At 33.6% G+C, this 72,089-nt stretch overlaps 1 protein-coding gene across 2 annotated transcripts; it reads right to left on the bottom strand.

Annotated features, from left to right (window-relative positions):
- Positions 1-33,187: 33,187 nt before the first annotated feature.
- On the bottom strand, positions 33,188-39,868 carry LOC107403310 (MLO-like protein 6). Of its 2 annotated transcripts, XM_048468429.2 has the most exons (15): positions 39,616-39,862; positions 39,459-39,516; positions 39,107-39,363; positions 38,456-38,572; positions 38,291-38,351; positions 37,936-38,024; positions 35,504-35,578; positions 34,960-35,054; positions 34,790-34,839; positions 34,606-34,646; positions 34,344-34,517; positions 34,197-34,232; positions 34,042-34,109; positions 33,874-33,934; positions 33,188-33,774 (listed from the first exon to the last, which is right to left on the bottom strand). In XM_048468429.2, the coding sequence occupies exons 1-15, from the start codon at positions 39,736-39,738 to the stop codon at positions 33,325-33,327; spliced, it is 1,755 nt and encodes a 584-aa protein (XP_048324386.2). In that variant the 5' UTR covers positions 39,739-39,862; the 3' UTR covers positions 33,188-33,324. The 2 variants fall into 2 exon arrangements, with proteins under 2 accessions (XP_048324386.2, XP_060668008.1); XM_060812025.1 differs by lacking the exon at positions 34,042-34,109 and having other exon boundaries at positions 33,510-33,774; positions 39,616-39,868.
- Between the last annotated feature and the right edge of the window lie 32,221 nt (positions 39,869-72,089).

Genomic DNA, 72,089 nt, shown 5'->3' on the forward strand with positions numbered 1-72,089 from the left:
TCCTCATTGATCCTCAAGGGTGGCTCTCCTCTCCTCATTCTTGATTCTGTCATGTTAGTATAATAATGCAATAGAAATAAAATAGGACCTTACAATTTCACTCCCTTACGTGTTTCACTCAAATGAGGACTCGACACTCGTGTTTGCACACTTGTTTCGGCTTTTTACCCTCTTTTAAGCTCAACACTCTTGCCTTTTTCCACTCAATGAATTATCTCAAAGTTCTAATTAAAACACCCACAAAACAGCAATTATATCACTAGTATGTTTTAATTAAACTTATCAACAAAACAGTAAGCAAAAATAAATAAATGCCGAACGGAATGAAAATACCTATTTTCGGTTTTTCTAGACAAAATAAAGCAAATTAATGAGAAAACTTTGGAATTTTGAAGAACTGGACCAGATGGTAATAGATTATGAGTTCAAGAATAAAATTCTAGAAAAAGAAATTCAAATACGAACAAGAATCAAACAGAACAAAAATATAGAAAAGTTGTTGGTTGTTGTTCTTTGTAATTCAAGTTTTGTATCAATTCCTTTAACTAATTTTAATCCAAATAATTTAAGCACCCAAAGTCCAAATATCCAGCAGCAAAAATAATTTCCCAGCAACTTAAATATTGAATAAATAATCAAAAAACCAGCAGCTCCAACAAATTTCCAGCAAACAAATTTCCAATAAATAATCGAAATTTTTTATTTTTTTTTATTTTTTTTTATTCGGCTTTACCTCTTCTTTATTTTTTTTTTCACTTACGGAACCTAAACAACTGCAGTAGCAAGAATAATTAGCAAAATTGCAATTCCAACTCCAAAAATTCACCAAACCCGTGACCTCTAAATAAACACAATTGTGCAGTTTTTTTTTTTTTTAAATGTTGCCGTAAACTCTTTTTTTTTTTTTTTTGAATAGATGAATGCAAAGATTTAAGACTAAAACAGCAAAGAAAAATCAACAAAAACCAAAATTAACAAGAACAATGATGAAAAACAACCAACAAATTAGGAAACAAAAAACGATAAAACTAGGAAATCCTAATTCAACTAGGAATGAATTTTTTTTTTTTTTTTTAAGATGCAGAACGTGTATGGGATGGATGCAACCTTAACCTAATGCTAAAATTGCTGAATAACATAAAAAAAAATAAAGCAAATAAAGATAGATCAAACCTGAACAAAATTTAGCTCTGATACCAAATGATACGAACCTAAGACGACCTGCTCCTAAACCCGTATTATATTAGCCCGGATCTTAATTAAGTTCAAGTTCTAATGGAATGGACCTCAACCCCTAACCAACCTGTAGTTAGAAACCTTGGTATAATGTAGATGCCACAACAGGGGATGGAAAACCTATTGATAAGTCAAGCTAAAACAACCAATTCTCTAATGGTGTTTTAGGTGTTCTCTAAGAACAAAAAGATAATTAATCTCACAAGTATTTTCTTAATCAAATCAAAGTTGTATTCTTATTGAAAAATAAGCCTTTAAATAGGCTTTGAAAGAAACAAAATAGACCCTAAAAACCTTAGGAAAAACCGACTACATACATAAAGAAACCTAGTTGGCCACAACTATACTTCATTTCCTAATCTAAGTTTGATTAATTAATTCCTTTATATTAAACTAGGAATTAATTGATTTACAATAAAATAAAAACATTCCTAAAGTTATTTATCCAGAAAATAAATAAATAAAAACCTAAAAAGAAATAAAGTCAATCGCAAATTAGGTAACGAGTTGACTTTGACATCTAGGCTAAATTATGTCTTCAACCGAGCTAACTTATGTCTGCCTGATGTCCGAGCTAACTTATGGCCTATCCGAGCTAACTGATGTCTAGCCGAGCTAACTTGTGTCTGGCCGAGCTCACTGATGTCTGTCCGAGCTAAGTTATGTCTAGCCGAGCTCACTGATGTCTGTCCAAGCTAAGTTACATCCGATGTCCGAAGTCCAAGATCAGATGTCCGAGGCAAGGGTGTCCGATATAAAATGTCTGATGTATGGGTATCCGATGTATCAGCTTCCACCACTTGGATACTTAAAACATGTCTTTTATCTTCAGGTATGGACAAGCCCTTTTGAGAATGAATTACTTTCTAGATAAAGGCAGCAAGATTGTCCTTAAACCTCTTAGCTTGAGCCCTAGTGATCGGTCCAGTCTTCATCCGTACCAGTTCAGTACCCTAATGAGTTGTCGGTGGTGTGAGCTCAGTGGGTTCGCATCAAGATGGGCTATGGATCTTCGGGTATTGTCATGCTATCTTAAGTTGGAATCAGACCTTGTATAAAATCTAATCAAGTTTTCCTTGAATCTCTTAGCTTGTGCCTTCGTGATTGGCCCCATCTTCATTTGTACGAGATCAGCACCTCAGCTGGTCGTCAGTCGTACGGGTATGGGCGGATTCTCATCATTCCCCTCCTCTTGAAAAGGATTTGCCCTCAAATCAAAGTATTCACCATGCCTTCGATTGAGCTTCCCTTGACCTTTAATGTGCTTTAATGATTCATGATCCATGTGAATCATAAATTATTTCGGCATTAAGTAATGTTGCCGTGTCTTCAAAGCTCTCACCAAAGCATACATCTCTTTGTCTTAGGTTAGATAGTTTAGTGCAGCTCCATTTAACTTCTTACTAAAGTAAGCTATGGGTCTTCCTTTTTGAATTGAAGCAGCTCCATTACCTACACCCGAAGCACCACATTCAATTTTAAAAGTTTTAAAAAAATTTGGCAAAACTAATAAAGGAGCATACTTAATTTTTCTTTCAACAAATTGAAAGACTTCTTTTGCGCTTCGCCCCATTTGAATCCAACATTCTTCTTGACAAAATTCAGTCAATGGGGCTACAATGGTGCTAAAATCCTTGACAAATCTTCAATAGATGCTAGCCAAACCATGAAAACTCCTCACATGGGAAATAGATGTAGGTTTCGGCCACTCTTGTATGGTTTTCACCTTGAATTGGTCAACTTTAGTTCCTACAGCACTTACAACAAATCCAAGAAAAACAAGCTCATCTTCACAAAAATCACACTTTTTAATATTAGCAAATAACCTTTCCTTCCTAAGAATATTTAAAACTTGCCTAAGATGTCCTACATGTTCATTAAGATTTTGGCTACACACTAGAATATTATCAAAATATACAACCATAAATTTTCCTACAAATAGACGCATGACATAATTCATTAACCTCATAAAAGTGCTAGGGGCATTAGTTGAACTAAAATGCATTACTAACCATTCATACAATCCATATTTAATCTTAAATGCAATTTTCCATTCATCATCCTCTTTCATCCTAATTTGATAATACCCACTCCTAAGATCAATTTTTGAAAACATACAAGTGCCACATAATTTGATGAGAATCCGTCTGTACCCATACAACCAACTACCAACTGGGGTGCTAATCCTTTACAAATGAAGTCAGAAGCAATCACTAGGGCACAAGCTAGGAAATTAAAAAACAATCTAGTTAGCTTCATCCAAGGAATGATTCAATCTAAAGAGGGCATGATATTATTTGATACGAACCTAGGTAAACTCATGCCTAAACCCGTATTATATTAGCCCGGATCTTAATTAAGTTCAAGTTCTTATGGATAAACCTTAACCCCTAACCAACCTATAATTAGAAACCTTGGTAAAATGAAGATGCCACAATAGGTGATGAATTTTGTATTGATAAGTCAAAACTAAAACACACACTCTCTAATGGTGTTTTAGGTGCTCAAAGAGAAAAAAAAAAAAAATTCAATCTCACAAATTATTTTTTGAATATTATTAAAGGTGTGTTCTTTCTAAAAAATAAGCCCTTAAATATGCTAGAGTTACATAATAATAAACCCTAAAAATTTAGGTTAAAATCGGCCACCAAAAAGAAAAGGAAACATGTTGACCAAAATTCACCAACTTTCCCAAACTAATTTGAATTAATTAATTCCTTTATTTTGAATTAGGAATTAATTAATTTACAATAAAAATAATAAAATAATAACTTTCCTAAGTTGAAATAATAAAATAATAACTTTCCTAAGTTGATTGTTCTAGAAAATAAATAAATAGAAACCAAATATAAGACTAATTTTCTAAAACAAAAAATCAAAATCAAATTACAAAACTAGTTGACTAGTTTGACTACTAAGCTATCTTTGACCAATGTCTAGCTTGTTTGAGCTCCAAATCAGCTTCAATATGCCATGTAGGATGCCAAATATGATTAATAATTATTCCCACACATTGTCCTTTGATTGGAATAAGTCAAACTTGCTTAAACAAGAAGCAAAGTCAAAGTTAACGGCTAAACAACACATTTTCGACCAAATTGAGATGTTGTCCGTACAAGCTTGTTTCAGATGCTTTTGATTCTACTCTAACAAGATTCCATGGCCTCTTGGTGATGTTTATTGAATCCAAGAAGTGTTGGATCCATTCGTTGCTGCTTGGAGTCCATATTTACAATAAAACAGCTATCTGGATCCATAACGGCTTCCTCCACTTGGATGCTTAAAACAGGCTTTATATCTTCAGGTATTGACAAGTCCTTTTGAGAATTAATTACTCCTTGTATAAAAGCAGCCAGGTTTTCCTTAAATTTCTTGGCTTGAGCTCTAGTGATCAGCCCGGTCTTCATCCATATCGGATTGGCCCGGTCTCATCATTATCCAAACATTCAAAGCCCGTCATGTGTATCCAAGTTACAAAGGCGGAAATGCACATGACAAGCTATTTTGGTAGATTTTTTTACCTTGGGAAGCAATGAATGGATTCAACACTTTATGAACACAATTGATATCACCAAGAAGCCATGAAATCATGTCAAGGCAAAAGCAAAAGCATTCATATTCCACTTGTGCACGTGACTCATCTTGTTGGCCGAAATTGCTCATTTTGGTGTTGGCTTTGACTTCTTTTTGTTGTTCAAGAAGTATGACTTATTTCAATCAAGGGGCAATGTATGGAATTTGTTAGGTCTAAAATATTGATGATTTTATGCCATATTTATAGCTTAATATTTGTTAGTTTGTGTTAATTTGTTATGGAAAGATACTCAATTGTTTATTTTTCTTAATCCAGGTGAAAGAGGAAGAATTTTAAGAAAACAACCATAAAAATGGATTCCTTGGGTCGAATTATGATGGGAAGACGGATCAAGCATTGAAAATATTCCAAGAAGATTTCTTAAAGATTCCATAAAGATTCTATCGAGAATTTCATGATGGAAGTGGATGCCATATGAATCATCACGATCTGATGATCTCAAATGTCTCATTATTTTTGAATTTCAAGGTGCGAGCAAAGAGTTATCGTCATTTAAAGTTTGGAATTTATAAAAAGGAATATTATAGTTTCTCCACCATTGATCAAAAGAGGGAATCAAGGCAATTTAAGGGCCAAGATAAAGACAAGTGGCAATAATTGATTAATTTATCATTAATGAGGAATATGTCATGTCACATGCTTCATTAAGGGTTAATTAGACTAATTAACTATTTTTTTCAGAAAGAATTAGAGAAAAGGAAAGTATTGGAGAGCAAGTAATATCAAATTTTCTTTTTACACATGAAATTCGTCCAACCCTCTTGATGACCTAAAAAAGGTATCTTCTAAGACTCCTATATTGAAAATAAAGAGAGAAAAAGGTTCCCAAGGTCCTATATATATAGTCCCCACTACATTGAAGGTAGATATAAAAGTTTAGAGAGTTAATTAAGAGCTTGGAGGAGGCATAAAGATGTGTGCTACGACTTGGAGAGCTCTTGGAGGAGAATTTCTTCAATAGTTTTTATTCTCTTATCTTTTCTCTTTAATTGTGAACCTTATTATTCTTTATAATTATGGATATTGAAATTATTTTTTTTGTCAACTAATTTCATAGCTAGGGCTATGATGTAGCCCTAACTATAAAGGTCTAAATATTTTAATATATGTTGAGTTTTATTTAATTAGTAATATGTTTTGTTAATAAATCATTGGTATGCTTAATGCTTTCATAGACCGGAAGGAATGAATGATTTTAATAATATTTGAGCTTGGAAAAGGATAATATTATAGATCTCCAATGATTTACATGAATGCATAATTGATTGGAAAATAGTTATGTCGCATGCATAATATTTGCTTAATCTATGCTTGATGAATTTGCATGATTTCATTTATAGGCCTGAAGGAATAAACTAGGTTATGTGAATATTATCAATTGTGAGTGGAAACTACTTTTGATTAATTTTGTGATTAAGTGTGGTTAACAAAATTACTCGTTAATTTAAATTCACATATTTAAGTAATTAAATTGGAATAGTTAGTGGTGAAATCAAATGCCCTAGTATTCATAATTATTAAACTCACTCTCTTACTGAAATTGATTTAATTTTAATTTCTTATTTTTGTTTAATGTAGTTTATTTAATTTTCAATTGCCATCTTAATTGCTAGTTCAAATATTAACAAAACCTAATTATCTTTGGTATTTAATTCTAAATCCCTTGGGTACGACAACCCTATTTTTCCACTTTATTACTTGAAAATGATTCGTGCACTTGCGAGTTGACTTTACACATCAAAAATCATTATTAATCCTATTTGGCATCCTACATGGCATATGGAAGCTAATTTGGAGCCTAAACTAGCTGGAGATTGGATAAAGACAGCTTAGTTGTCAACTAGTCAACCAGTTTCCTAATTTGAGTTTGACATTTTGTTTTAGGAAACTATCTTTTATTTTGATTTTTATTTGTTTATTTGCTGGAAAAATTAACTTAGGAAAGTTGATATTTTCTTATTTCAATTTTAAATTAATTAATTCCTAGTTCAAAATGGTGTGATTCTGCTCAAGCCTGCTCAACCGATAACCCGGTGTGGTGCTGACCCGACACTGATAAAGATTGGGCCAATTACAAGAGCTCAAATTAAGAGATTTAAGGACAACCTGGGAGCATTTATACAGGAGGTAATCAATTCTCAATAGAGCTTGTCCATACTAGAAGATACAAAGCCTATTTTAAGCATCCAAGTGGTAAAAGCCGATACGGACTCGGGTAGCGATTTGGGTGCAAATATTGACACCGAATAGAATGAAATGGGTCGCACTCTTTATGGATTCAATACATATGTCTAAGAGGATATGGAATCAATTCAATCCATTTTCAAAGGCATTCAAATTTGTCCTATTTTTACTATATTTTGTGCTGGCTTTACTGTATTTTGCTGAGTTAGCTTTATCTCTTTCTTCCAAGCAAGGGCAACGTGTGGGACTTCATGGTCAGCTTATTTGACATCCTAAAAAGCATATTGAAGCTAATTTGGAGCTCAAATTGATCAAAGATTGGTCAAAGTCAACTTAGTCAAAAAGTAAGTATTTTAGTTTCCTAATTTGATTCTAGTTTTTATTTTAGGAAATTACCATTATTTTTTCTTTATTTATTTATTTGCTGGACAAATAAGTTTACGAAAGTTCTTATTTTATTATTTTCATTGTAAAATTAATTATTTCCTCATCCAAAATAAAAGAATTAATTAATTAGAATTTAGATTTAGGAAAGTAGGAAATTCGGCCACTTTAAGAAAGGTTATTGTATGGCCGATTTTCCTTATGTCTTCTAGGGTTTATTGTGTGACTTTTTCAACTTATTTAAAGGCTTGTTTTATCAATAATAATCAGTACCTTATTCATACAGAAAACTAATTGTGAGATTGAATTCTCTTTGTTCTGTTGAACTCCTAAAACACCATTAGTAAATGAGTGTTTTAGTTTGACTTATCAATAAGCCTTCCATCACCTATTGTAGCATGTTCATTATATACCAAGGTTTCTAATCACAAGCTGGTTAGGGGTCAAGGTGACGATTAGAACCATGTTGTAGAAGTCCATGTGTTAAACTCTCTTTCACGTTGGCATCCACCAACCCAATCATATGGACCAATTTTAGTTCATCTTTGTTGAAATGTGGTGATCTTGCCACAATGTGCAAGGTAGTTCGGTTACACTTGCACTTTTTGTTTTGCAACATCAAAGACCAAACATTGTTTATGTTTATGCAATTTATTTTATCTTGTAATGTTCAAGAATAATATCCTTTTTGTAATGCCCTAAGCTCATTATCTAGCTTAAGGCCTTTTTTGTCTAGTTGCTGGAATTGTATTTCCAGCAATATAAGTCTACTTCCTTGGATGCCATTTGAAGTAGGTTTGGTATTTGGACCTCAATTTTGGATATGATAAACTAGATATGCAGAGGAAGCAGCACCAAAATGAATGGCCCAATTTGGATCTGGGAAGGCTGAGTTAAGCCCAAAATAATCTGACCCTTGTGCAGTGTTGTTGCCCAGAAAACTAGGGAAAACTGCCTCGGGTTTGATTACTTTTGAATGGGTAAATGGACTTTGTTTTATCTGGTTTTTGGCTAGAACATAGTTTAATATTCAAAAAGGCTTACCTCCAATTTTCAAGTCAAATGGAGCTGGTTTTCAAATTCAAATGCCTTAGACAAGCTGAACTGCCCATTAAAGAAGGTTTCTTGCATGCCCAGCACATTGATTAGAGTTAGTTGAGGTAGTTTGGCTTGGTTGGTTACTTTTAATGCTTTTGTATTTATTGCTCAATATGGCAGCATGCCTTATTGTCTTTTTGATGTATTTAAAAGTATGAAAATTGTAATGAAAAACGTTGAGAAAGAAAATATTCAAAAAACAGATTTTGAAAAACAACATTTTTGGCTCTCTCTCTCTCAACTACTACATTTTTGGTTTCTTCTTCTTCCCAAAAGCTAACAACCTTCTCAAGAACCATAAATCTCCATTAAAACCAGAAACAAAACCTAAACAAACCCAAAAAAAAAAAAAACAAAATCAAGAACCAAGAACCAAGAACCAACAACAATCATTCTTGAATAACACCTTGAATGATTGTGCTCTAGGGTACAACAACATAAACCTACACCAAATTCCATCATGGTATCAGAGCATAGTGTAATTTCTTAGGACCTTGTGAGCTTTCAACCTAGACCATTTTATTTGTGAGAGGATCCCCCACCTAAAGCCTTCCAATCGAAACCAAAACCTCCCAAAAAGACTAGTTGAAACTCACCAAAACACCACCACCCGAGAGCTTGTTCTTGTGTCCACTTTTCAAAAACCATTTTTTTCAAATGGCCTGACAATCCTTTGCAACCCCAACACCACCTAAGTTTGAAGGCCAAAACTATTCCATTTGGAGTATAAAAATGAAAGCCTACCTTCAAGCCTTTGGTTTATGGGAAGTCATAGAAGAAGGTTATGTAGTGGAGGAGTTGAGAGCTAATGCAACCCAAGCACAAAGAAATGCACATGAGGCCGAAGTTGCCAAGGGGAACAGGCCCTCACTGCCTTGCACTCCTCCATGAGTGATTCCATTTTTACAAGGATAATGTCATGCACAAGTTCTAGAGAGGTTTGGATAAAGCTTCAAGAGGAGTTCCATGGAAATACTAGAACTCGGCAAATGCAAGTTTTAAACCTAAGAAGAGAGTTTGAGACCTTGAAGATGAAGGAGAATGAGCTTGTCAAGGATTTCATGGAAAGGATGCTCAAAGTGGTAAATCAAATTCGGGTCCTTGGTGAGCAATTGACCGATCAAAGGGTAGTAGAGAAAGTATTGGTGAGCTTACCCGAAAGGTTTGAAGCTAAGATTTCCTCCCTTGAAGAATCTAGAAATCTTAGTGAAATAACCTTGAGTGAGCTCATCAATGCTCTTCAAGCAACCGAACAAAGGAGAGCCATTAGAAAGGAGGAGACCATAGAGAGTGCATTCTATGGTGGCCACGGCAACAAAAAGAAGAATAAAGGAAGGAAGAGCAACAACACCAACCAAACCGGTTTTACAACCAACAACAAAAATGGATGGAATCAACAACAACAACAAAGCCATCAAAACCGAGGAGGGCATCCACCTTGCCCTCATTGCAAGAAGCTTGGACATCCACCATCCAAGTGTTTTTGGAGGCCGGATGCATCTTGTGAAAGATGTGGAGAAAAAAGCCACATTGCCAAAGTATGCAAGCAAAGGAGACAACAAGCCAATGTAGTTAATGAAGAAGCCGAGAACCTTTTTATGGCCACATGCCTTAAAGCCACAAGTAGTTGTCTTGGTTGGCTTGTGGATAGTGGTTGCTCACACCACATGAGTTTCCAAAAGGATGGCTTTTTATGGAGCTTGACCGAAACTACAAAACCAAAGTGAAGATTGGTGATGGCCGGTTCATGAAAGTAGAAGGCAAAGGAGATGTATGCTTGAGAACCGACAATGGTGGAGAATATACAAGCTTGTCTATGGAGGATTTTTGCAAAGAAAATGGAATGGTGCATCAATTCACAACACCATACACACTAAAACAAAATGGTGTTTGTGAGAGGAAAAAGTTCAACCTTGATGAATGCGAGCCAATGTCAACACCAATGAGACAAGGAGACAAATACAAAAAGGAGGATGGCAAACCAAAGGTAAACCCGACCCTATATAGAAGTATGATAGGAAGTTTGCTCTATGTATGTTCATCAAGACCGGATATTATGCATGCCACATGTGTTTTGTCTAGATATATGCAAGCACCATCCCAAAACCATTTTGTAGGTGCCAAAAGAATTCTTAGATACTTAAAAGGAACACAAGACTTTGGAGTTTGGTATGATAGGCAAGATGTGATGAGATTAAGGGCCTACTCGGATAGTGATTGAGCTGGATGCTTGGATGATATGAAGAGCACTTCGGGGTATCTTTTCTCACTTGGTAGTGGACCATTCTCATGGAATGCAAAGAAGCAAGCAACAACCGCTCAAAGCACCGCCGAATCCGAGTACATTGCTTGCTCTTCATGTGCAAATCAATGCATTTGGCTTAGGAAATTATTGGAGGACCTTGGTTATCCTCAAGAGGGTTCAACCATCATCAAATGTGACAACACTTCAGCCATATCAATAGCCAAGAACCCCGTTCAACATGGAAGGACAAAACACATACCGGTGAAGTATCACTCTTTGAGGGAGTTTGAAGAAAATGGAGAAGTAAGCTTGGAATATATCAAGACTGAAGATAACCTTGCAGATTTCTTCACCAAGCCACTTCCAAAAGCAAGATTTGAGACCTTGAGGAAGCTTCTAAATATTTCAAGCAAGAACACCAAGGAGGAGTGTTGAAATGTGGTGATCTTGCCACAATGTGCAAGGTAGTTCGGTTACACTTGCACTCTTTGTTTTGCAACACCAAAGACCAAGCATTGTTTATGTTTATGCAATTTATTTTATCTTGTAATGTTCAAGAATAATATCCTTTTTGTAATGCCCTAAGCTCATTATCTAGCTTAAGGCCTTTTTTGTCTAGTTGCTGGAATTGTATTTCCAGCAACATAAGTCCACTTCCTTGGATGCCGTTTGAAGTAGGTTTATTATTTGGACCTGAATTTTGGATATGATAAACTAGATATTTAGAGGAAGCAGCAGCAAAAAGAATGGCCCAATTTGGATCTGGGAAGGCTGAGTTAAGCCCAAAATAATCTGACCCTTGTGCAGTGTTGTTGCCCAGAAAACTAGGCAAAACTGCCTCGGGTTTGATTACTTTTGAATGGGTAAATGGACTTTTTTTTATCTGGTTTTTGGTTAGAACATAGTTTAATATTCAAAAAGGCTTCCCTCCAATTTTCAAGTCAAATGGAGCTGGTTTTCAAATTCAAATGCCTTAGACAAGCTGAACTGCCCATTAAAGAAGGTTTCTTGCATGCCCAGCACATTGATTAGAGTTAGTTGAGGTAGTTTGGCTTGGTTGGTTACTTTTAATGCTTTTGTATTTATTGCTCAATATGGCAGCATGCCTTATTGTCTTTTTGATGTATTTAAAAGTATGAAAATTGTAATGAAAAACGTTGAGAAAGAAAATATTCAAAAAACAGATTTTGAAAAACAACATTTTTGGCTCTCTCTCTCTCTCAACTACTACATTTTTTGTTACTTCTTCTTCCCAAAAGCTAACAACCTTCTCAAGAACCCTAAATCTCCATTAAAACCATAAAAAAAACCTAAACAAACCCAAAAAAAAAAAAAAAAACAAAATCAAGAACCAAGAACCAAGAACCAACAACAATCATTCTTGACTAACACCTTGAATGATTGTGCTCTAGGGTACAACAACATAAACCTACACCAAATTCCATCAATCTTCACTAATGAACTTGTTTCCTTGGGTTGTAAACACCTCTTGGATTAAACCATTTAGTGCCTCTTTCAATCTCTTTGCTCGTGCTTGGGTTATGGGTCCTGTAGACATTTGAAGTGGATCTGAGCTCCATCTTGAAGGGCTCTTGGTCATGTCCTCATCAATAAGTCATGAATAAAGAGGAGATGACAATTTTGATTCAAAGTGACAGTGATTCTCTTAGTTCTCTATGAACTATATCAAACTTTTTCAAGCTTTGTTTGTGGAGTTCAAATTCGACTTATCAATAGGTTATTCCGCACCCTATTGTGGCGTTTTCACTATACCAAGGTTCTTACTTCAAATATATGTAATGGGTCGAGGTCTTCCAGTGATAACTTGTAATTAGACAGTCCTAATTCAATCTTTGTTACAGATTTAGAGGTAGGTCGCTCTAGGTTCGTATCATATTCAAGGGAATAAAGCCATGCAAGAACAACCAAGTAAGTGTCCTAAACTCAATCGAGAAGGGAAAAACAATGATAAAGCCACGAGTGAGAGAAAACGAATGGAACCTATGAGTGTGGAAGAAAAAGAAAGGAAGGAAAAGAAAAATAATTTTTTTTTATCTTAGCTTACGTGAGCTTAAAAAGGCATTTGTGAGTAATAAACCTATGCTAGTTATGATTTATAAAAATGCTTATTTATAGATGCTTTTGTTATATATAACTTTATCTGCATTGTTAAGAGCTTTAATTAGTGGAAATTTGAAAATTTGGAAGAGATTATTTGTTAACTTTCAAATTTGTGATTTCTGTAAAGATAAATTGATATTTCTAAGATTTGTTGTTATATGTTTGACCCTAGATTTGGTTTGGTTGCACTTAAGGAATGAGAGGTTTCCCAAATAAAGAAAATCGAAGCATATGCAGCTTAGGGATGGACCTTTTTAAGTCTTGGAACGGGTCAATGAAAACGCCTACAAGCTTAACTTACTGGGTGAGTATAATGTTAATACTAGATTTAGTATTGCTGATTTATCTCCTTTTGTTGTAGGTGATGATTTGATTTGAGGGCAAATCCTTTTTAGGAGGAGGGGAATGATGAGAATTCGCCTGAACCCGCACAACTGACAACCAACTAGGGAGTTGCCCCGATACGAATAAAGAACGGGCATATCACTAAGGCTCAAGCTAAGAGATTTAAGGACAACCTGGCTGATTTTATCTAGGGATTAATTAATTCTCAAAGGATATTGTCAATACCCGAAGATACAAGACCCGTTTTAGGCATCCAAGTTGTGTAGGCCGATACGGACCCAAGGAGCTGTTTTCATGGAAATATGGACTCTAGGTAGCAAGAAATGGTTCCAACACTACATGGATTCAATATATATCTCTAATAGGTCATGAAATCAAGTCAAGGCAACTTCAAAGGCAATCAAACAAGTGGTGTGTGCATAGGAGGAAGTTTGGTCAGTTTTAGTGTATTTTGTTGTTGGCTTTACTGTATTTCACTGAGTTGGCATTTTCCCTTTGATCCAAGCAAGGGCAACATGTGGGACTCAATGATAATCCTATTAGGCATCCTAAAATGAATTTGGAAGCTAATTTGGAGCTTAAATTGATCAAAGATTAGTCAAAGACAGCTTAGTAAAAAAGATAGTTATTTAGTTTCTTAATTTGTTTTTAACTTTTTGTTTTAGGAAATTAGTTTTTTAGTTGGTTTTTATTTATTTAGGAAAGTTATTATTTTATTATTTTCATTGTAAATTAATTAATTCCTACTTCAAAATAAAGGAATTAATTAATTAAAATTAGATTTGAAAAGGAGAGAGAAAATTCGGCCACCCTAGGGAAACAACATGCTTGGTAGGTTTTTACTTTAGTTTTAGGGTTTGTTGCTTTGTGAATTTCATCTATTTAAGGGTTATTTTTCAATGAGAATAGAAGCTTGAATTTTATACAGAAAATTAATTGTGAGTTTGAATTTCTCTTTATTCTCTTTGAACACCTAAAACACCATTAGAGAGTGAGTGTTTTAGTTTTGAATTATCAATAGGATATCCATCGCCTATTGTGGCATCTTCATTATACAAAGGTTTCTAATCACAGCTTGGTTAGGATTTGAGGTCAATCTATTAAAATCTGAACTTAATTGAGATCCAAGCTAATATAATATGGGTTTAGGCACGTGTCAACCTAGGTTCGTATCATTTGGTATCATAGCCAAATTTTGTTCAGGTTTGATCTATCTTATTTGCTTTATTTTGTTTAGTGTTAATCTGCAATTTTAGCATTAGGTTAAAGTTGCTTCTATCATCATACACATTCTGCATATTGTTAAAAAAAAAATAATTCATTCCTAGTTAAATTAGGTTTTCCTTATTTTACCATATTTTTGTTTCCTAGATTTTTGGTTGCTTTCATTATTGTTCTTAGTAATTTAGTTTATTGTTGATTTTTCTTTTCTGTTTTGATCTTAAATATTCGCATTCATATATTCAAAAAAAAAAAACAAAAAAAGAAAAGAAGTGTGTTTGCGATAACATATATAAATTTACCCCAAAAAAAATTGCAAATTTGTATTTTATGTTAGAGGTCACGGGTTTGGTGGTTTTTGGTGTTGATCTTTACTAATGGAGTTGTTTTACATTCTATGAGTGAAAAAAAAAAAAAAAGAAGAAGAAGAAGAAAAGCCGAACATATAAAAAAAACTGCGGTTTGTTGAATTTGGAGTTTGATTTGTTTGCTGGAAATTGTTGGAGCTGCTGAGTTGTTGCGTATTTATTCATTATTTGGAGTTGCTCAAACTTTATTTCCTGCTGGAAATTTGTATTTGTGAGTGCTAAAATTATTTGGATTAAAATTAGTTAAAGGATTTGATACAAAAACTTGAATTACAAAGAACAACAACCCATAACTATCCTATATTTTTGTTCAATTTGATTCTTGTTTGTGTTTGAATTTCTTTTTCTAAACTTTATTCTTGAACTCTTAATTTCTTACCATCTAGTCCAGTTCTTATTGATTCTGAAATTTACCTTGTTAGATTGCCTTATTTTTTCTTAGAAAAGCCGAGAAGTAGGTGTTTAAAAATTCACTCGGTATTGTTAACTTTTTTGCTACTGTTTTATTGATAAGTTTAATTAAAATGTACTTAGATGATCTAATTGCTATTTTATGGGTGTTTTAATTAGAACTTTGAGATAATTCTTTGAGTGGAAAAAGGCAAAAGAGTGTGAGTTTAACAGAGGATAAAACCCAAAACTAGTGTGCAAACACGAGTGTTGAGACCTTGATTAAGTGAAACACTTAAGGGAGTCAATTTGGTGAGGTCCTATTTTGTTTTTGTGTTATTCATACTAACATGGCAGATTCAAGGGTGAGAAGAGGAGATCCACCATTGAGAATTAATGAAGAAAAGTCCGTAGGATTCAAAGGAGATTCCTGAGCTACAGGGAGTGGAGATGAGCACACGAACATGAAGGCCATCTTGGAGCAATTATAGTGGATGAATGCTCAATTTGATCATTTAAATAAAAGGATGGATAGGTTAGAAACATCACAAGGAGAGCCAAATACAAGGTTTGATGCTCATGGAGGCCGAGGGTGACTTAGAGAAGAATTCGGGGATGGCAATTTTGAAGATGACTTGGATGAAGGGTATGATGAAATTTTTGAACCTCAAGGAAGGGCAATCGGTGGGAGACTAGCAAGGAATGAAGATGATGATCTTAGGAATATTAAGGTCAACATACCGCCTTTCATGGGAAAAAGTGACCTGGAGGCTTACTTGCAATGGAAGGAGCATATGGAGATGATCTTTGATTGCCACAACTATTTGGAGGCTAAGAAAGTTAAGTTGGCAGCAATAGAATTTAGACATTATGCACTCCAATGGTGGACTAATGAGCAAAATACCCGAAGGAGAGTAGGTGATGAATTGATTACTACTTGGCGACAAATGAAAGGAACCATGAGGAAGCGATTTGTACCAACTCACTACCATAGGTTGCTACACCAAAGGTTACAATCATTATCACAAGGTAATAGATCCATGGAGAATTATTACAAAGAGATGGAGATGCTCATGATGAGACTGAGCATGAATGAAGAAAGAGAAGCAACCTGTAAGGTTTCTTAGTGGATTGAATTGAAAGATAGCCAATCAACTAGAATTGCAACAATATATGGAATTGGAAGAGATATTGCACATGGCTATTAAATTTGAGCATCAATCCAAGAGGAGGGTGTAAGCTCATGGTTTGGGGGTGTTTCCAATAGCGAAAGGTCAAATCCAAGTGGCTGGAGAAACACTCCTACCTATGAAAACAAGCCAAAACCGAAAGTTGGAAAAGAAAGTTCATAATATTATAACCGAATCTATCCAAGAACACAAAAATGAAGGTAAATCTGATCCTAAACCTTCTAGAACTCATAATATTATATGTTTTAAGTGTCAAGGATGAGGACACATTGCTAGCCTATGCCCAAATAGAAGAATTATGGTGTTGAAGGACAATGGCAAGTTGGAGTCTGATAGTGATGAAGCTGAAATTGAGGCTAAGCAAGAAGGGGAAGATTTTGAGGATGAAGCCGAGACCTTACATGCACCCAATACTAAATTAAATTTGGTTTCTAGGAAAGTGCTGGCTATATACAAGGATGAGGATCAAGTTCAAAGGGAAAACATCTTCCACACCCGATGTGAAATCTAAGGTAAGATTTGTAGTATGATAATTGATAGCGGAAGTTGTACAAATGTAATTAGTAACATTGTGGTTGATAAATTAAGCTTAGCAACAATTAAACATCTCGAACCTTATAGATTAAAATGGTTTAATGATAGTGGTGAGATGAAAACAAGCCAAGGTAAAATTCAGCATAGATAAATATGTGGATGTTGTTTTGTGTGATGTTGTGCTTATGCATACCGGACATATTCTGTTAGGTAGATCATGGCAATTTGAGAAAGATGTTATTCATTATGGTCAAGAAAATTCTATTATTCTTAAGGGAAAGAAGGTTAAGCTGGAGCCATTAACTTCAAAAGAAGTATTTAGAGATCAACTTCAAATGCAATAAAGGAGGGAGGCCAAAAAGCTTAAAGAAAAGGCTAGTATGGCACCCACGGCTTCAACAAGGGAATAAGGCCATGCAAGAACAACCAAGTAAGTGTCCTAAACTCAATGGAGAGGGGAAAAACAATGATAAAGCTGAGACTGAGAAGGAACTTAAAAAAGCCGAGAGTGAGAGAAAACATTTGAATCCGTGAGTGTGAAAGAAAAAGAGAGGAAAGAAAAGAAAAAGAAAAATTTTTATCTTAGCTTAGGTGAGCTTAAAAAGGCATTTGTGAGTAATAAACCTATGATAGTTATGATTTATAAAAATGCTTATTTAAAGATGTTTTTGTTCTATAGAACTTTATCTGCATTGTTGAGAGCTTTAATTAGTGGAAATTTAAAAATTTGAAAGAGATTATTTGTTAACTGTAAAAGTGTGATTTCTGTAAAGATAAATTGGTATTTCTAAGATTTGTTGTGATATTGTTTAACCCAGGAGATTTGGTTTGGTTGAACGTAAGGAAGGAAAGGTTTCCCAAACAAAGAAAGTCGAAGCTTATGCCACTTAGGGATGTACTTTTTCAAGTCTTGGAGCTGGTCAATGAAAATGCCTACAAGCTTGACTTACCGGGTGAGTATAATGTTAATACTACATTTAGTGTTGCTGATTTATATCCTTTTGTTGTAGGTGATGATTTGATTTAAGGGCAAATTATTTTCAAAAGGAGGGCAATGATGAGAATTTGCCCAAACCTAAACAACCGACAACCCGCTAAAGTGCTGACCCAATACGGATGAAGACTTGTCCGATCACTAGGGCTTAAGCTAAGAGATTTAAGGACAACATGGCTACTTTTATCTAGGGAGTAATTAATTCTCAAAGGGGCTTGTTAATACCTAAAGATACAAGACCCGTTTTAAGCATCCAAATGGTGAAAGAAATGGTTCAATACGTTGGTTCGGGTACCAATCATATGGACTTCGGGCAGCAAGAAATGGTTCCAACACTTCATGGATTCAATACATATCTCTAAGAGGTCATGGAATCAATTCAAGCCAGCTTCAAAGGCAATCAAACAAGTGGTGTGCACGTAGGAGGAAGTTTGGCCCGTTTTACTGTATTTTATTGTTGTCATTATTGTATTTCACTGAGTTGGCATTTTCTCTTTGATCCAAGCAAGGGCAACGTGTGGGACTCAATGATAATCTTATTTGGCATCTTACAAGGCATATGAAAGCTGATTTCGAGCTTAAATTGGTCAAAGACAGCTTAGCAAAAAAGATAGTTATTTAGTTTCCTAATTTGTTTTTGAGTTTTTGTTTTAGGAAATTAGTCTTTTAGTTGGTTTTTATTTATTTATTTGCTGGAGAAATAAGTTTAAGAAAGTTATTATTTTATTATTTTCATTGTAAATTAATTAATTTCTAATTCAAAATAAAGTAATTAATTAATCAAAATTAGATTAGGAAAGTAGAGAGAAAATTCAGCCACTTTTACCTTGGAATGATGGTATTTTCATCTTAATTCCACCATAGTCATTGCCTTGGTCTAATCTCTCTCTTCCACAGAATTGATTGGTACCCGAACCAACGTCTTCTTCTTCTTCCTCGTAGTCGTCTCTCACTCACTCCAAATCTTCCCCTCTTGGAGAATTTCTTCCTCTCCCACGACCATGAGTGAACCTTTGTGGTCGTTATTGCTGTGACGTTTAGATTGATGATTCCATCCTATCCAACCTATCATGGATCTATCCCATCTCCAACCGTAGTGCTCTTTAGAGTTCTCCCACCATGGCCTGAATGTATAACTTTGGATCAACCACACCTAGAGTTTCGTCCATGTTTTCTTTGCTTTTATCTTGTGACATGATTTTTCTTCAAAATTTGTTAGTAAAAAAAAAAAAAAAAAAAAACCTCACAATACTCCCTCATGTGTTTCTCTTAAAATCAAGTTCTCAATTCTCTCGTGTTTACTTGCACTCTATTTATATTTTGGCTTTTACCCTCTATAATTCTCACCTCTCTTGCCTTTTAACACTCTAGCAAATCTATTTTGTTCTTTGCAAACTAATTTCAAACTACATCAAACTAGCAAGTAACAATCTAAATAAAATGAAAAGTAACAAGAAAAAGGCAACGACGATAGATTTGATTTTCAAAAAGAAAATTGGCACAAACCAAAGAAACTAGAATGCTAAGAACAAATTGGAACGAGATTTGCAAAGTGGAATGAATTATCAACAAACCTTTTTTCAGCATTGATTTTGGCTTGTTTTTAGTGCCTCCTCAAATCAACCAAAAACTACCTGTTTTCTCTTGAAATCTTAATAATTCAATACCACAAACCATAAGAACAAGAAAAAACCCTTTTTTTTCTTTTTTCTTTTTTCTTTTCTTTTTTTTTTTGTTTTTTTGTTTTTTTTTTTTTTTGTTTCTTGTTTTTTTTTTTTTTTTTGCTTTCAAACAACAAGAACAATCTTATCAATAAGCAGCAATAGCAAATACTCCAAACTTCAACAAAAAACAACAACAAGCTGTTGAACAATAGACTAATGAAAAAGCTTTGGATTATGCCCGATCGGTTTTAACAACAGATAATTTTTTAATAATATTTGATTGGAATGAATGAAGAAGAAGACAAAAAAAAATGCAAAGAAAAACGCAGCACCCCAAATGCAAAGAAAAACCAAAGAAATCAAAGATGCAATTTCTAACCTAATGCTAAAAATCGTAAAAACCAAGAAAAAAAAATGAAACAAAAGAAAGATAAATAGATAAATAGATAAATGAAACCTGTGATTAGAAATTGGCTCTGATACCAAATTGATACGAACCTAGAGTGACTTGCCTCTAAAGCCGTAACAAAGATTGACTTGAACCATCTCACTACAAGTTATCAATGGAAGACTTCAACCCATTACCTATATTTGAGGGAAGAACCTTGGTATGGTGAAGATGCCGCAATAGGGTGCAAAATAACCTATTGATAAGTCAATTTTGAACTTCACAAATAAAGCTTGAAAAGTTCAATCCAATTCTTAGGGAACCAAGAGAATCACTCTCACTTTTTTAGTCAAAATTGTAATCTGCCTTTATTCATGACTTATATGCCTTTAAATAGGCAAAATAAATTACAAAGCTTTCCTAAGCTAATATGGCCAAAATTTAGGTTTAGAAAACCTAATTTGGCTTCTAGTTTTGTAATTAAAATAGCCTTTAATTCCTTGACCAGTCAACTCTTAACAAAAATAGAAAAGTAATTTAAAAACCTAAGAAAACTAAATTAGAAAAGTAAAATAGGCAACATGCCAAAATCCAATCAAAACAAAAATAGAAATTTAATGTGTCCTAACTATAAGATTCGGCCAAGCTTAGATAAATGCCATGTAGGCGCATATCACCCTCCACGTGGCAAAAAGGCCATGTCACCATATGATGCCACATCACCATCCATATCATCAAAACTTGCCATGTCACCATGTTGTAGGATTCCATACCTTAAACTCTCTTTCATGGTGGCATCCTCCGTCTCAATCATATGGACCAATTTTGGTTCATCTTCAGTAATGAACTTGCTTCCTTTAGATGTGAATACCTCCTTAATTAAACCATTTAGTGCTTATTTAAACCGCTTTACTCTAGCTCTGGTTATTGGTCCTGTAGAGATTTGAAGTGGCTCTTGACTCCATCTTGAGGTGCTCCTAGTCATGTCCTCATCACACATAGTCCAATGAGACTTCTCCAAGATCTTCAAACTCCCTTAAAGAATGATATTTCACTGAAATATGTTTTATTCTTCCATGTTGTACCGGGTTCTTGGCTATTGAAATTGTAAAAGTATTGTCACATTTGATGATAGTTGGTTAGACCTTCTTGAGTGTGACCAAGATCTCCTATCAACTTCCTTAACCATGTACATTGTTTTGTACAAGCTGAGCAAGCAATGTATTCGACTTCCGTGGTACTTTGAGTCATTGTGCTTTGCTTTTTTGCATTCCATGAGAAAAGACCACCCTGATATGAAGCTAGGTCGACTTTCTACTAAACCCATATTATATTAGCCTGGTTCAAAAATTATGTTTAGATTTTAATGGTTACCTTAACCCGTAATCAACTTGTTATTAGAAACCTTGGTATATGATGAAAATGCTACAATAGCTGATGGATGACCTATTGATATGTCAAACTAAAACACTCACTCTCTAATGTTGTTTTAGGTGTTCAAAGAGAAAAAAGATAATTTTTTCTCATAAATAATTTTCTAAATATTACGTAAGTTGATTGCTCATTGAAAATAAGCCTTTAAATAGGCTTTGAAAGAACAAAATAAAACCCTTAAAGACTAGTCAAAACCGGCCATAGAGAATAGAAAACCTTGCTTGGCTGATTTTCACTCTACTTTCTTAAACTAAATTATATTAATTAATTCATTTGTTTTTTTTTTAGGAATTAATTAATTTGCAATTGAAATAATAAAATATCAAATTTTCTAAGTTAATTTGTCCAAAAAATAAATTAAATGAAAATCAAAATATAAGATAGTTTCCTAAAATAAAAAGTCAAATTCAAATTAGGAAACTAGTTGACTAGTTTGATCTCTAAACTATCTTTTACCAATTTCCAGCTTGTAAAGGTCCCAAATCCAATCTAATGTACCATGTAGGATGCAAAATAGGATTAATTATGATTCCCATAGCTTGCCCTTGATTGGAACAAAGAGAAAATGCCAACTCAACAAAATACAACAAAGCCAACGGCACATACAGCAATTTTGGCCAAAAATCCCTTCCATAAGCAAATGACCTTCTTAGTTGATTTTGCTTATGCATTGACTTAATTCCATGACCTCTTAGTGATAACAATTAAGTTCATGAAGTGTTGACCATATTTCTTTCTGCTTGGAGTCCATAAATTTTAAACAGCTACCCGGGTCCATATCAGCCTCCACCATTTGGATGCGTAAAACAAGCTTTGAATTTTCGGGTATTGATAAGCCCTCTTATGAATTGATAATTCCTTATATGAAGATAGCCAGGTTGTCCTTAAATCTATTGGCTTAAGCACTAGTGATTAACCTGGTCTTCAACTGCGTAAGATCTACACCCCAGTGGATTCTCATCAACTCCTAAGTGAAAACAAGTAGCCTGAAGTACTTCTCATATCACCAATGCAGCCTGCCCAATCTCTATCTAAATATTCAACAAGCTTCAACTCATCCTTTGCTTCATACCGAACTCCATAATCACTAGTGATCGTAAGATACCTAATAACTCTTTTGGCACCTCTAAGATGAGTTTGGGTGGGTGCTTACATGTATCTTGAAAGCACACACATGACATACATAATATCTAACCTAGATGAGCATACATAAAGAAAACTACCAATCAAATATCAGTAAAGAGTAGGATTTACCTTCGGTGTGCCATCCTCCTTATGGTACTTCTCTCCTGGAATCATTGGAGTGCTCATTAGATTCCATTCTTCAAGATTAAACTTCTTCAAAAGATCCTTGATGTGCTTTTCTTATGATATAAATATTCCTCTTTGGCATTGCATTACTTCAACACCAAGGACGTAACTAGACATCTCAAACTCCTCCTCAAGTTCATGTTTTAGCTTGTCCACATTCCTTGCTTTTTTTTACTCTTTCTTCATCAAGGCTTCTTACACACATGTAGGGTCACTAAGTGCAACATTACATCTTTCATAAATCTCAGACAAAGATCTCTCCCTTTAACACCATTACCAACCTCTAAATCAACTCTAATGGTTTCTTGGAGTAGATCATCATCCTTCTCATTATCTTCATCATTGTTGTTTTCAACATTTCTTTCTTCATTTTCTTTTTCAAACCGTGACTCATCCTCATTCACCAATAGCTCCTCCTTACTCCAATCCCATTTTGCATTCTCATCAATCTTCACATCTCTAGTTACCACAAGCTTTTTGGTCTCTAGGTTATAGACCCTAAAACCTAACCTCACTATATCCTATCAAGGCACCAACATTTGCTTTTTTTTAAAGCTTATCTCTCATGTGTGAGTGAACATGAAGAAAGCACACACTAGGAAACACTTTAGCATTCTCCAAAGATGATTTCTCTCCAAACCAAAACTCATAGGATGTCCTTCCTTCAATGGATTTGGTAAAGCATCGATTTTGAATGTAGGAACTAGTATAGATAGCCTCGGTCCAAAATTTCTTTGGCATGTTCTTTTCATATTTCATACACCTAGTCATCTCCATCAATTTCCTATTCTTCCTCTCACACATACCATTTTATTGTGGTGTATATGGTGTGGTAAATTGATGAATTATACCACTTTCTTTACAAAATTCCTCTAAAGCTAGGCTAGTGTACTCACCCCCATTGTCGGTCCTCAAACATTTCAAAGTGGACCTATTTTGATTTTCAACCAACTTCTTAAATTTTATAATTTTTTCTAGAACTTATGACTTGTGTGTAAGAAAATAAACATAACACATTGTAGAGTAGTCATCAATAAAGGTTAGGAAGTAAGAAAATAAACCCAACACATCCTAGAGTAGTCATTAATAAAGGTGAGAAAGTATATACAACTATTCAAGGAAGACACATTCATGGGACCACACACATCCGAATGAACAAGTTCTAACTTCTCATTGGCTCTCCATGCACCAGTCTTAGGAAATGGCAACCTAGTGGACTTTCCAAGTTGATAAACTTCACAAAAAGTTTTCATATCATCAATCAAGGGCATACCATTCACCAAAGCATTAATATTCTTCATTGCACCATAACTAGAGTGATCAAGCCTTTTATGCCAAAGTTGAGAAATTGACTCAACTTTGCCTTTCAAAGCTTGTTCACTATCTAGTAAATTCAACCTATAGCTTTTATCTTTCAAGGCAATTTTAAACAACTCATTTCCAGAAGCATCCGAAATAAAATAGTCATCACAACCAAAGTTCAAAACATATCCCTTTTCAACCAATTATGTAACACTTAACAAGTTTTCACACAATAAAGGCACATATAGAACATTTTGGATTAGTTTTGTACCTTTATTGGTGTTCAATGAGATGTCTCCTTTTCCTTCTACATCCATGAAGCTTCCATTCCCAATCTTCATCTTTATCTTGTAGGACCAGTCAAGCTTCACAAAGTTGGTTTCTTCAAACGTCATTTGGTGTGAGCAACCACTATCTACCAACCAACCAATACCACTACTTGTAGTTTTAAGACATGTAGCCACAAATAATGTCTTGGCCTCCTCATTCACAACATTTGTTGTTGTCCTCCTTGTTGTTACCTTGTGTTGTTGCTGTTATTGAAATTGTTATTATTATTGTTGAAACCTCCATAGCCGGTTCCTCCTTTGTTCTTGTTCTTATTCTTTTTGTTCTTTTTTTTGCTTTGACTAGGTATAAAAGTATTTTCCAAAGACTCCTCATTTTTTATGGCTCTTCTTTGTTCGGTTGCTTGGAGGGCATTGATAAGCTCACTCAAAGTAATCTCACTAAGATTCTTTGATTCCTCAATGGAAGAAATCTTAGCCTCAAACTTTTTGGGTAAGCTCACCAATACAGTCTCTACAACCCTTTGGTCAGTCAATGACTCTATAAGGACTCTAATTTGGTTCAACCCTCTTAGTAGTCTATCGGTGAAGTCCTTAACCAACTCATTTTCTTTCATTCTAATTGTTTCAAACTCTCTTCTTAAGTTCAAAACTTGCATTTGTCCAGTCTTAATGTTTCTTTGAAATTCTTCTTTCAACTTTAACCAAACTTCTTTAGCACTTGTACAAGACATGATTCTAGTGAAGATGGAGTCACTCACCGAAGAATGAAGGGCTATCAAGGCCTTGAATCCTTTAGCTATCTTGGCCTCATGTACAAGTCTTTGTGCTTATGTGGCATTTGCTCTCAACTCCTTAACGTCATAAACTTCTTCCATCACATCCTAAAGTCCAAAGGCATGTAGGTGGGCTTTCATCTTTATGCTCCAAATGGAGTAATTTTGGCTCTCAAATTTTGCTGGAGTGGGTGGTGCAAAACTTTGAGAAGCCTAACACAAAACTGGATTTTGAAGAAAGTAACTTCCGGGTTGGTTTTTTGGTGACTTTTCTAGCTAGATTTTTTTACCACTTCAAACTAAAAATTAAAGGAACAAAATGGGGGTTCTCTCACAAGAAAATATGCTAGATAGAAAGGTCAAAAAGTCCCTCAATGGTTCAAACAAAGCTCTGATACCATGTTAGAGTTTGGTGTAGTTTTGGGTTCACTTGGCCAAAAGTGTTGTATACAAGGTGTTAATCTTATGCACAACCTGTAATCCAATCTTTGGTTTAGTGTTTAAGTGATTTTTGTGTTTGTTTTTGGTATGGTGATATTAAGGTTTGTTAAGATTTTTGTTTGGAAGGAAGAAGAAGATAAAAAATAAGAGAAGATGCTAATAGTAGGCTATACAAAGTAGACAGCACAATTATATTGTTTTTCATTACAATGTTGATTATATTGGTACAAAACTTGGCTCACACATGTGTAGTGTGTGTGAGACCAAATAAAGTCTTTAGATTTCAAAAAATACAAATTTCCTACCCAATTATTTAATACAAAACTGTTCAACCACTAGCTCACATGTGAGTATACAAATATGGCAAAGGTTGATGAGATTTTGAACTTCAAAAAACAGTCTCCACCAAATCGGATAATGCTATTTTGACCTAATAAAAGGCAAGGATATCTTCATCCAAATTGTCTAATTTTTGACTTGTGATATTTTGAAACATTGAGGATGAAATCTAGAGAAAACCAAGTCCAAAGGAATTGGATACGGCCTCCAATTCATCTCAAACCCATGGGCTATAACTACTAGAAATCTCAGCAGTTATGCCAACTTGCAACCTGCATATCTTGGATTTCCAAAGTTATTTTTGACTCATTATTTTTTATATATTTTCATTTACAAGTCTATTACAACATATCAAAAATTCATAACCTCGTTCAAACATGCTAGCTCCCACAAGGGACCTATGTTGCTGGAAACATAATTTCCAACATATAGCCATTTTACAAAACAAAATCAATACCCAACAAGAGACAATTCCTATGCTGAATACAATAAAACTTAGGCATTCAAAACACATTAAAAAGAGCATAAAACATAGACGTAAATATTGTTTTAAGACATTCAACAATGTATTTCTTGTGAAAAAAAAAAAAAAGAGGGTGCAAACCTTGATGAACTTTAGCTTGCACAAGGTGGCAAGATTGCCACCTTTTCAACATTTTGTCCATTGTAGCATAAGCTTGGTTAACATGGCATTTATGTTAGTTAAATTGGGTGTTTTATGCATATAAAGTGCAAGATGTCCATGTAAGCAAAGTTAGCTAAGCTTATGCCATCATTGTGGTCGTTGGGAGGTAGTATAAAAGCCTAGTTGTCTTCAAGCTTGAGTTAGTTGGAAAATCCTCCATTTTTAAACTCTTTAAGCTTGTGTGCTTATCTTAATGCTTGTTTTCTTTGATGAAAATCGGACTAGCAAGTCTTAAGAACCTTCTTTGAGTGATTCTGTTTTAATTTCACTGACTTCCTACATCATCATCCTCACAAGAACGATAGTATAGGTGATTTGGTGTGTGATTTAGAAGAAAATCTTATGTGCACCGGCTAAGCTGGTACCACTCCAAGCCAATTAGTGCGGGTGTTTAAAAAATTTCCAGGGTTAGTGTTAGGGTTGGTGACTCGAATTCTAAGTGGACTGACTCGAAAATCTTGGGATGTGACCCATTTGGCGAAATTTATTTTGAGAAATTTTTTAGGGCTCTATGGTGATAGCGAAGGTCAAGGGCCAATAGGCCCCTGCAGTATGGACTGATCTGACCCATTTTTTACTCGGTTTAGTTTCAAGGTTTTTTATTGTATTTTTTGAGTTTTGTAGTTGCTCTATTGCTCACCTCTTGTACAAATTTTTCAGTTTTGCTTTTCGCTGCCCATGGTTTTTTCCCATTAAGGGTTTTCTGCGTAAACATGTGTCTATTTTGTTTTTATTCTCATTCTTCTGTTGCTATTATTATTGTCATATTTTCATAACAAGTTATATCAGAGCTAGGTTTGATTTCAACAATAACAACTATGAAGTATGATATTCTACTATTGGATTATGACACCAGATTTACGCTATGGCAGGTTAATATGCAAGCTGTTCTAGCACCGATGAATTTGGAAGATGTGCTATTAGGGTTTGATAAGATGCCCTCGTCTTGGACTATGGAGGAGAAACAATGTAAGGATCGTAAAGCCCTAACTGAAATTCAACTTCATCTCTCTAATCAAATTCTACAGGATGTTTTGAAAGAGAAAAATTATGCTGCATTATGGTTGAAATTGGAGAAATTATGCATGATAAAAAAGTTTGACTAGCAAATTGCATCTAAAGTAGCGATTGTATTCTCATCGTATGTTTGAAGGTACATCTTTGGCTGACCACTTAACTATTTTTAAGGAAACTGTTGCTGAATTAGAGGCTATGGAGGTTAAGTATTATGAAGAGAATTTAAGGTTGATTTGCTATCTTCACTGCCTTCTTCATATTTGACTTTTAGACATATAATTTTGTATAGTTGTGATACTCTTACTGTGGAAGAGGTTTATGACATTTTGTTCTCTAAGGAAAAGATGAAGCAGCTTGACCCAGGTAGAAGGTCTTGTTGTTCGAGGTATGATGCAAGAGAGGAATTCTAGTGATGATAGGAGAGGCAGATCAAAATCTAGCAATAAGGAAAAGGTGTGTGGGTAATACAAGAAAAATGGGCACATTAAATCAGAGTGTTATAAATTACAAAATAAGAATAAGAGGGCTGTTGCTAATCAAAACGGAAAACAACCGGACAATTCTAGTTAGGCCAGTGTTGCAGAAGATGATTATAGTGATGGAGAGCTCCTTGTTGCTTCTTATAATACTAAACTTTGTGATGAGTGGATTATAGATTCTGGCTATAAGTTTCATATGTGTCCCAACTAGGACTGGTTTTCAACATATGAAACTGTGTCTAAAGGTGCTATGTTGATGGGAATAATGCATCTCGTAAGATTGTAGGTGTTGAAACAATTAGGATTTAGATGTTTGATGGAGTTGTCAAGACACTAGGATATGTGAAACATGTCCCAGATATGAAAAGGAATCTCATCTTATTAAGTACTCTTAACTCGAAAGGGTACAAGTACAGTGGTGAAGGTGGAGTTCTAAAGGTTAGCAAAGGTGCTCTCATTGTGATGAAAGGGTAGAGAAAATCTGCCAAGTTATATGTCTTGCAAGTCTTTATTATTACAGGCGATGCGGTTATTACTACGCATTCTTTATCAGATGGTGATGTCACTAGACTCTAGCATATGCGTCTTGGTCACATGAGTGAAATTGGTATGGCTGAATTGAGTAGAAGAGCACTTCTTAGCAGTCAGAGTATTAATAAACTGAAGTTTTATGAGCACTGTGTCTTTAGATTCAGAAAAGGCATTTACAACACCAAAAGGGTACTAGATTATATACATTCTTACCTATGGGGAGCATCTAGAGTACTTCCTAAATGAGAAGCTAGTTATATGTTGACCATTATTGATGATTTTTCTAGGAGACTTTTTGGGTGTTCTTTCTGAAACAGAAGAGTGAAGCCTTTTACTATGTTTGAAGATCGGAAGACTATGATAGAGAAGCAAGTCAGAAGGAATTATAAGACACCATACGATTTGTGAAACCCCATAACAAAATGGTATAGCAGAGTGGATGAATAGGACTATAATGGAGAAAGTATAATGCTAGTTTACCAAAGTCGTTTTGGGCTGAAGTGTCTTCTATAACTTGTTTTCTCATTAATTGGTCTCCTTCAACTGCTATTGACAAAAGGAATCCACTAGAGGTATGGTCTGGTACTCCTGCTGATTACTCTGATTTGAAGATTTTTGAATGTCCTACTTATTCATATTGATAATGGAAAATGACAACCAAGATCTATTAAGTGTGTTTTTCTAGGTTATAAGTCTGATATTAAGGGATATAAATTGCGATGTCCTAAAGCCAGTAAGATCATAATTAGCAGAGATGCTATCTTTAATGAAAATGATATGCTGCGAGATTTGCCTTCTAGTGACTGTTGTAATACACGTCAGCAGAGATCTACATAGGTGGAGTTTTATACTGGGTTAGGTTCTACGTAAGAGTTTACATCTCGGCCTAGTTCAAAGATACATGGTGATGCTATTTCTACACCACCATCTCCAGCACCACCGTATTTTATTGCTAAAGATAGGCCTAGAAGAGATATTAGACCTCCATAGAGTATGCTGAGGCTGATTTGGTTGCATATGCCCTAAATGTCACAGAGAGTATTGATTCAAGTGAAGAACCTTCTACTTATTTAGAGGCAGTTAGTTGTGAAGATTATGGCAGGTAGATGATTGCTATGCAGGAGGAGATAAAGTCTTTTTATAAGAATGGCACATTGGATTGATGAGATTGCCCAAGGGTAAGAAAGTCATTCATTGCAAAAGGGTGTTCAAAAGAAAGGAAAGGACACCTGGAGTTGAATAAACCTAGTATAAGGCAAGATTAGTTGCAAAGAGTTATAGTTAGGTTCCAGGTGTTGACTTCACATATGTGTTTTCACCGATTGTAAAGCATAGTTCAATTAGAGCTTTGCTTGGTGTTGTTGTTATGCATGATTTTGATCTGAGCAGTTAGATGTGAAGACAACATTTTTACATGGAGAACTTGAGGAGGACATCTACATGCAACAATTAGAAGACTTTGTAGTTTTAGGTAAAGAGGACTATGTGTGCCCATTGAAAAAGTCCCTTTATGGCCTTAAAAAGTCTCCCAAGCAATGGTACAAAAGGTTTGACTCATTTATGATCTCTAACTGTTTAAGAGATGCAGTTATGATAGTTCTGTTTATTTTAAGAGAAGTGATGATGGGTCATTTGTTTACTTACTCTTGTATATGGATGATATGTTGATAGGAGGCAAGGATAAGACAGAGATAAGAAAAGTTAAAGCCCAACTTAGTAGAGAGTTTGAGATGAAGATTTGGGAGCGGCGAAGAAGATTCTTGGAATGGAGATTCTTAGAGATAGATAGGCATGTAAATTGTATTTAAGTCGGAAAGGGTATATTGAGAAAGTTCTTAGTAGGTTCAATATGCAGAATGCTAAACCTACCAGTACATCATTAGTAGCTCATTTCAGGCTTCCATCTGCTTTATCTCCACAGTCAGACAATGAGGTTAACTATATGTCTCGAGTTCCATATTCTAGTGCAATGGGATCTCTTATGTATGCTATGGTTTGCTATGGTTTGTTCACGTTTAGATTTCTCATATGCAATTAGTAGATACATGGTGAACTCTAGTAAAGAACATTCAAAAGCAGTTCAATGGATTTTCATATACTTGCGTGGCTCTTCTGATGTTTGTTTACAAGAGGACTAGAGATGGAGTCATTAGGTATGTAGATTCTAATTTTGCTGGAGACTTAGATAAAAGAAGATCTATCACAGGGTATGTGTTTACAATTGGTGGTTATGCTATCAATTGGAAAGCTACTTTACAGAATACAGTCGCGCTGTCAACTACTGAAGTAGAGTACATGGCTATTACTAAGGCTTGTAAGGAAGCTATTTGGTTGAAAGGACTATTTGGTGAGCTTAATGATGTCTTGCAAATTACCACAGTCTTTTGCAACAGCCAAAGTGCAATCTTTCTCATGAAAGATCATATGTTTCATGAGAGGACAAAATATATAGATGTTTGATATCATTTTGTATGTGATGTTATTGCTCGTGGTGATATTATTTTCAGTACGGTGAGTATTCATGATAATCATGTTGACATGATGACCAAGACACTTCCAGTAGCCAAATTTGAGCATTACTTGGACTTGGTTGGTGTTCATTGCTAAGTTTTGCCCTTAGGGGCTTTTGTGGAAGAGGATGGCAGCTTTTATCAAAGATTGGAGTTTTATGTTTTTCATTCCTTGTATGAAATTCGTGTCAAGGTGGAGATTGTTAGAGTTAGTGATCCGAATTCTAATTAAACCAACCGGAAAAGCTCGCGATGGGATCCATTTGGTAAAATTTATTTTGTGAAATTTTTTAAAGCTCTGTGGTGGTAGCAGAGGTTGAGGGCCGATAGGCCCGAGTGTGGGGGCAAAGAACGGATCCGACCCATTTTTTATCCAGTTCAATTTCAAGGTTTTTTGGTTGTATTTTTTGAGTTTTGTAGTCACTCTATTATTCACCTCTTGTACCAATTATCGATAAAAATTTTACTTCTCGCTGCTCGTGGTTCTTTCCCGTTAAAATTTTTCCACATAAATCTATGTATATTTTGTTTTTATTCTCATTCTTCTATTACTATTATTCTTGTCATATTTTTGTAATAGTTAGCATACTATCCCAATTATTATTTATTTTAATTTTTAATTTTTGATATGTAAAACTTTTTATACAGGCTAATTCTATGTCTTTTCGCTTCTTCATAGCACTTTTCCGAACCACCTAAGCTCTTCCTTAGTTTGCCTTTCCTCGAAATAAATTCCCTTCTCCTGATTGGAATCATTTGGGTTGGATGCACTTTAATGAAGTGGGTACTATAATATCACTTTCTGTCATACCCATATAAATTGAATCTAAAATCTTTCATGGTCATTTAACTATAAAAGCTAGAAAGTTCATTAAAAAGAAAAAAAAAAAAAAAAAACTATTTAGAGTTCTATGCACCGCAAAGCGATCTTTGAATACAAAAAATATCAATAAACAATAACAATCTCAAAGAATTACATGGTGACCAAAAAAGCATGGGAAAAATTCTTTGAATTAGTAAGAAAATTCTAATAGAAAAAATTTGTTCGTTTCAGGGAGTGCTCTGCAAAAATTTTCTCCCTTTTGTTTGAAACTCCAAAAAAGGAAGTAGGAAAAAAAAAAAAAAAAAAAGGCATGGATTGATAACCACGCACCAATGCCATTGAATTTATTCGCTACTTGCTTTTGTCGTTGCTTCATTGCTGATATGAGAACCCTTCATTCTCCCCTATTAATTCTGATAATTATTCACCTAACTATGGTCCTCCCTGTCCACTTTTAATGCTTCAATATTTACCTTTTTTTAAAATAAAAAATCAAATTGAGATGATGAATTGGCTTGTGATGTGGCAAGTTTTTAACATGTCAGAAAATCATTTGGAGTGGTACCACCGATCCACCCAAGATTTTCTCGTGATTTAAACACCAAAGCTGTGCAATTATTTTTTGTTTGGCTTCTAGCTCCAAAAAAAGAAAGAAAAAAGGCAAAAAATTAAGATATGGATTTACACTTCTCTATTTGGGCTTCTAGCTCTCGTCAGCTGCAGTTAATTTCAACACTAATAAATGCTAGTACTATCATGGCTTTTAGCCGGATTTTGTTGTTTTTGGGATTTTAGATATAATTTTATTTTCATCCCTTTAGTTTTATTCTAATTATATTTAAATTTAATATTTTTAAAAAATCATTTTTAAATTTTATTTGTTTAATTTTTAACAATCTAATAGTTAAACATCATAATTATATTTTTATAGTATTATTTAAATATAAAATATTAATTTTTAAATTTTAACTTTTTAACCATAAAAATTAATTAAAAATTGATAAATAAGTTATTTTTAATAATTAATTAATGATAAATTAATAATAAATTTTTTAAAACGTAAAACCTAAATATAGCTATGACAAAATTAAAAAGGTAAGTCAAATTTACCTAGGTTTTTATTTACAAAATCCAATGGTACAAAGTCCACGGCGTAAAATAGCTGAAACGTCCAATAGAATACATGATCTGCATCTCGCATATCAAAATGACCTTTACGAAAAATACCAATTAAAAAAATTAAAAATTACAAATTAAAAATTATAAAAATAAAATAAAATAAAATAAAATAAAGGGGAAGAAAATTAAAGAACTATATAAAGATACAAGAGGTGATTCAAAATGTACGCATAAGATTCATGTTTCCTCATTGTCAACCCCATTGTCTTAAACGACAATATATATACTAACAAATCTCGAAGGTGGTAGCATATCATACGCTTGCCCTTTTGTCAAATGAAAAATCCTTCTTTCCGCTGCCATTATTTAACTCCTCACCGCCAACACCCACTTGCGCAGAGTTGGGATCGTTGAACTCAACATCATGCTCAACATGTCCCAACTCGATTTGGTGGTGATGGGATGAAAAACCATCGGCGTTGAGGAAGTGTGGATGAGAGGGTGATGGAGAGTCCGTGTCCCAACGATCGGTGTCAAAATTAGATTTCCTTGCAGGGGAATTGTGGAAGCTGTCCACCTCGCTGCGGTAGTGGCGCAAGAGATGGACCGGAGACATGTGGTGGGACGGTGTGGCAGGTCTGCTAGACATGGGGGTCACGGAGCCTCGATTCTGTTTTATGTGCTTCTTGGCAGTGTGGTGCCAGTTTCTTAGAGCCGCCGCTACTCTTTCGTTGAATATCGTTGGTTTCATTGTCGAACCCATCTGGTCATACCCCAAAAATATTTAACTTAAGGTCCAAATTCGCGGGGCTAAATCGACGTCGGTTAACATGAAATACATATAAGCTATTAGACGAATTACCTGTGTTACAAGGGCGTAAAGAGGAAGAGTGACATAGCTGCAGAGTATCTGAATCAGGACCCTGGCAAAATCACAATAAAAAGCGCAGTTTTACTTTTTGTTTTTAGAAATCAGGAAATATTTGAATGGCCAGGAAATTGAAAGTTGGTTTCATTAATTATAATTTACCCCATTGAGATTCTAATGACCACATCTTCTGTATGTTCATGGAAGCAAGATTTGAGCCCAAATTCGAACTAAAACACGTACAAAAACAAAATTGAGGTGCTTGGTCTTCAATTAAGGTAAAACAAAACCAGTTAAAAGCATAGAAAAAGAATTACCCAAGTCCATGCAAAGAACGCGAGCTGGAACGCATTCTGCAAATTGTTAAAATAAAAAATTGTATACATCAATGTCATAGTTGTGAATTGCAAAAAGTACAAATTGAGCTGATACAAAATTACGAATTTGGGTAAGGAAGGAAGTACCTGAAAGAGGACGAAGTTGATGAGATAGAGAATGAGACGAGGGCGGTTGAACCAGAAGAGGTCGTCACCTGGCTGAACCACCGGCACGCCCTTTACGACCTCTCCTCTCTCTTGAATTCTCAGACCCATTTTTGTAATAATAACTTGTAGCTTAGTCCCCACCAGAAGAATGATCTGCACGTGCAATTTTACACGTAAGATTCTTGTTTGGACCGCACATTACATAAACCAGAACATGTGAAAAGGAAGAGATGTTGCTTACAATCAACGGGATAAACGGTAGCCATAGATAAGAATACCAGCCTGTCCAAACACCCCAAAATCAAGAAAAATATTACTACCGGCGGTCCAACAATTCGGCTTTTATTTAATAAGAAAATAATTTTATAAAAAATAATAATTATAATCTCTGCACGTGTGGTATTTTAATACATTGTGCCACTCACCGTGAGTATTAAAGAGTAAAAATATCACCGCGAAGAACCAAATTGGGGGACTGAACATTGAAGAAAAAAGATTAAAAACTAAATTTATATTTTTGACATAATAATCTTTTGGGAATTAAATAAAATGGAAAAAATGAGGGAGGAAAAAAGGAAAATGTGTAAGCACAAACCTGATACCCACGACCACTTTGAAATCTTCCTCGAGGGATCTGTTGATGTACTTTTGGAAATCAAATTTCGGATGGCTTTGAGGTGCCAAATGAGCCTGAGAAAATTTTCATACCATATTTTGAGCAACAATAAAGCATATTGCATATTTAAAGGAAAAAGTGACATTTGTTATCACTAATATAACTGTATCAATGGATCCATGCTGATTTATCAGTTTCTTGATAGATTTGTGCTATTCACATATTTTCCTGTATAAAATTTTAGTTATAAAACAGTTTAACATTGATTTAAACATAACAAATTGATAATTGAGATTTTAGTTTCAGCTCGGATTGCAGTGTGATAATTATTATTGTTGACAAACAGCAACTCTGTTAAAAACATTCTCATACTCTACTTATTTACTTTCACTTTGATACCTTTTTTTTTTTTTTTTTTTTGTGGGTCCAGAACAGTCTTTTAAATTTCTCAAGTTCAAATAACGTGGTAAGCTTTGATAAAAATAAATAAATAAATAAAATAATGCAGGCCGTAGGCAATTACCATTATAAACCCATGGCGAAGAGTCAAGTAATCGACTTTAGGAACCGACCTCACAAATTGCCTGAAGAAGCATACCTGTGCCCCAAACCAATTTCAAATCATAAAAAACTGATAAATTAAATGAGGAAGAAAATTAAAATTAAAATAAGAAAAGTAAATCAATTGTACAAGGTGTCGGAATTACCAAAAAGAAAAAAACTACAGTGCTTTGGTGTGTCACGGTGTCACCAATGTATTAGAGAAGAAAATTGGTATTTAAGGAGTACCAGAAATTTTCTACAAACTACATAAGGCCCAAGACTCTAGTTTTTTTATTTTTAATTATGTGGAACAAGTCTAGATATATATTTATATATATATATATATACATATATAAATTTTTTTGTTTCTTTTTTGACATTCAGGGCTCTAGATTTTTATTATCGAAGTTCGAGAACTATGAACACAGTCGTTTCTGATAAAAATAAAAAAGTTGCAATGCAAAGAAGTCAAACCCAAATTAAAAAGAATGGAATATTGTGGTGGTGGCCATCGTTTGGAAACATGGTCGGCTATACGTCGTTGTCTCTAAGCTTGCAAAGTGAGACCGTTACTGGTAATTTATTTCCTTTCGTAAAGACCACTACCTTCGTTGTACAATAATACAACGGACGTTGGCATAAAGACCTTTAACACCTCAGTATGCATAATTATTACAAAATTCGTCCTATCCATATAGCATAAAAAAAGTTTTTTTTTTTTTTCCCCCGACATGGCATGTATATGAAATATGTTTTTTTATTTATTTATTATTATTTAATTTCATTTTCTAAAGAAACATTTTTTTTTTTTTGGTGCTAAAAGTTTTTCTAAACAAACTTATCGAACTGTATGCGGATAATTAATATTGTTTATAGATTAAAAGAATAGCAAAATTAGAATGCTTTTGACTTTGCCTCTTTTATAATAGTTCAATTCAAGCATTTTTGTCTTTTATTTTTTGTTTTATATTAAATGGAACCCAAATTCAGCGGAAAGCTCATTTATTGATGTTAGACTTTCAGTCTTGGGTGTGAAGGAAATCAATTTGTTGATACCAAAGTTGTCTTTTTAATTAGCTCTTACATCATCTAGAAAGTCAATAACAAGCTCGATTTTATCATATAAACTCAAAAACTTGGAGCCTTCTGAATTAAAACTATTGGGTATGTTTTTTACTTAAATAAAGAAAATACTATGCTACGATTCAAAAACTATCCTTATTTCCACTATCATGCTTCCTTTTCCAACAATATTTAAGGGAAAACATAATAAATTTCTTAAATTAAAATGACAGAGAATATTAATGCAAATTCCTTTTTTTATATATAATTTAAATGCTAATTGAGAAGACGGTATTTCAAAATAAATAAAAAAATTGAGCAGTCTTGATGAGAAACAAAAAACCCTTGACAATTACCAAAAGCACTTTTAAAATAGTCAAAATTTTTCGATGAAATAATTTGTACATTAAAAGATGCTTTTATAACTGGAATACAAGATATAAAGCAACAGGAACAAAACTAAAATATGGATTAAGAATAAGAAAAGCATGCATAATGGAGTCAATAATCACAGGGTTTTCAGAAATATACTTCTTGCTTTTTCTTTTTTCTTTTTTAAAATATTCCCTTGATGATTTAGTTAATGCTTTGTTCAGTTCTGTTCTATTCTGTTATTCAATTCCCTACATCTAGCGAAATAAAGAAGGCAACGGGGAATAGTCACAAAATGTTAGGCTGACCGTGCATATCCGTTTTGAAAAAAGCGATGGAATATATATATATATATATATATAGAATCCTTCTTTTACAATCAGAACAGTTTGGATGGAGTCGCGAGCAGATCAGAAAAAAATCACCGATATACAAGAAAAAAAATACCGGTTTTTCACTAATAAAAAAAATACAGATGCTATATTAAGAAAAAAATATGGTTTTGTTTAAGTTTTACTTTTGGTCCGATACGCAACTCTATCCGAATGGTCCGGACCATACAATTATATATATATATATATATGTTTGTTTTTTGTTTTTTTTTTTAACAAATAATTTTAAAATTCCACAAAATTGATAAATTAATCATTGACAAAATAATGGACCGGCCACCCTCACATTTTTGTTTAGTACAGAGCTACTTATCTACGTTTATCATTTGTTCCTTAATCTTGAAGAAATTAATTTCTAGATATTATTTTCTTCTATAATGGAGATGATTGAAAATAACTTAAACACTAATTGTTTTGGAAGTATACGTATATTTTTTCCTTCTTTTTTTTTTGGGTAAAGACCAATAATAATTCTTTCATAAAAAAAAAAAGACCAATATTAATTCTTTCTAAAAGCGTGAAAAATATTTTTTTAAAAAAATTGCAAAAATGAAAATGAAGGAAATCAATTTAAAGAATAACTTACTATCCAAATGAGGAATGGCGTTTTGGTCCAGAAACTTAAGTGCCTCCTTCCAAAGGAAGTGTCCCTGGCAAATCTGAATCGCTCTGGATCTGTGATAAATCAATCATACACGCAACACTATGATCAATATTATTTCTCATTACATACATACCTTATCTATCTGATGTCAACATAGCAAAATGATAATAATAATATTAAATAACAAAAAACAAAAATAAAAATTAACTTTTGTCAATTTGAAAGAATTTATCCATATATATATGCTGGATTGGTTGAAAATTAACAATGTGTTAATTAATTAGTGAAGAAGAGTGCCAATTTTTCAGTCAGGAATATTAGTTAATTCTAGTCTTACCGTGAGAAAATTGATATTCAGCAGTTCTTGTTTCCTTTTCCCAGTGCTTCCAACTTCTCATCTGGAACATAACCAAGTTTACATAAATTACAAGCCATCATATTGAGGTAGAGAGAAAGAGAGAGATAAGTAATTTGATTTGATAGAATCTTATAAAATGATTACCTTGGCTCTGCCCAAAGCCATGGTGAGGATGCAGTAGAGGACATGGAAAACAGCCAATACGAAGATAAATATATGTAGTTGATGGATACCATCGGCAGACACAAATGGGACCTTACCCTGCACATACGTTTGAGTAAAACAGTAATCCAAGTCAGAATTCATATATACACGTATTCTTTTTTGGTAATAAATATATACACGTATTCTGCATCTTCAACGAAACTTCATTTTCTTTTTCTTATCAAACTTATATAGCCCACTCAGATTAGAATCTTTCATGTATTCAGACGCCTTTTGCAAGAAAGTTCCATGGGCGACTTTTGTCAATATTACTATTTATATCTTTGAATTTTTCTCGTCAAAATTAGCACAACAACATTTTACGTACTGTGCAGTAGTTTTGTTCTTCTAATTAAGTCTATTGATTAATTTTTCGTTCTATACGCTATGTTAATTTACTTGTGGAAATGCTAATTAAAAGTACAAATTCACCTAGAGTTGGTTTTAGCAAAACGATTAATCATGGAATATGTATAAACTGGCTGTATATGCTTTAACTAGCTAATACATATTATATATATATATATATATAAATTTAATAGAGAGACAAAAGGGAAACGATAAATGGAAGAATTTTAGCGGCAAACATACCTTTTCTGCACATTTATCTGTTCCTGCGGCCGCCAAAACACGCCGGAAACTACCATCGGAAGTTAACGCTGAAAGTAGCTTCCGTCGGTTGTGTTCGGAGTCGGATGACTCCAATTCTTCATCCTTATTCAACTCCTCTTCTTGCTTTTTACCACAAGGATGCCAAGTCGCCCCAACACTCTTGGGTATACATATATTTGATATTGGCCCTTGTCCTACTGTTAGGAGCAAGGATATGAATCCCAATAGCATAAGCTCTACACAGTTGAACTTTGACTCATTAGCTTCTGAGTTTTGATAAAATTTCCACGCCGAGCTAAAAAAATTTCCAAATTTAGTGAGATGGGTATACCTGATTTGATCTTTTCCAGCGCTTCGAATAGAGCCCTTTTATGCTTCTTCTTCAACCACTACAAGAAGAGCGCAAGAATTTCAATAATCTGAATTTCCGAACTATTACTCTGTTTTAGCTTTTTGGGGGAATGGGAATGATCAATAAGTTGTCATACCTTTCCTATCAGATGAATTATGTGTTCGATAATTATCGAAATTAAGACCAAAACAAAGCAGACGATGGCAACAGCCCATGTTGGCGTTTGCTCCAGAGATCTTCCTCCTGTTGATGCTGCCATTTGCTTTTCTGAGTTTGCCCTCCAATTTTAGTTACCAAGAAGAAAAATTGAACAAAGTAAATGATTGAACCTACAAGATATTTATAGAGAGAATTGCCGACCTGAAAATGAGGCCCTATCTATATTTAGAGAGAGAGAGAGAGAGAGAGAGAGAGAGAGAGAGAGAGACTGATTAGGATGGTCCATCTTGCAAATGAAGGTATACGCTGATAAGAAGGAAAGGCAGCTCAACATGGCAACTTTGAAAAAAATAATTTTTTTTGCTTTGAGCTAACCACAAGCCGCCACATCAGATATGACCTTTTCACAAGATGCGATGGAAAGGTTTTTTTTATTTATTTATTTTATTTATTTAATTCTTAGAGGTGTGGAAAGAGTTTTTATTATGATTTAATTATGTCCCTTTGTTATTAATGTTCACATTTTGGTTTTGATTTTGTTTTTGACATTATGATCCTTAATTAAATTTCTTTTTTTTTTTTTCATTTTAATCCTTCAACCATTTCTTTGTCTTATTTTTAACAATTTTAGACATGCAGAACTATAAGTTGTTTGATTTTATAAAATTATTGTTTTATTATTTTATAGTTGCAATAAGTGCCTCATATGCCTTAGAGATACTAGAAAGTGCAGAAGCTCAATAGTTGAAGGGGCATAGAAATTAAAAACCTTTTTTCCTTATTATTTGTTACCATGGATATATCAATTGCTAATTTATTTTCTAAAAACAAAAATGCAATTTACTATATTTATGATTTTAATTTTAAATTAAAAATCAAATATAGAAAAATTTAATCTATAAAAATAGTCAATTAAATTATTATTCTTTTAATAAATTGTTATATAGTACCGTATTCTGGATTCTACAATATGATCTGAGCAAAATAGTACCGTATTATTAAATTTAATTTAATTTTTAAACTAAATTGTTATATAGTACCGTATTATTTTTTTAATAAATTGTTATATATATAAGATCCGAGCAATATGAACTGAAGGTCAGACAAAAAAAGAAACTAGAGGTTAGAAGAATTGAAGCGGCACAAGTGGATGACTTTGACTTCATAAACGCGTAAGAGAGAGAGAGAAGACATTTAGACTTTGAGCGAGGTAGGAGAGCCCCCTTTTTTTAATTGTTGTTTTATTTTTGTTTTTGTTTTTGTTTTATTTTATTTTATTTTTTTGACTAAAAGAGCTTCCTTGACTTGATAAAAGAATTCAGACTGTTTTATTTGACTAATAATATATATAGCTGTAGAGAGGTTTATCCTTCGAAACGATTCGGATGGTTATCCTAATCACCACCTCACAGTTTCTGACTCCCCTGAGTCAGCCCTTCGATTTATTCATTATTTCTTTCATTTTGAAAAATAATATTTAACTTTTTTTTTTACTTTTTATTTCTGACCTTTGATCAGCAATCCAATGGTTGCTATTTGACGCCAACGACAATTCACCAGAATTGCTAGCTAGTCGTTAATCTATTATTTGTTTAATCCGGCCAAATTTCATTGTGGGCTTATTAAATTTGAAAAATTAAAATTATATATATATATATATATAAAATTTCAGGGGATACATATTGATTGCCTGATTGACAATTAAGGGGTTAATTATGCTATTGTTTATTAACCTGACTGGGTCCACCAATGATCTATGCACCCACATATTATCATTTCAGCATATCCACAATATTGTTTGTGTAGACGGTATGGAGAAATTCTTCTCTGAAATTTCAAAAAAATAAATAAATAAATAAAAGAGAAGCACTTCGAAAAAAAAAAAAGAAATCTTGGCCAAAAAATTGCAAGAAATTCTGACCAGATACAGTTTCCACGTGATGCCGCTTTCTATTGATTTTTTTTATTTTATTTTATTTTATTTTGATCTGTCACATTTTAAGGTGTCAATCTATTAATAAATTCTGCACAACAATTTCGGGTTTCTTTCGAATATTGCCACTGAAAAACAAGAACAAATTATGCAAACCGCAATACGTAATCTTGATGAAATAATAGTTAACTGCAACTGCAAGCGGTGTGTATATATATATATATATATATAGTTTTGTTTTTTTATGGTTATGACCGATTTGACGAAAATGGTATGATAAAAAAATATAAAAAATTATTTGGTCATTAGATTTTAAGGAGTTTCACAAACGTTGAAATTACTCATTGTCACAAATGAAAAATAATTATGGGAAATTTTATATTCCTTTAACATTCTCTCTATTCATTTCTTGTCTCGTCTGCACCATCTTTTCACATAGATCTCACCATTAAAATTTCTCACCTTTCATCATAAATTTTTTACCAAATGTTCTAGCTCAGCGGGAGGCCCAACTTGACCATTTCAAAAATCCCAAATCCTTCCCAATCGGCCATCGCTCGAATGCTGCACCACCACCATCAGTACCATAGTCGGGATTAAAGGTTAATATTTATGAGCCATTGGTGTTTTTTTTCTTTCATTCCCTATATCTTATTCAATATCATTAACAAGAATCTAGTTAGATTTGATGATAACATTTTTATATTGTGACAATGTGTATTGATAAATTTCTTTTTGTTTCTAATTTAAAGGGCAAAAAAGAAGAAGGAAAAGACAAAAAGAAAGAAAGAAAGAAATATGGACAGAGGAGAAGAGGAATCTCTTATCATGCATCTTTTAATTTTGATTGCATCTTGTAATTATTTTCTCTAAAATCAATATAGAAATTTATAAGCATCAAATAAAATTACAATGGTGAGGGGAAGTAAGAAAAAATAATTAAACAAAATTACAAGGGGCCTAACCTGACGCTTTATCGTTACCGTAGCATCAGCGTTGGCCCATTTTTTTTTAACATTTTGAAAATTTTTTTTTAATTTTGTTTCATTTTTTATATGATTTTGTAAAATTTGTTTAAATTTCTATATAATTATTTTGTCCAAAATCAGTAGAGAAATTTAAAAGCATCAAATGGAATTACAATGGCAAGGGGAAACAATAAAAAATATGAATTAAGTGCTACAATAGATAGGGATTAATTAAAGTTATGAACACTTGACTACCGCAGTTGCTGTACACTAGTTGATGCCGTGGATGTATATATTTTGCTGCATTGTTAAAATGGGGACGTTAGAACATAAAAATTGGTTGCAGCATAAGTAATCATTAATTGGCATAAATGATTAATAGCATTTTATATAAATTATAAGTAGTCAGTGTATGTGATTTTGAAGTGGATTGAAATGTATTATATGGAAATTAATAATAATCATATGTTTGATTTTATTATCTTAGATGGCAATGTGAATGATTTACCGTATGAAGTAAATAATCATCATCTTGGAGATGTAGAAATATCCATGCTATCATGTTCGAATGACATTGATGATGTTTACATTCCTCAAGTGTCAGAAAACTTAAAACCGAAGGTTAGACAAAAGTTTCTATTGATAGATGAGGCATTTGAGTTTTAGATTAATTATTCAAAGAAGGTGGGATTTAGTGTTCATAGCAATTTCAGTAAAAGACATAAAGGTACCAATGAAGTTATAAGGAAATAATTTGTTTGCTATAAAGAAGAAGAAACTTCTAAAAAGGACGGTGACAAAAAAAAAGGTTTCGGGGGATAACGAGACATAATTGTAAGGCAAAACTAGCTGTGGTTATGTCCAAAATGGGGAAATACATCATTAGTGTATTTGTTGAAGAACACAGTCATCCATTATCAAGCCTTAAAAAACTACATTTATTGAGGTCACATCATAATGTGTCTGAAGCCAAAAAATCACTAACACAGCAGTTTTCAGCAGCAAATGTGCCAACTCACCAACAAATAACTATTCTTGAATTTGAAGCTGATGGTATAGAGAATATTGGCTATACGAAGAATGATATTTATAACTATGAAACTAAGTTGCGTAATGAAATGCGAGGACAAGATACAAAACTATTGAAGGAATATTTCCTAACAGAGCAAGAAAGGGATCTATCATTTTTGTTTCAAATAGAGCCAAATGATGATTGTAAATTGAACTAATTCGGTTTGTAGAAGAGCTTATGGATGTTTTGGCAATGTAGTGGCATTTGATACAACTTACAATATTAATCAGTTGGTATGATATTTGCACCTTTGGTTGGGGTTAACATTCATGGTCAAACATTGATATTTTTATGTGCATTCTTAAGCGATGAAAGAACTGAATCTTTTGTTTGGTTATTTAAGCTATTAAAGAAGAACATACCTACAAATACGCTAAAGATGATTATCACCGATCAAGATCCTACAATGACAAAGGCTGTAGCTCAGAGCTTACCAAATACATTTTATAGGTATTGTAGTTGGCACATACTTAAGAAGTTTTCTATATATTTAAATGCAATCACTTACACGGATTTTACAAGGACTTCCAACACTGCATTTGGGAATCTGAATCTTTGAAAGAGTTTGAAAGAAAATGGGCTTCTATCATTGAAAAGGCGAACCTGTATGACATTGAATGATTAAAGTCAATATTTGAAGTACATTCAAGATGGGTGCCAGCATATGTTAATCATGTATTTTCAGTTGGAATGTCAAGTTTCCAATGTGTAGAAAGCTCTCATTCATTTTTCAAGAGGTACATTTCAAAGAGAAATTTATTGATGGATTTTATACTTCGATTTAATAGGGCACTTGCACATCATCGTCACAAAGACTTAGTGCTGATCATATTGATATTAATGAGAAGCCTATTATGAAACTCCCATTTGAAATGGAAAAGCAAATGGCTGAGATATACACATGTAAGATTTTTTATAAGTTTCAAGATGAGTTGTGCCATAGCTTAGTAAAAGTGCCACAAATTGTTAGTGAAAATGATACACATAAAATGTATACGGTCTAGAGTTGTCCAAATGGAGGTGTTCCAAGGGCTCGGGAACTTGCTTATGATAAAGTTTTGGAATATACATCATGTAATTGTAAAAAGTTTGAAAGTGAAGGATTTCATGCAGATATATTTTGGCATTTTTGTGACTCTTTTGTATTATTCCTCTGCCAAATCAATATATAATGAAAATGTGGACTAGAGTTGCAAAATCTCAAATAATATACGACAAGGAAGGTGTAGAGATAACTAGAAAAGGTGGTTCAATGTTAACGTGGTGAAGTAAACTCTTCAAACTTTTCTCACAACTCATTGATAACATCATGTCAAATGAAAAATCAGCTCTAATTGTGAATGATGCTCTGCAAAGTTTGCTTGATAATTTTAAATCCGTAGCTGGCAGCACAAAAAGTGGAGGCATTACTGAAAAAGGTAGTAATGTTAATGACACAACTTTGAAAGACCTATCTCAAGTGAGGGTAAAGGGATGTGGAAGAAGATTAAAAGGGGTGAAAGAGAAGGCAACAAATACTACTATGTATAGAGGTCGATGTTGCAATGGATGTGGAAAAATTGACCAAGTGCATGACAAAAGAAATTGTCCAGTCCTTAACAATCGATAAGAAGAAAAACTGTATTATTTATTGATTTTGTGCAATTGGAACAATCACATCATGTACAAACTATTATGATTTTTATGTAGGTCCTCACAACAAAAGAATATTCGTCAACAAGCATCGGAATTTGAATCTAATGCTGACCAGTTTTAATTCTACAGGTATAAAACTAGGTTATAACTACTGTATGCTTGTGAAATATCTTGTCCCTGATGCCTATTCGAAAGTAGTCCTTATAAATTTCAACATTTCGTTTTGTAGGGCCGCATTAGTAGCTTAAGGAATGACCCGTGCGTGTGGAAAACAATACTGCAAAACCGACATGGAAATAATTGTTTTCCTAGTTTGGTGTCGTATTCTTTGCCATCTAATATGAAGAATTATCAGCATTTTATTCGATATTGAAAAGGCCAAAGCTGACACTATTGACTTGCAAGTCGGCTTTGGCCCCCCATTTTTTTTCTTCTTTATTTTAGATAAAATAATTATATGAAATTTTTTTTTTCTTGTTTCCCCTCACCATTGTAATTTTGTTTGATGCTTGTAAATTTTTTTTTCTGATTTTGGACAAAATAATTACACAGGAATTTAAACAAAGGTTGCAAAATTATATAAAAAATGAAATAAAAAATAAAAAGAAATTCAAAATATTAAAAAATGGGTTGATGCCGGCCCTAAGGTAACGATACTGCATTGGCTTAGGCCCCTTGTCATTTCATTTGATTAATATTTCTTGTTTTCCCTCACGATTGTAATTTTGTTTGATGCTTGTAAATTTCTTTACTGATTTTGGAGAAAATAATTACACAGGAATTTAAACAAATTTTGCAAAATCATATAAAAAATGAAACAAAAGATAAAAAGAAATTCTAAATGTTAAAAAATGGGCCAATGCCAACCCTAAGGTAACCATACTGCGTCTGCTTAGTCCCTTTGTAATTTTGTTTGATTAATTTTTCTTGTTTCCCCTCACAATTGTAATTTTGTTTGACGCTTGTAAATTTCTCTACTGATTTTGGAGAAAATAATTACACAGGAATTTAAACAAATTTTACAAAATCATATAAAAATAAAACAAAATATAAAAAGAAATTCAAAATGTTAAAAAATGGGCCAATGCCGACATTAAGGTAACAATGATGCATTGGCTTAGGCCCCTCGTAATTTCATTTGATTAATTTTTCACATTTCCTCTCACCATTGTAATTTCATTTGATGCTTGTAAATTTCTCTATTGACTTTGGAGAAAATAATTATATAGAAATTTAAACAAATTTTGCAAAATCATATAAAAAATGAAAAAAAATATAAAAAGAAATTGAAACTGTGAAAAAATGGGCCAATGCCAACGCTAAGGTAACGATGATGCATTGGTTTAGGCCTTTTGTAATTTCGTTTGATTAAGTTTTCTTATTTCCCCTTACTATTGTAATTTCGTTTGATGCTTGTAAATTTCTCTACTGATTTTGGAGAAAATAATTACACATGAATTTAAATAAATTTTACAAAATCATATAAAAAATGAAACAAAATATAAAAAGAAATTCAAAATGTGAAAAAATGGGTCAATGTCGGCGCTAAGGTAACGATGCTGCGTCGGCTTAGGCCCCTTGTAATTTCGTTTGATTAATTTTTCTTGTTTCCCCTCACCATTATAATTTCGTTTGATGCTTGTAAAATTTTCTATAGATTTTGGACAAAATAATTACATAGGAATTTAAACAAATTTTGCAAAATCATATAAAAAATGAAACAAAATTTAAAAAAATTTCAAAATGTTAGATTTTACGGTAACGATACAGCGTTGGCTTAGGCCCGTTGTAATTATTTTTTATTGTTTCCCCTTAATATTGTAATTCTGTTTGATGCTTCTAAATTTTTCTACTGATTTTGGGTAAAATAATTACACAGGAATTTAAACAAATTTTGTAAAATCATATAAAAAATGAAACAAAATAAAAAAAATTTCAAAATGTTAAAAAATGGGACAACGCCGACGCTACAATAAGGATACCGTGTTAGCTTAGGCCCTTTTTTTGGTTTCGTTTGCTGCTTGTAAATTTTTCTACTAATTTTGGACACTAATTTAAACAAATTTTGGAAAATCATATAAAAAATTAAAAAATTTAAAAAAATTCTAAATGTTAAAAAATGGGCCAACGCCGACGATACGGTAACGATATCGTGTCGGATTAGGCCTCTTTTTTTTTTTGTTTCGTTTGATGCTTGTAAATTTTCTATTGATTTTGGACAAAATAATTACACAACAATGTAAAAAAGTTTTGCAAAATCATATAAAAAATGAAAAAAATTTTAAAAAATTTTCAAAATGTTAAAAAATGGGCCAACGTTGAGGCTACGGTAACGATACTGCATCGGCTTAGGCCCCTTATAATTTTGTTTGATTATTTTTTGTTGTTTCCCTGCACCATTGTAATTTTGTTTGATTATTTTTTGTTGTTTCCCTCCACCATTGTAATTCTGTTTGATGCTTGTAAATTTCTCTACTGATTTTGGAGAAAATAATTGCACAGAAATTTAAACAAATTTTGCAAAATCATATAAAAAACGAAGTAAAATATAAAAAGAAATTCAAAATGTTAAAAAATGGGTCAATGCCGACGCTAAGGGGACGATGATGCATCAGCTTTGGCCCCTTGTAATTTCGTTTGATTAATTTTTATTGTTTCCCCTCACCATTTTAATTTCATTTAATGCTTGAAAATTTCTCTACTGATTTTGGAGAAAATAATTACATAGGAATTTAAAAAAAAGTTTGCAAAATCATAAAAAAATTAAACAAAATATAAAAAGAAATTCAAAATGTTAAAAAATGGTCCAATGCCAATGCTACGGTAATGTGATAGCGTTGGCCTAGGCCTTTTTTCTTTTTTCTTTTTTCTTTTTTTTTTTTAATATTCTTCACTACTGTACTTTCCTTGAATGCTTGTCACATTTTTCTAATGATATGGGAAAACATAATTACAAAGGATTGTAAAAAAAAGATGCAAAATCATTAAAATCAAAAAAACAATGTTTACAAAAAAAAAATAAAAAAAATCAAACAATTAAAATTGCACCAAAGCTGACACTGCGAACATTTAAAACCGTTGGCTTTTGTCCTTTTTTTTTGTTTATTTTTCTGTTTGCTCGTTATTCTGCACTATTGTAATTGCCATTGATCTTGTAGGTAATTTTAATGATTTTACATTTTCTTGTAAACTTTGTTGTTGTTTCAATGATTTTGTAACTTTTGTTTAAAATCCTTTGTAATACTTTTGTCTAAAATAATTCATTCGAAAACTTTACAAGCATTACAAGAAAAAGGAGGCCTAAGCCGATGCTGCTACATGTCAAAAGTGTTGGCTTTGGCTTTTTTTTGAATTAATGATCTCTTTTGGAAAATTTATTATCTTTTAATGAATTTCTAACTTTTGTTTAAATTCCTTTGTAACTGATGTATTCACATTATTTTAAAAGCTACAAAGAAATTACAAGCAAGGCACAGCAGAAGCACTAAAATGAAAGGACTTCATTTATTTTCAGCAAAATTTACAAATGTAGCTACAAAACCCAGAACATTGGGTATATATATATATATATATCCAAAAGACAAAATAAAAATATTTGGATTGACAGTTTTCACCAAAGAGCTTCGAATCTATGGTCTTCCTCTACAGTGGAAGATCATTTCTTCTGTGACTCTCGTATTCTGTCAGATGAGAAGGGACCAACTCGGATACGCAGCTTTCATCTTCTGAGGGATTTCTCCACCTCTCTTTCCACCAATATAGAAAGTTTAGATAATTTCATTGATTTGGAAACGAAATTACCCACACTTCCCTCGGCCCACCCAATAAGATCGAAGACCCTGTTACGACCCTTCGATCTTAGAGATCAACATTGCCAATACCCAATGAGTATCAACAAGAGAATAAGACCATCAGTGCCAGCGTCCTCCCCACGTGTCCACTCTCCAGTGAAAATGTAGAAGATACTGGCAATGATGATCTCATTGCCTAGCTGAGCCAAAGATAACCAAAGTGGTGACCGTTCTAACATGCAAAAAATAGAAATAGAAGAAAACAAACGAAGGAAATAGACATCAAGCATGAACAACTATGCCCTATTTATAGTACGGTAGCATAACTGCCTCACCCTACTTTTACGCATCCATAAAGTCCATAACTCAACACGCACCTTGGAAATAGGGAACAAATCAGGCCGTACACGTTAGTAACACCCTTTCCTGTTTTGGTTCACTCGCGTCTTTCCATATCTAGATAATCATATCTATTGTCATAATTACCCTCCAATTGTGATAAATGAAAATAATCATCCAAAATCGTAACGCTACATCCAATGGAAATTACATTACTGATGGATAATAAGAGAAAATAAATAAAAATCCTTTTGTTTTTTAATGATTTTGTATCTTTTGTTTAAAATCCTTTGTAATTATTTTGTCCCAAATCATTAGAAAAATTTACAAGCATCAAAGTAAATTACAAGAGTGAGAATAATGAGAAAAATGAAAAGTAAAAAAAAGATGCAAGTAAGCCGACATGGTAACATCATCGTAACGTCGGCTTTGGCACATTTTTTAACATTTTGAATACTTTTTAAAATTTTGTTTCATTTTTGAAATGATTTTGTGAAAATTGTTTAAATTCTTTTGTAATTATTTTGTCTGAAGTCAGTAGAACAATTGACAAGTATAAAAGGGAATTACAATGGTAAGGGGAAACAAAAAAACAATCTAAACAACAAAAAGGGCCTAAATCGATGCTGTAAAATAACCGTATCATTGTATTTGTCGTGTCGTGCTTGGATGGGACATCATATTTGGTTTCTAGGCACATCGATCGAAAATAATAAGCATTATTATTAGTTGCGTTTTTTGATCAACTATCATTTCACTTACCATGGCAACTGCTCTATTTAATGATAAAACTTATATTGAAAGCAATCTACCAAGGAGTTCAAGAGTCGGTATTGTGTTAGAGAATCCCCTTTGTTCTTGGTGGACCCTATAGAAGTTGAACACATGCTTTGTAGTTGCATTGAACTTTACCAAGTGTATCCATAAGTACCCTTTTCTATGATTTTTTTTTTTTTGTTTCCCCTCACCATTGTAATTTCCCATGACGGTTGTAAATTTTTCTACTGATTTTGGACAAACTAATTACAAAGCATTTTAAACAAAATTTGAAAAATCATTAAAAACAAAATTTACAAAGAAATCCAAAAAAATAAAATAATTTTGTTAATTATTTTAGATAACATAATGAAAAAGGATTTTAAACAAAATATACAAAATCATTAAAAAAATTAAAACAATATTTAAAACGAAAATCAAAAAATTGAAAAATGCATGAAAGCCGACACTATAGACATGTAACAATGTTGGTGTCTGCCCTTTTTGGTTTTTTTTTTTTTTTTTCCTGTTGTTCCACTATTCTTCACTACTATAATTTCCATTGATCTTGTAATTTTTTTTAATTATTTTAGAAAACATCATTACAAAGGATTTTAAACAACATATACAAAAGCATTACAATAATAAAAACCCTATTACAAAGATAAACAATTAAAACATGCACCAAAACCGACGCTATGGACATGCAAAAGCATCAGCTTTTGTTTTTTTGTTTTTTTTGTTTCTTTTTTTTTTTTTTTCATTTTGGAATTTGTAGCCATGGAGGTGAATAAGGAAGTTAAGAATCCTCCTTGTCGATGCATCGATTCTGAGAAGAACAATCGTATCATGATTCTCAGAACATCTTTAAGAACCAAGGATTTCGACAGGTCGAAGGGATTCTGGTGGGTAAAGATGTAGAGATGAAGCTAGAAATAGAGACAATGAAGGAAGATTTGTCTGTTCTAGAAAGAAAGGGATTTTCAGAGGTTAGAGAAGGTCAAATAGGAGATGGAGTTGGAAGGTGCGATCTAAAGTTAAGGAAAATTACGAGAAGCTTCTCGAAAAGGTTAATAAGGGAGTTGAAGATGAAGAAATCGCCATTGACGACATGAGAAACAAGAACGCCAAGTTTGAATTGTGATGAATTTGGTCACAGAGGAACCGAAATTAGATTGAATCGAGAAAGTGAAATTTAAGACTCAATTCAAAGAGTTGAACAACAGAGCGAATAAAGGTCAAAGAGGAGCTTCGTGAACTAGTTAAAAGGAATTTCGTGGATTATGCAGCCACCATTGAGGAGCATGAGAAGAAGAACTGTGAGTTGGATTCTGAAAAAAAGTGGGCTGACGAGGAACTCCAACGGTGGACGAGCAAGTCTGAGTCATAGCATATCTATCAGAATCCCTTCGACCCTATCAAAATCTTCGGTTCTAAAAGCTGTTTTGAGAATCATGATGAGCTTACTCTTCGCAAAATTGATGCCTCAATGAGGAGGATTCTTAATGTCCTTCTTCACCTCCATGGTTGCAAATTCCAAAATGACAAAAAACAAAAAAAAAAAAAACAAAGCCTTAGGATTATTCTGAAAATAAAAGAAAATTTCATATGAACTTTAATATAAGTTTTACCATTAGAGAAGGTCAAATACCATATAGCATGCCACTCACAGTATCCTATTGGTTTTACCATATTGTTAAATGCCAAGATATTTAACCTATCTACGTCATACGAATCAAAATATGCAATCTTACCCTCAACATATTCTAGAAAATGATTTTGAATGAAACGACCACCATGGTGAATTTGAATAGTGATTCTTAGCATTTTCCTATGAATCTACAAAGCAGATGATAAATGGCTCGACGATTCCAAATTTCCTAATAGCATATTTGGTATGAAAATGAAACCTTATGTTCTGATTTTGGGTATTTTTATATCTGGATGAATGCTCTAGACGACATTAAAAGTTTGTAATGTCCAATAGTGAAGGTTAACAAGGAAAAAAAATAAATAACAAAAAGGGGCCAAAGCCGACGCTTTTAAATGTTCATAGCGTCGACGTGCATTTTTAAAATTTTGTTTTTTTTCCCTGTAAATTTTGAACTTTTTTTAATGCTTTTTTATCTTTTGTTTAAGATTGTATGTGATCATTAATACCATATTCAATGCTTTGGTTATAAAAATTGATATATTGCTTCAACATTTATGTTTTTCTATCAAATATTTATTACTTAGATTTATTCACCTTTCCAAAATTGGCAAGTTTAGACGCGTGTACTTGGATGTGACATGATATTAGGCTTGTCTTGTAATGACGGAAGGTTCTATACTTGTAAACTTTTTTAATGATTTTAGACAAAATAATTACGAAGGATTTTACATAAACAATACAAAATCATTAATAAAAGACAAAATTTATCAAATTATTCAAACTATTCAAAAGTGGACCAAAGCAAAACCAACACTATGCGCAAATAGTAGAGCCGACTTTGCCTTTTTTTTTCTTTTTTATTTCTTTTACATAAGATCTTGCCTCCTTATCCATCATTATTGTAATTTGCATTGATCTTGTAAACTTTTTTAATGGTTTTAACAAAATAATGGCGAAGGATTTTACACAAAAGATACAAAATCATTAAAAACGAAAAAATTTAGCAAACTATCCAAACTTTTCAAAAATGGACCAAATCAAAGCTGACACTATGTGCCTGTAATACCGTCTGCATTGCCTCTTTTTTTTTTTTAATTTCCTTTTTTTGTTTTTATCCATCATTATTGTAATTTGCAATGATCTTGTAAACTTTTTTAATGTTTTTAGATAAAATAATGACGAAGGATTTTGTACAAACGATACAAAATCATTAATAAAAGACAAAATTTATCAAATTATTCAAATTATTCAAAAGTGGACCAAAGCAAAGCCAACGCTATGTGCAAATATTAGCATTGGCTTTGCCCTTTTTTTTCTTTTTTTTTTCTTTTACATAAGATCTTCTTGCCTTCTTATCCATCACCATTGTAATTTGCATTTAGGCAAAGATGAACCGGATTCTCGTCGGATAGTGGAAGTGAAATTAGAAACCCAGTTCAAAGATTTGGATGAGGGAGCGAAAAGGGCCTATGAAAGATATGAGAATCGTCTAGAACAAGTAAAAAAGAGTTCCGTGGATTATACAATTACCACTGTTTAGTATAAGTAAAATTACAGTACGTTGGAGTCTAAAAAAATACTTTTTCAGACTCCAACTTACCGTAATTGTACTTCTGCTAAATAGTGGTGATTGAATAATCCACAAAACTCTTTTTTACGATTGTTCCAAACGCTTCTCATATCTTTAATTGGACTTTTTTACTTTCGTATCCAAATCTTTGAACCGGGTCTCAAACTTCACTTTTGCTATCCGATCAGATTTCAGTTTTAAAAGTTTCATGTCTGTATCTCAACCAACCAGAATCACTTCGACCCTGTCGAAATGCTCGTTCCTAAAAGCTGTTATGAGACTATTTATAATTGGAAAGAGACTAATAAAATTTAGAAGCCACCATACCACTACTTCAACTCCTTCGTAGATTGCTTCCAATATAAGTTTTACCATCAATTTGAGTAGTTGACACAGCAAGTGAAACTATTGTTGGTTGAAAAAGCACGCCTAATTAATTATTAAAATGTAAATATTAAAGAAACCTTTGGATGGAAAAAGCATCCACTTCATTAATATTAATGATGCTTATTATTCTTCGCCAATCGATTTCCTTAGAAGTGTAAAGAACTTGTCCCATCCAAGCACACTCGTCTAGTCTCAACAAATGTTAAACTGTAAATTTTTTATAAACCTTATCAGTTTGACCATTATGCAGAGTAATTGACACAGTATTTGAAAATCTCAGTGGATCCAAATAATTTATTACATATTGTCATCGTCCATGATTTTGGAATTAAAAAATCACAACTTATTTTAAACAAAAGGTTAAAAATCCTAAAACATTAACAAAATTTCCAACAAAGTTGTAATATTTAAGAAAACCAAAGCCATCGCTTTTGACATGCAATAACATCGGCTTAGGCGTCCTTAATTTTTTATTTATTTTTTCATTGTTATCCGTAACAATTTTAATTTCCATTGATGTCAAATATTTCTAATGATTTTAGAATAAATAATTACCAATGATTTTAAACAATAGTTATATAAATCATAAAGAAAAAATAACAAAATGTCCAAAACAATTTGAAAAAAAAAAAAATACCAAAACCAACGGTTTTGACACATACTAGAGTCGGCTTAGGCTTCATGTATTTTTTATTTATATGTTCCTTGTTACCCTTAATGATTTTAATTTCCATTTATGTCAAACAAATATTTCTAATGATTTTAGAATAAATAATTACAAATGATTTTATCCTTAACGCTTGTAATTTCCATTGACGTCAAATAAATATTTCTAATGATTTTAAACAAAAGTTAAATAAATCATAAAGAAAAAATAACAAAATTTCCAAAACAATTCAAACAATGCCATTATACCAAAGGCAACGCTTTTGACATGTATTATCGTTGGCTTAGGCCTCATGTATTTGTTAATTTTATTTTCCTTGTTATCCTGTATTTATTACAAAATATTTTAAACAAAGTTTAAAAAATAATTTAACAAACTATCAAATTTAACAAAAAAGCTGATGCGTGAAGAACCAACCCGCGTTTGCTTATATTAGATGTATTTATTTCTTTATTTATCTATTTATTTTTGTTTGTAATCTTCTTCTTCTAGGTTTTTTGAAAGTAATCTTCTTCTTCTTCTTATATTAGATGCTATTTCCATGTGTAGCCATACGGTTTCATAAATATTTGCTTTTTAAAATTTATGTAGGCGCGTTTTTCGATCAACGATCTTTTCAGGTACTGTGTCAACTACTCTAGTTGTCTGTGGGTTGTGGTTGATTTCGAATTTTATAGGCTACGCTTCTACAACCTTCATTCATATTGTTTGCAGTTAAGTATAATTATGGATCCGTGTAATGAACATGCCCTCCCCGCTACTGATGATGATAGAGCAGCATCGAATGAAATGGCCAGACTCAATCCTGCATCCAAATCACGCAAACAAAGAGGACCTACAAGGATGCAACGTATTAAGATGGATAAGCCACCTCAATATAATGAGGTCAGAGTTGCAATTAACTGTACGGCCATGTGTTGAAATGTGGTGATCTTGCCACAATGTGCAAGGTAGTTCGGTTACACTTGCACTCTTTGTTTTGCAACATCAAAGACCAAACATTATTTATGTTTATGCATTTTATTTTATCTTGTAATGTTTAAGAACAATATCCTTTTTGTAATGCCCTAAGCTCATTAACTAAAGCTTAGGGCCTTTTTGTCTAGTTGCTGGAATTATATTTCCAGCAATATGAGTCCACTTCCTTGGATGCCGTTTGAAGAAGGTTTGGGATTTGGATCTGAATTTTGGATATAATAAGCTAGAAACACAGAGGAAGTAGCATAAAAAATAATGGCCCAATTTGGAGCTGGGAAGGCTAAGTTAAGCCCTAAACAATCTGACCCTTGTGCAGTTTTGTTGCCCAGAAATCTAGGCAAAACTACCTCGGGTTTGATTATTTTTGAATGGGAAAATGGACTTTGTTTAATCTGTTTTTTGGCTAGAACATAGTTTAATATTCAAAAAGGTTTCCCTCCAATTTTCAAGTCAAATGGAGCTGGTTTTCAAATTCAAATGCCTTAGACAAACCGAACTGCCCATTAAAGAAGGTTTCTTGCATGCCCAGCACGTTAATTAGAGTTAGTTGAGGTAGTTTGGCTTGGTTGGTTACTTTTAATGCTTTTGTATTTATTGCTCAATATGGCAGCTGTCTTATTTCCTTTTTTGATGTATTTAAAAGTATGAAAATTGTAATGAAAAAATGGTGAAGGAATATTAAAAAAAAATTTTTTTTGAAAAACAACAATTTCGGCTCTCTCTCTCTCTCTCTCTCTCTCAACTACTACATTTGTTTTCTTCTTCTTCCCAAAAGCTAACAACCTTCTCAAGAACCTAAACCGCCATTAAAACCAGAAACAAAACCTTAACAAACCAAAAAAAAAACAAAATCAAGAATCAAGAACCAACAACAATCATTCTTAACTAAAACCTTAAATGATTGTGCTCTAGGGTACAACAACATAAACCTACACCAAAGTCCATCATGGTATTAGAGCATGGTGTAATTTCTTAGGACCTTGTGAGCTTTCAACCTAGACCATTTTATTTGTGAGAGGATCCCCCACCTAAAGCCTTCCAACCGAAACCAAACCTCCCAAAAAGGCTAGTTGAAACTCACCAAAACACCACCACCCGAGAGCTTGTTCTTGTGTCCATTTTTCAAAACTTTTCAAAAACCATTTTTTCAAATGGCCTCACAATCCTTTGCAAACCCAACACCACCTAAGTTTGAAGTCCAAAACTATTCCATTTGGAGTATAAAAATGAAAGCCTACCTTCAAGCCTTCGGTTTATGGGAAGTCATAGAAGAAGGTTATGTAGTGGAAGAGTTGAGAGCTAATGCAACCTAAGCACAGAGAAATGCACATGAGGCCGAAGTTGCCAAGGGGTTCAAGGCCCTCACTGCCTTGCACTCCTCAGTGAGTGATTCCATTTTTACAAGGATAATGTCATGTACAAGTGCTAGAGAGGTTTGGATAAAGCTTTAAGAGGAGTTCCATGGAAATACTAGAACTCGGGAAATGCAAGTTTTAAACCTAAGAAGAGAGTTTGAGACCTTGAAGATGAAGGAGAATGAGCTTGTCAAGGATTTCATGGAAAGGATGCTCAAAGTGGTAAATCAAATTCGGGTCCTTGGTGAGCAATTGACTGATCAAAGGGTAGTAAAAAAAGTATTGATGAGCTTACCCGAAAGGTTTGAAGCTAAGATTTCCTCTCTTGAAGAATCTAGAAATCTTAGTGAAATAACCTTGAGTGAGCTCATCAATACTCTTTAAGCAACCGAACAAAGGAGAGCCATTAGAAAGGAGGAGACGATAGGGAGTGCATTCTATGGTGGCCATGACAACAAAAAGAAGAATAAAAGAAGGAAGAGCAACAACACCAACCAAACTGGTTTTACAACCAACAACAACACAAACAACAACAAAAGTGGATGGAATCAAAAACAACAACAAAGCCATCAAAACCGAGGAGGGCATCCACCTTGCCTTCATTGCAAGAAGCTTGGACATCCACCATCCAAGTGTTTTTGGAGGCCTGATGCATCTTGTGAAAGATGTGGAGGAAAAGGCCACATTGCCAAAGTATGCAAGCAAAGAAGACAACAAGCCAATGTGGTTAATGAAGAAACCGAGAACCTATTTGTGGCCACATGCCTTAAGGCCACAAGTAGTGGTCTCGGTTGGCTTGTGGATAGTGGTTGTTCACACCACATGAGTTTCCAAAAGGATGGTTTTATGGAGCTTGACCGAAACTACAAAACCAAAGTGAAGATTGGTGATGACCGGTTCATGGAAGTAGAAGGCAAAGGAGATGTGTGCTTGAACACGAAGGAAGGTACCAAAATTATAAAAGATGTGCTATATGTTCCTAGTTTGTGTGAAAACTTGCTTAGTATAGCACAATTGGTAGAAAGAGGCTTTGCTTTAAATTTTGCAAAAGATGGATGTATTATATATGATGCTTGTGGTAATGAGCTGTTTAAGGTACCATTGAAGGACAAAAGCTATAGATTGGACCTAGTTAAGAATGAACAAGCCTTAAAAACCAAAGTGGAGTCCATTTCTCAACTTTGGCATAAAAGGCTTGGGCATTCTAGCTATGGTGCCATGAAAAACACCAACGCCATTGTGAAGGACATGCCAAAGATTGAGGAGATGAGAAGCCTATGTGATGTATGCCAACTAGCGAAATCCACACGGCTTCCATTCCCTAAAGCCGGTTCATGGAGAGTTAAGGAGAAGCTTGAGCTAGTCCATTCGGATGTGTGTGTACCGATGAGTTTGTCATCAATTGGAGGTTGTAAGTACTTCCTAACCTTCATTGATGACTACTCAAGGATGTGTTGGGTATATTTTCTAACAACCAAGTCACAAGTGCTTGAGAAGTTCATGGAATTCAAGAAGATGGTGGAAACCTAAAGCAATGCAAAGATGAAGTGCTTGAGAAGCGACAATGGTGGAGAATATACAAGCTTGGCTATGGAGGATTTTTGCAAAGAAAATGGAATGGTGTATCAATTCACAACACCATACACACCACAACAAAATGGTGTTTGTGAGAGGAAAAATAGGACCTTGATGGAGATGGTAAGGTGCATGATACATGAGAAGAACATGCCAAAGAAGTTTTGGGCCGAAGCCATATACACGGCTAGCTACATCCAAAACCGAGCATACACCAAAGCCAATGAGTCCAAGACACCCTATGAGCTATGGTATGGAGAAAAACCATCTTTGGACAACATAAAAATCTTTGGAAGTGTTTGTTTTCTCCATGTTCATCCACACATGAGAGACAAGCTTGAAAAAAGGGCAAATGTGGGCATCCTGGTCGGCTTTAGTGAGGTTACCAAAGGTTTTAGGGTTTTCAACTTGGAAACCAAGAAACTTGTGGTAACAAGGGATGTGAGGACTGATGAAGATGCTGTTTGGGATTGGACAAAGGAGGAGCTTCTTGTCCATGATGATAATGCTCGGTTGGATGATGAAGAAGAAGAAACCAATGACAATGACAATGAAGAAAATGAAGATGATGAGGAGGATGCACTTGAGACCATTGGAGCCAAATTGGAGATTGGAGATGATGTTAGAGGAGAAAGGCCATTGTTCGAAGTATATGAAAGGTGCAATGTTGCCTTGAGTGATCCTACCAATGCTCAAGAAGCTATGCAAAAGAAAGAGTGGATGGAGGCCATGCAAACCGAAATGGATATGATAGAAAAGAATGAAACTTGGTCTTTGGTTTCTAAACCTAAAAACAAGAAACCAATTGGTGTAAAGTGGATCTTTAGGACCAAGTTCAACCCGGATGGAACAATATGCAAGCACAAGGCAAGGCTTGTGGCAAAAGGCTATGCACAAACAAGCGGGTGTAGATTATGGAGAGACGTTTGCACCGGTTGCAAGAATGGAGACCATAAGGCTCATCCTATCCATCTCGGCCTCAATGTCATGGAAGGTGTACCACCTTGATGTAAAGTTGGCTTTCTTGAATGGTGTGCTTCAAAAGGAGGTTTATGTCAAGCAACCCGAGGGCTTCAAATGAGCCAACACTATACATAAGGAATGAAGAAGGCATGATTGTTATCTCACTCTATGTGGATGATTTGTTGGTCATGGGTGAAAATGAAAAGAATGTGGAAGCTTTGAAAAATGAACTTGAAAAGGAGTTTGACATGTCAAGCCTTGGTGAAATGAATTACTTCCTTGGAGTGGAAGTGATGCAATGCTCTAGGGGTATTTTCATATCTCAAGAGAAATACATCAAAGATCTTTTGAAAAAGTTCAACCTTGATGAATGCAAGCCAATGTCAACACCAATGAGCCAAGGAGACAAATACAAGAAGGAGGATGGCACACCAAAGGTAAACCCGACCCTATATAGAAGCATGATAGGAAGTTTGCTCTATGTATGTTCATCAAGATCGGATATTATGCATGCCACATGTGTTTTGTCTATATATATGCAAGCACCATCCCAAAATCATTTTGTAGGTGCCAAAAGAATTCTTAGATACTTAAAAGGAACACAAGACTTTGGAGTTTGGTATGATAGGCAAGATGTGATGAGATTAATGGCCTACTTGGATAGTGATTGGGCTGGATGCTTGGATGATATGAAGAGCACTTCGGGGTATCTTTTCTCACTTGGTAGTGGACTATTCTCATGGAATGCAAAGAAGCAAGCAACAACCGCTTAAAGCACTGCCGAAGCCGAGTACATTGCTTGCTCTTCATGTGCAAATCAATGCATTTGGCTTAGGAAATTATTGGAGGACCTTGGTTATCCTCAAGAGGGTTCAACCACCATCAAATGTGACAATACTTCAGCCATATCAATAGCCAAGAACCCCGTTCAACATGGAAGGACAAAACACATACCGGTGAAGTATCACTCTTTGAGGGAGTTTGAATAAAATGGAGAAGTAAGCTTGGAATATATCAAGACCGAAGATAACCTTGCAGATTTCTTCACCAAGCCACTTCCAAAAGCAAGATTTGAGACCTTGAGGAAGCTTCTAAATATTACAAGCAAGAACACCAAGGAGGAGTATTGAAATGTGGTGATCTTGCCACAATGTACAAGGTAGTTCGGTTACACTTGCACTCTTTGTTTTGCAACATCAAAGACCAAACATCATTTATGTTTATGCATTTTATTTTATCTTGTAATGTTTAAGAACAATATCCTTTTTGTAATGCCGTAAGCTCATTAACTAAAGCTTAGGGCCTTTTTGTCTAGTTGCTGGAATTGTATTTCCAGCAACATAAGTCCACTTCCTTGGATGCCGTTTGAAAAAGGTTTGGGATTTGGATCTAAATTTTAGATATAATAAGCTAGAAATGTAGAGGAAGCAGCATAAAAAGGAATGCCCCAATTTGGAGCTGGGAAGGCTGAGTTAAGCCCTAAACAATCTGACCCTTGTGCAGTTTTGTTGCCTAGAAATCTAGGCAAAACTGCCTCGGGTTTGATTATTTTTGAAAGGGAAAATGGACTTTGTTTTATCTATTTTTTGGCTAGAACATAGTTTAATATTCAAAAAAGGCTTCCCTCCAATTTTCAAGTCAAATGGAGCTGGTTTCCAAATTCAAATGCCTTAGACAAACCGAACTACCCATTAAACAAGGTTTCTTGCATGCCCAGCACATTGATTAGAGTTAGTTGAGGTAGTTTGGCTTGGTTGGTTACTTTTAATGCTTTTGTATTTATTGCTCAATATGGTAGCTATCTTATTGCCTTTTTTGATGTATTTAAAAGTATGAAACTGCTACTAGCTGCCTGGGCCTAGGGGAGCAAATTTAAAATAATAAAATGTGAGATAAAGAAATCTCAGTGAGTGGCATAGTATAAAAGAAAAATAACAATTTATTTCTGAAAAACCTTTCTCTCAAGACCTCTCGTTCCATTCGTTTGAAAAGTTTCCCATTTAAAAATCATTTCACAAAACCCAAACTTGTATCCTAATTTAATATATCATGAAACCGATACTCAAATATAAAATGAACGATCATTGTAATATTATAAAATATCTCAAATCAAGATATAAATATTTGAGCATAAAATTTAATAAATACAGTTCCACCAAATAAATATGAAAATGCAAAAACCACCACAATATTTGTAAATAAACAGTATGTTCAAACATACACAATGTACCAAACGATGTACCAATCTGTAAACTGTGGAATACACCCATCTCACGACCCTCAATATACGAACGATGTCGTGGAAATAATAAATAACCGTCGAGACATACCCAACCTCACGGTCTGTGGCAATAATATCCTGTGGACCGAGCCCAACCTTACGGTATCGTGGCAATAATAAGAAACCGTCGGATAAACTGGACCTCACGATCCATGGCAATAATATCCTGTGGGCTGAGCCCAATCTCACGATACTGTGGCAATAATAACCTGTGGGAACATCCCAACCTCACGGTCGGTAGCAATAATATCCTGTGGGCTGACCCCAATCTCACGGTACCATGGCAAAACCCAGTGCACTGTAATATAATATAATATAATATAATACTGATAAAAGATATTGGCATTACATGGTACATCAATTTAAAAATAACCAATACAGTGTCCTTAAAACAATCTTGTAAGATTATATAAATGCTTTTCCAAACGATACTGTATCATAAATTATAATGTAACCTTTAAACTTCCACTGCTTGTTTAAATACTTCAAAAATCTCAAATCATCATTTTATACAAAAACCAGAAATACCACGGTGAAATATATTCACCATAAACCAATTTTAAGCACATAAAATAATAAAATATTTGATCATGCTTAAAATCATTTGATTTTCAATTTGCTTTCTCAAACCAAATAGTTTCCACAATGATTTAAAATCTCAATTTAATTACCAAGATATTTAAATACCACAAGTCCAATTATGGACCCATTAAAATTGAAAATCACTTAAAATATTATTAAAAATCACATAAAATGATAACACATATATGTAAAAGCAGATATTTATATATGCACAAAACAACATTTCAATCAAATGGTATATGCATAAAATATTTAAACCACGTATATACCACTTACAGTACTGTAAATGCTCACGTCTGCTCCTCTACAGGGTGGCTTCCAGGCTCAATTCGAGTGCCTGTAATTAATAACATAACTCTCATACTCCAATTAACTAAACCAAAGACACTTGTATGACCCAAATGTCTTAATATAATTTATGGTACAATAAAACTACATAAATTGGATATCAAATAGTCCAATTATATTGTGTACCCTTAAGACCCGGTACCTAAAATTGGGGATTTTCACCTGAAACCTAATCTTTCGAAATTGAATCTCCCTATGGGTTGTAATAATATCCAATTTCACTAATCCAACTCCAATTTTAACCAATTTAACCATTTTGTCTAAACACAGCCCCAACTTATTCGAAAATTAACTAATTGACCCAAAAATGGAAAAATTATCAAACGATCTCCAACATTCACAAACTTTATATTTACGGAAAGCCCAAGAGACAAGGAACTCATTAGTATGCTCACCTTGGTCCAAAGTTTCCTCCGATGGTTGAAAAACACTATTAAAGAGTCGGTCGAAATTCTCGTTGTCGGATCTTTCAAACGGTGAGGAATCTAGACAAAATAACCATGGAAATGAGCTCAGAGGGGTCAAAAATAGTGGAAAAGGTGTATGGGTTGGCCTAAAACGGGCAAAAAAATGAGAAAATCCGGTGACCGGCCTCGTCGGTAGCGACGGACTTCGCAAGCCCGATCTGGGCACGTCTGGCCACCTCTCACCGTGAAATTTCACGGCTGAGCTCGCCTTCAAGTGACCTTTCTACTTGACTAGCTCGTGTAAGTGGTGATTGGCCGAAAATGGGCAAAACGACGGTGATTCGGTTCAACGGTAAACGGGTCGAAACAACCCAGTTCGGACCCACGGGTCTAAGGGGAGAATTTCTATGGTTTTGGGGAAGAAATGGGTATTTTGGGCTCTGTCTCCTGTTTGACACACTTACCTAGGCTTATATAAAGCCTTGGATCACTAACAGACAAAAACTGGGGACTTGCTTGGACACTGATATAAAACTTATGCTTAAAACTTCTCAGAACCATAACTTTTTATTCGTAACTCATAATTTAGCGTGCCGCCAGTCTATGAACTCATATCGACGAAATCTACACAATGATACCTTAGTCAAGTAAAAAATATTGGCTATTGAAAAAGTCAACTTGGACCCACATATTGGTCACTTGATTATACTTGGTTGAACTTAGTCAACTTGGTCAAACTTGTTTAATCATGTGTATTTTTGGTACGGGGTGTTACAACCTACCCCCCTTAAAGAAATTTCATCCATGAAATTTGTACCTTAGTTTTGGAAGAGCTGAGGATACTGACTCTGCATTTGATCCTCTCGCTCCTACGTCGCCTCCTTGATAGGGTGATTTCTCCAAAGAACCTTCACCAAAGGTATAGTCTTGTTACGAAGCCTTTTCTCTTCCTTCCTAAAATCTGCATTGGCTGCTCCTCATAAGACAAGCCATCCCTCAACTCAAACTTCGGTGTCTCCAACACATGTGATGGATCTGAGATATACTTGCAGAGCATGGAGATGTGAAAAACATCATGACCTCGAGAAAGCTCCTCCGGCAAGTCGATCCTGTATGCTATTATTGGACCTATCCTCTCTACTCTCTCATATGGTCCAATGTATCAAGGACTTAGCTTCCCTCGTTTTCCAAAATGTACTACACCTTTCCAAGAAGAGAGCTTCAAGAATACTCGATCACCAATCTCAAACTCGAGATCTTTTCTACGCACGTCTGCATAGCTCTTTTGCCTGTCTTGTGCTGCTTTCAAACTGGCTCATATAATATTGACCTTGTCCACTGTTGCTTGTACTATTTCAGGGCCTAGAAGTTTTCTTTCACCTGTTTCATTCCAACATAATGGAGCCCGACATTGTCTCCCATACAATGCCTCATAAGGTGACATATTAATACACGAGTGATAACTATTGTTGTACGTAAACTTTGCCAAAGGTAGATACTCATTCCAATTTCCTTTCAACTGTAGCACGCATGACCTCAACATATCCTCCAATGTCTGAATAGTCCTCTCAGATTGTCCATCTGTTTGAGGGTGAAAAGCGGTACTCAAATTCAACTTGAAACTAAGTTCATTCATTAATCTTTGCCAAAATCTCAAAGTGAATCGTGGATCTCTATCAGATATAATCGATATTGGTGCTCCATGCAAGCTCACTATATGATTCATCAAGAGTTTCGCTAACTTCTGAGGAGAAAACCTCTCATGAATGGATAAGAAATGTACGGACTTGGTGAGTCAATCCACGATCAACCAAATACCATCATGTCTCTGAACTGTGGAAGGAAGCTTAAATATAACACACACTATAATGCACTCCCATTTCAATTTTGGGATGGGTAAAAGTTATAGAAGTCCATAAGGCTTTTGTCTTTCTACCTTCACTTGTTGGCAAATGAAATACTGGAATACATATTCAACAACATCTCTTTCCATCTGTGTCAAAGAATAATATTGTAGCCCGTGGCACAACAGTCCCTTCTCTCCCACTGGATAGGTGCGATGGTGTTATGCTAGATTGGCAACATTTGAAGGTCATTGTAGAGGAGGTGTTGCAGCTATTTGCCCTTTTTCCTATTCCGAATTCTAAATAGATAAGTGTAGGACAAGCCGTAGGTGCATTACTTGCATGGCCTTCCAATCTTGTCATTATCCCAAATGTAGAGGTACAATTTCATGCAATTGTTTGTGACATTTGCATGTATACATTTAATCAGTGTAGTGTGGCATTGATGTACTTAAATAATGTTCTGTTGATATTTATAGGGAATGTCCAACCTACCATATGTTCCACCTGTGGAGGACAGATACATGGAGGAGACGGCTGTGGAGAAAGTTCCAGTTAATAACCTGGAACCTGTAGAGGAGACACATATGGAGGAAGTTCCATGTGGTTCTAACCCACCACTGGTGTAGGGGACACATGTACCACATGTGGAGGAGGCATGTGTATCACCTGGGTGTTGGGGTGAGAAGGTTATGACCAAGAGCAAGCTAGCTTGAAGTGTTAGCAACAAGCAAGCTTTTGGTGATGCTCTTGGGAATGGTTGTGTGTGAGTTGTGTTTTTAGGTTTTGGTTATGGTGTTTTCTGGTTTTTAGGGTTCCTAAAGTGTTCTAAGGTGTTGAAGAAGAGATAAGAAGAAGAGGAACACGTTGGCTCTTGAAAATAAGGCTTGGATGTGTAGCCATTTCATTCATTTTACTATATAAGCTTGAAATTACAACTAGTTCACACATGCCAAGCATGTGAGCTTACAAAATGAGTAAAGTATTTGAAATTTAAAAAATAAAATGGTCAACACCTAACTTTTCATACACAAAAGAGTCAAAAACCAGCTGCAACATGTCTATTCCAAATATAGTAAAAACTGGCACATGGTTTTGAACTAAGTTCCTATTGTTTAACTAGTTTGGGTAAACAACCAAACTAGCTTCACCTACTTAGTTCCCCTTTGTATCTGCTTATGAAACTTGGTTTGAAGCATCCTTGGTCATCAATAAATATTGTTCCAAGATCTAGGAAAGTTCTGGAACCGGATCATGGGCCAAACAGCTCCAAAACTGGCCCATACTCTGCATACTGGGCCCATCAGATACAGTAATCTGTTTGGAATAGAAAATGGATTTTCCCATGTCATTGTGACCTGAAATTTAAACCATAGTCGTCTATATATGTCTGTAGACATCCCTCAAAACTTCAGCCCAAAACTCCATTTGTAACCTGAGATATAAGATAAATAGTGAAACTATGTTGCTGGAAATTATGAATCCAGCACCATAGGCATTTCAAGCATAACATTCCTACTCTTTTGTGCATAATCTTGCCTATAATTTTGCATACATAACTTAGGCACAAAACATTATCAAAATATACCTTGCATAAATTAAAAACATACAAAAAAATATAAACTCATAAAAGGAAAGGATTTGATACCAAGGTGTGCATGCTAGCCGGTGACATGCACCATCAAGTGGCAAAATTGCCACACTTCAACACTGGGGAGGAAACAAATGCTGAGGATGACCATGGTGGTGGTCCCTTAATTTTTACCCTACCAATCCGGGTGTTGCTAAGATAGATCGAGGACTTTAATATAAATCGTATATGGATGTTCGACATGGGCAAAGGAACTGTGGAGCACGTAGAACACTTATGTATATCAAAGGTTGATATCCTTGATTTTTGTAAAATGCAAGAACTATCTTCAGAGTACATATTGTTCTACATAAGGTAACAAAACTACATCCACGTATAGAATGTCTAATATTTCAATTCAATCAATTATAATTATCAATATCAAATTTTATATTTACTTGTACATTGATGAATGGATTTTGGCAGACACTTATATAATGGACTGAAAACCACACATGATGCACGGAAGTATTGCTTTGTTCATCCTGCACTAATTGCATCGGTTGGTTATGCAGACCGAAACGATACAACGAAACATATTGTGAATAGATGGAAACATGCAACTCACAGCCAATTATGGTTCTTCCCATACTGTGGAGGGTATTGGATGTTAAGTTCTAATAATTTGTTAACCAAGTAATTTAATAGTTCTACACATATTAATTAATAATTTATTATTGGTTTGTAGTAATCACTGGATGATAGGGGTTGTTGACCCATTCGTAGCAACAGCTTGGTTTTTTGATTCTTTAGAGAGTCATAAAAATGAAATCTATGAGGACTTTAGGAAGCTGATCGACAAGTAAGTTTAATAAACACTTAATTTTAATCAATAATTTGTAATGAAATTTAATAAAGTTTCATAAAATTATAATAATGATACAATGTGTGTGTTGATATAGTGCATTCGTTGCATGGAGGAAAAAGAACGGGAGGGTAACCACAAAAAGAATTACTTGGCAAACCTATACAAAGGTAAATTCTACATTTAAAATGAGAATTATTGTTGTTAGTTTACATACTTATCAAACACATGTAGTATTTGTTACATAATATTACTTATACGTTTATATTTGCAAACGTAGACTCCTAAGTGGCTTAGTAGTATAGAATGTGGTTACTACATCATAATGATAATGCGGGACATCATTACAGAACAAGTATATCGCAAAAACTTAAAATCACATGTGAGAACCTAATTGCATGTACTTAAGTGCAGTTTATTTATTTTTATTAAATGTTTTTGAACATGTGTATCCAATTTTTAAAAAACTAATCACATGTACAATATGAGGGTCTGATGTGGCCACCACATGTTGTCAACCAATTAAGAGCTAAATGGGCATCTAATATGATCAAAGCTATTTCAAAATCATGAATGTCTGCTTGGAGACCTCGTTTGCTTTTGTAAATTTTTTTTTTCATTCTTTGGTAATTTTTGTTAATTTCTTCATTAATGATTTTGTAACTTTTGTCTTAAATATTTTGTATTTATGTATTCTAAGTGTTTAGGATATCGACAATTATTAATGGAAAATTTTAATTTGACCAAAGCCAATGCTTTTACAAGTCCATAGCGTCGGCTTTGCTCAAATTTTATAGTTTTTTTCATTTTATGGTCAAGGTCGTTAAGTTTTTTTAGTTACTTTGTTGTAGCTTTTGTTTTAAATTTGTTGTATTTATGTCTTCTAAGATTTTTGTACATCTAAAAGAGTGAATGGAATTTAGAGAACAGAAAGATAAATAGAAGAAAGCATTGGCTTTGGTATTTTTGTAATATTTTTTTTTAAATTTCATGTACATATTGAACTTTTTTTAATGATTTTGTAACATTTGTTTAAAATCCTTTATAATAGTTTTGTCTAAAATAATTCATTCAAAAAATGTAGAAGCATCAATGGAAGTTACAATATTGAAGGATAACAAGAAAAAAAAATTAAAAAAAAGAGGCCTAAGCTGACGTTGGTACATGTCAAAAGCGTTGGCTTTGGTATTTTTTAAATTTTTTAAATTTTCTTTTCAAATTTGTTATTTTTTTAATAATTTTCTTACTTTTGTTTAAATTCCTTTGTTATAATTTTTTGTTTAAAATACTTCATTCGAAAAATTTACGCGCATCAATGGTAATTATAATAGTGAAGGATAACAAGAAGAAAAAAAAATTAAAAAAGGAGGCGTAAGCCGAAGCAGTACATGTCAAAAGCATTGGCTTTGGTATTTTATTAATTTTTTCAATTTTCTTTTAAATTTTGTTATTTTGTTAATGATTTTCTTACTTTTGTTTAAATTCCTTTGTTATAATTTTGTCTAAAATAATTCATTCGAAGAATTTACAAGCAGCAATGGTAATTATAATAGTGAAGGATAACAAGAAGAAAGAAAAATTGAAAAAAAAGAGGCCTAAGCCGATGCCGGTACATGTCAAAGCATTGACTTTGGTATTTTATTAATCTTTTCAATTTTCAAAAAAGATTTGGTTTTTTTTAATGATTTTCTTACTTTTGTTTAAATTCCTTTTTTATCATTTTGTCTAAAATAATTCATTCGAAAAATTTACAACATCAATAGAAATTATAATAGTGATAGATAACAAGAAAAAAAAATTAAAAAAAGGAGGCCTATGCCGATGCTGGCACATGTCAAAAGCATTGGCGTTGGTATTTCTTAATTTTTTCAATTTTCAAACAAAACTTGTTAGTTTTTTAATGATTTTCTTACGTTTGTTTAAATTCCTTTGTTATAATTTCGTGTAAAATAATTCATTTGAAAAATTTACAAGCATCAATGGTAATTACAATCGTGACAGAAAAAAAGAAAAGGAGGACAAAGCCAACGCGTTTACATGTCCATAGCGTTGGCTGTTTGCATTTTTAACTTTTGGAAATTTTATGCATATTCTTTTTTTGTAATGATTTTGTATATTTTGTTTAAAATTATTGGTCATTATTTGGTCTAAAATCATTAAAACAATGTGTCCAAAGCCGACGCTTTTACATGTCCATAGTGTCACCTTTAGTGCATTTTTTTAATTTCTTGATTTTCATTGAATGTCTTTTCTTTTTAATGATTTTGTATATTTTGTTTAAAATCCTTTGTCATTATTTTGTCTAAAATCATTAAAACAATTTACAAGATCAATGGAAATTACATAGTGAAGGATAACATTAAAAAACAACTAATAAAAAGAAGGGGATAAGCTTTCACATGTCAATAGCATCGGCTTTGCTGATCGATTTAATTTTTTGAATTGTTGTAAATTTTGAGGTTTTTTTAATGACTTTTGTAACCTTTTTTTTTTAAATCCTTTATCATTGTTTTGTGTAAAATCATTAAAAAAATTTATAAACATTAATGGAAATTACAATAGTGAAGGAGAACAAGAAAAAAAATTAAAAAAAAAAGAGTGGGCAAAAGCCGATGCTTTTACATGTAAATAGCATTGGCTTTGGTGCCTTTTTTTATTTTTTTATTTTTAAAAATTTTTTTAAATGATTTTGTAGCTTTTGTTTAAAATCCTTTATCATTATTTTATCTAAAATCATTAAAAAAAAAATTACAACCTTCAATGGAATGAGTGATGGTTAGACCCAACATATTTACATTTAACTTAGACACGATATATTGTGCTAAACGAATATAATTGAATGAGTGACAAGATGTTAAACCATTGTATTACCCGTTTTAAATGCAACATTTATCAATATAGCTGGCAACATTAACTAAACAGTCAATCTAACTTAGACACAATAAATTGTGACAAATTATCAACACCATGAAAAAAAAAAAATTAATGAAGTCAATAGATTTTATCAAAACAGACGCTTTCAACATATAAAAATGTCGGCTTTAACACAATTTTCAAATTTATATTCTTTTATTTGCTTGAAAATCATCTTTATTTCTCTTGCATCTACCTAGATTTTAAACATACCATATTTTACAAAGTTTCAAAATCAAAGTCATGGAAAAAAAATATATATATCAGGGAAATCCAACGCAAGCATCTGTTTTAGTCTTTTTCATGAAAAAATAATAGGAAAAAACATTTTGATATTTTACTTCGAGTTGCTAAAATTAGTATACTTGAATGAGTAACAAGTTGTTAAACCATCTTGAATGAGTAACTTGCCCCCTCCATTGTGTCAGAGAATCCCCTTTGTTCTTGGTGGACCCCATAGAAATTGAACAATTGCTTTGTAGTTGCACTGAACTTTACCAAGTGTATCCATTAGTACCCCTTTTTATGATTCATTTAGAATCAACAACAAATAGAGAAATACCATTTCATTAACGAATTCATATTGCATAGATAATTTTAACAGAGTTTCAACGAAATAAGTCATATTATTGGGGGATGCATATGGTTCTTAACAAGCACATAGCAGAACTTAGTACATAATTAGTTTACCAACAAACACATATATGGTCACTTGGTCAATAGCCAAACATTTTAAACAAACAAAATAATAAAATTACAGCAACTATAATAGTCTTAAGGTCATATTGGTGGCTCCTCTTAGTATTCTTCTGAATTGCTTCAAGAATATTATTAAATTTCTCCACTTGCAAAGACAAACGATGAATTTCATCGATAAGTATATCCATTTTCCCAAGCTTACGTTCTCCTTTTGTTGCCCAAATGAATTTACCACATCCATTTTCCCATGTCAATTAAAAATATAAAATTTAATTATTTTATAACCGAAAACAAATGAAAATTCAACACATTAACAATTCTGTATGACTTGTTGTCCATTTAAGCATTTCCAAAATTGAAGATTTGGATTTTTATCTGTCCTTGACGTTTTTAAATGCATATATTGTCCACATAGCACATCCAGATCGGTTGAACTTCACTAGTATTTGTTGACATGCTTACACAATTAATCTCCAGCTGTGAATTCTGAAGAAGACAATGCAAGATTTAATAAGCCATTGATTCACATTAAAAAGAAAAAAACAAGGGCTCAAAATAACTAACTTTTGGGATTGTCGAGGAGAAGGCCCAGGCGATAGAAGCAAAGAATATCTGGGGCTAGAATGGTGGTGAGAGCAAGAAATGGTGAACTTTATTGAGGAACTTCGAAATGGTGAGAGATGATCGATTTAAATGGGAATTTTGAAACAATTAGAGATGGTGGATTTTATAGGGAATTTTGAAATTTTGAAATGGTGAGAGATGGATTTAGAAATTTTGAAATGGTGAGGTCTATGAAATAGTGTGTGAGCGGGAAAGGAAAGGATATTTTAAAGCGGGATGATTGCAATTTTGTCACGTGTGGACAAGGAAGTATCTCATCTGTTCATTGGATAAGTTGAAATCCAATGGTTGGGCATTTTCCCACTTTTTTGGACTGCACCCATTTTGATTAGATCGGTTTTGACCATAGAATATCTCTCTCTCTCTCTCTCTCTCTCTCTCTCTCTATCTATATATATATATATTTATATATATAAATTACCAAGTCTTGTTCCGAAGTTTTATCAAAACGAGAAGATAATATTCAGCATATAAGAAAAAAAAAAGGCAACGTTTTATGTTTTAATTAGTAGAATATCCTCTCTCTGTTTTTGGTTTTTGATTTAATATTTTTCTAATGTTCAATACATTTTAATTGTATATAATTGATTTGTGCTTCAAATGATAGTTTAAGTTTTTCAGATTTTTGTATATATAAAAAAAAAAAAAACTAGCTACATGATTTAACAATGTGTA

The sequence above is a fragment of the Ziziphus jujuba genome, chromosome 10 (assembly GCF_031755915.1).
Source record: "Ziziphus jujuba cultivar Dongzao chromosome 10, ASM3175591v1".
Classification (NCBI taxonomy): Eukaryota; Viridiplantae; Streptophyta; class Magnoliopsida; order Rosales; family Rhamnaceae; genus Ziziphus; species Ziziphus jujuba.

What these genes read in the sequence shown, in the direction of transcription:
- LOC107403310 (XM_048468429.2), bottom strand. Translation starts at nt 39,738, where the DNA reads ATGGCAGCATCAACAGGAGGAAGATCTCTGGAGCAAACGCCAACATGG. An exon ending in GCTGGAAAAGATCAAATCAG is followed by an intron (nt 39,364 to 39,458) that starts GTATACCCATCT and finishes TCAACTGTGTAG; the next exon opens with AGCTTATGCTATTGGGATTC. An exon ending in CGTTCTTTGCATGGACTTGG is followed by an intron (nt 34,110 to 34,196) that starts GTAATTCTTTTT and finishes TACGTGTTTTAG; the next exon opens with TTCGAATTTGGGCTCAAATC.